At 35.1% G+C, this 72089-nt stretch overlaps 2 protein-coding genes across 3 annotated transcripts; both read left to right on the top strand.

Annotated features, from left to right (window-relative positions):
- The first annotated feature begins 44508 nt into the window (after positions 1–44508).
- On the top strand, positions 44509–46399 carry LOC145106752 (BTB/POZ domain-containing protein SR1IP1-like). The gene is made up of 4 exons (XM_079043684.1): positions 44509–44588; positions 44672–44741; positions 44806–45405; positions 45851–46399. The coding sequence occupies exons 1-4, from the start codon at positions 44557–44559 to the stop codon at positions 46397–46399; spliced, it is 1251 nt and encodes a 416-aa protein (XP_078899810.1). The 5' UTR covers positions 44509–44556.
- Positions 46400–49642: 3243 nt separating this feature from the next.
- On the top strand, positions 49643–52439 carry LOC145169266 (BTB/POZ domain-containing protein SR1IP1-like). 2 transcript variants are annotated; one of them, XM_079087832.1, is made up of 3 exons: positions 49643–50057; positions 50126–50397; positions 51840–52439. In XM_079087832.1, exons 2-3 carry the CDS (start codon positions 50311–50313, stop codon positions 52356–52358), a joined length of 606 nt encoding a protein of 201 aa, XP_078943958.1. In that variant the 5' UTR covers positions 49643–50057; positions 50126–50310; the 3' UTR covers positions 52359–52439. The 2 variants fall into 2 exon arrangements, with proteins under 2 accessions (XP_078943958.1, XP_078943961.1); XM_079087835.1 differs by lacking the exons at positions 49643–50057; positions 50126–50397 and adding an exon at positions 50836–51152.
- The last annotated feature ends 19650 nt before the right edge of the window (positions 52440–72089 follow it).

The following is a 72089-nucleotide window of genomic DNA, read 5'->3' as shown; positions in this document are numbered from 1 at the left end:
TGCTTAGTAGCGGCTCTGGGGGAACCAACATGGCGGGTGTATAGATGGCCTTGAGGATTGGAGTCCTTGTGACTAAGGGTCTTGAGAGGACAACTTGAGACAAATATGGGTTGGTGTGGAAGGTAGTAATGGGCCCGTACTACTGAAAGCACCAGATCCATACGCGGCTCAAGAAGGAATCTTAAGGAACTAAGGAATTTGTAGGAGTGTGTGGGTGTTTGTATATAAACTTTAACTTGATTCTGATGGTTTTCTTGCATGGTTAAGTATGGTGGTTCCCAAGGATCAGTCTCCAGTGACCCCGACAGGCCGAGTACCAGTAATGATGAGATCCATAGGATCATTGCCGCTGAGGTTGTTGTGGTGATCAGAGGGGCTATACCTGAGATGAATGGGTCAATTAAGACCATGTTTATTGATACTTTCAACGATCGCTATGCCGTCGTCACTAAGGCTGCTCCTGCCGCAACCACCGCAACCGTTGCTGCTGCGAGACCACAAGGGGGCGATTCGTTGTGGTACCAAGAGTTCAACAACATGAAGCCACTAGATTTTGAGGGAACCCAGGAGCTGATTGATGCGATGAGATGGATTTATGATGTTGAGGGTTGTTTTTACACTTGCTCCTGTACAGAGAATCTGAGGGTGCGATTCACACTGAACCTGCTTCGCTTGGGCGCGAAAGATTGGTGGAAATTTGTAACAGCTGATTATACTCTTACAGAGCATTCTGTAGTGACCTACGAGCGATTTACTGAGGTTTTTAGGAAGGAGTTTGTGCCAATGTTTGAGAGAGAGAGAGAGAGAGAGAGGTTGGCCCATGAGTTCCTTTCTCTTAAGCAGAAGATAGAAACGGTGATTGGGATCACCAGGATGATTAATGAGAGGGCTCTCGACGTGAGAATTATGATACTCAACTACTTTTTCCTGTAGTGGCTCACGACGTGAGCCGTAGATGGTCACGTCGTGAGGGGCTGTTGATTGTTGACTTTTGTTGACTTTCATTGACCATTGACTTTTTGACTAAGTTTGACTTTGGGTCAAACTTGAGGATTTTGGGCTATTGATTAAGGCTTTATTTGGTTTTGGTGATTAGCAGATTCGTGAGCGCAAGCAGTGCTAAAAAGGGATCATATCGCATTGTTTCAGAATTCTTCGATTCAGGTGAGCTTTCATTACTGTACTTATGGGTCAAAGGCACCAATGCCATCCTACTTGGTTATGTGTCCTGGTATATAGGATTTTGATATTCTATAGTGTTCTATTAGATATGTATCCTGGTATATAGGATGTTATGTTGTAGTGATATGCTAGATCTGTATCCTGGTATATTGGAAGTTGCTATACGGTAGTGATCTGTAGATCAGCCTGATTGTCTGCTGACTAGTTATATGTTTATCTGACGCATATGTGGACAAAGTAAGGTTGGGTTGAGACTGTACTGCTTTGTGTTGCCAATCAACAAACCCGGGGCAATCCAACCGGGAGGTTGTGGGCCATAGCAATCCAATCGGGAGGTTGTGGGCCATGGCAATCCAACTGGGAGGTTGTGGGCTAGGGGTAATCCAATCGGGAGGTTGTGGACCCAGTATGTAGTATGTATAGAAATCCAACCGGGACGTTATGGGCCAGGGCAATCCAACCGTAAGGTTGTGGGCCAGGGGTAATCCAACTAGGAGGTTGTGGACCCGAGCGTATTCCAGTCTGATGACTGATTGGACCCAACATGCATGATTGTATATGTTATCTGTTTGTGTGGTGGTACTTTGGGGGAACTTACTAAGCTTTGTGGTTAGAGTTTAAATTTTATGTTTCAGGTACTTCAGATGATCGGGACAAGGCGAAGGCTTGATCGTGCACATCATCCTAGATTTTATGAGATTATGATTTTGGGAAACTATGATTCATGTTTATGACTATTGGAAACTACTATTTTCAAACACTTATGGTTTTGTATTGGTTTCAAAAATGATAAAATTTACCGTGAATGTTGGGATGTTATATCCCTTGGGAAGCGACACCCAATCTATCCAACTTGTCAATGCACGATTCCTTTTAGAATGTGCGTACACACAGTTTCCATCTTGATGTTTACATGCCAATAGGGATTGAGTAGTCTCATATCTATAATGAAAACGTGACGTTGGGAGAGTTACAGGAGGAGGAGGTGGAAGAGATGAAGAAGCATGGTGTCCAGTTCCATCATTTCCTAAGAAAGTGAAAACAATTTCACCTTGACTTGAAATTGGAAGACCATTTCTATCTTCATAAGACGTCAAAAATGGGATAAAAGAGAATTAAAGTTAGTTGAGTTTAATCCTTAATTATTAACCCACAAATTTAAATTAAAGCTAGGATCCATATTTTTGATCCGAACTTTGAAAAGGGATGCCGTAATCAAATTTGAATCCATTTTAGGTAGATAATGCTTTTACCATTTCCAATCTTATGCAATTCGTAGATCTTTTGAGATTCATTGAATCATATCAATGGCGTGTTTAATCTCGGATTATGCTCTCACTTTTGTGACTGGGATGCCGAAGATCACAAACGAGATGTGAATAACCATGCAAACCCGCATGACAACCTCGATGTCATTAATCATCTCACATTGATGTGCCGGTTAACCGTACACACCCCATCAGCAATGATAATTTTTGAGATGCCCATCATATCTTTATAGTCCTTATTAGTGTGTCGGTTAACCACACACGCTCCACTAATGACATATAAAGCATGATGTGCGGTTTCATGGATTAGCATACTTTTCACATTTTTATAAAATAACTAAGAGTGGGATTAAAAAAATGGATTAGTTACTTTATATAATTATTCTCATTAATGAGATTATGTCTTATCACATCCTTTCGGCTAACGACCCTCCACCATACAAGAGAGTGGTGGGTAAGAAGTGATACCCAATGACGGTCATTTTATAGGTCGCTTACTTAAACTCCCTTATAGTATGACTCCGTGAATTAGACGTACTTGCGATTTGACTGACTTATTTTATACATATAATAAATTAATCTTTTAATTATATATAGTATAAGGTGTATTTTAAAACTTTTCTATATTACTAGGTTTAAATTTAAATTTTTCGAAATTAATTTAATTTAAGAATAAAACAATTTTGATTTAAACTTTATCTTTTAATTAAACATTTAATTAAATTAGCTAAATCATTATGGATTAAATAATTCTTTACAATTAACCAATTAATAAAATAATTCAAATTTAATCCTAATCCTAAGCCTTCTAATTTTCGAAAAATAAGCTAGGGTTTATCAGGTTTTAATTGTTCAAATTTGTAGGATTTTAAAATAACAAATAAGCAAACAAGGCCAACCCTAAAAGGGATCCTCAATTTTTGAAAATTAGGCAAAGGGGGCTAGGGTTTCTAAAACCCTTGCAAATTTCGAAAATATAGGGTGGAGGCTAAGGTTTCAAGAACCCTAGGGATTTTTGAAAATTGCCTCCTTAGGGTTTAGTTTCTGTAAACCCTAATTTTGATATATTCAACTTTGTTCAAGATGAATGAGAATAATGGCTCTGATAGCACTTATAGGTTTTATATGTTACAAAGTTTCATTTTGGTAGAAGAAGATAAACCCTAAGTTCACATGCACCCTAAAGGATCTACGTTCTCACTATGATTTGCAAACAACTACTGAATATCAAGAACCCTAATATTCCTTCTTTGTTGGTCTTCAGAAAGCAAGAACCAGAAGTCTCGTGCCTGTAATGGCTTACACCCAAGCCCCTAGCAAGTTGGAGGGTTAAGAGGAGAGAGGAGGATGAAGGAAAATTTTGAATTCTCTCTTTGGAATGAAGTGATTTCAAAAATCATAATCCAAGGAGGTTTATGTAGGTGATAGGGGGGCTAAGGATAAGCAGGTTCCTTTTAGATAACCCTAATCCTTTTGCTTCCCCCCTAAAGCATCCAAGTTTCCTTAGAGCCCAATTAAAGCTCTAGAAACCCTCTAGAACTCCTCTAGAACCATCCTCTTATGGAAGGTTCTAAAGTTGGTCAATGTTCAACTAGTGAACATTGTCACCTTTAGTCCTTCCAACTTTAATTAATCTAATTAATCCCAAAATTAATTACAATTAACTTCTGATTAATTTTTAATTAAACAATACTATTTCTAATTAATATATTATTATGATAATATATTAATAAATCATTTATTTTTATTTCTAATTAATTTATTAACCATATAATAAATTAATAAATAGTCTCTCTCGACAAAAAGCATTCCAGTCGTTTACTAAGTTTGAGGGCAACCCAAAAGGACTTTGCTAATAATTCAAGATTATACTAATTTAGTTATTGGATTAGAAACCTAATTCAACATATACATCAACATATCTCATCATTCATCAGGCTGAAGGCTAGTCTCTTAGCGCTGTCATAGGTGGTTGGCTTTGAGGTGGTGACTAAACCTTGAATGGGCTGGGGCAAACCCCAAATGTGTCTCTCTATCTTCTTATATTGCGCGGTGACCATCCCGGGACACAAGGTGGCGAGGTCATTGAAATGTTTTTATAAGCAGCAATGTCGGCTTTCTTCATCGTCAGATTCCACAACTCATGTTCCAGCTTCTGCATTTCTTCGTGTCGGCAATATTCTTCAATGATGAGTTGCTTCACCTCGTTCCAAGCCATGGCATTCGCTACATTAATGTCCATGGTTTTTGTATAACTGGTCCACCAGCTCATGGCTGCATCTACCAGGGTACAGGCGACGAACTTAACCATGCAATCCTCCGTATAAAATCTTATCTCAAAAATAGACTCCATCTTTTCTAACCACCTAGTCAAACAAACTACACCTTCGTTTCCATAAAAGGATTTTGGCTTACGGTTCATAAAGTCTTTATATAAACAAACCCTGTTTGTGTGACATCCCCAAATTTACGGTCATTTAACAAAAATTTATTTATGCTTATTTGAAAATCAGAGTATCTCTTTTAAAGAATAATATTGTGGAATTTGTTCCCAGAAAGACATGATAAATATACTATTAAAGAATTTCCGAATAAGTGTATTCTTTTTATTAAAACTTTGGATGTCATTGTCAATACAAAAACATAAGCATAAACAGACCTTACATTCATTTACACTAGTGATCTACATCTCCTTTAATCTCTCAGTGTAATGTAGCTTCGGATCGACACCTGTGATACAAATAAACTGAGTGGGTCAGGTTAGGAAACCTGGTGAGTATACAATTTCACCATATATAAATAACTCTTACCCCACCCCGTTGATCCTCTCAATGACACGGTCCTAAATTTACCTCTTTACTTAATCCATACTCCTATATCTAAAACTAACCTCTTTACCTGATCCATACTCCCAGATCTGAAAGTAACCTCTTTACCTGATGCATACTCTCGGATCAGATATGTCTGATCCATACTCCCGGATCAATAATTATGCCCATTCCATACTCTCTGACTAGGGACAATTTACTATGTCTAATCCATACTCTCGGATCAATATCAAGTTCTAAAGTTATTCCCTCTGTGTATATCTCACTCGTACTCATAAGGAGATACTACACAATATTCCCCTTAATTAATTTAGGTTTACTCTGTATCCTAAATCATCATATATTATCAGGTATGCTCTTTAACACGTATTTTAGGCAATATCAAATATTTCACACATAAACATATAATTTAATACTTTAACCAATAGTTGTATTAAAATCATGTCCAAGAAAGGTATTATGCACTCACTTGTTAAAGTGATGATTCCAAACTCGGACAGCGCTTCGCTTCTTAACAATTGAATTTCCTTCGACGAAACCTATTATTATTACCACTAGATTTTAGTCAAATATTTACCGTGACTAATTATTAGTCTTAGCATTATTATTATTATATAAGTGTTTAAACAATATTTTCCAACCACTATGTAGAGACAGGGGCTAGACATAAAACACCGGAGGGCAGAACCATTTTGGTATATAACACTTCTGAAATCCAACAACCCTATGCGGCCCTTTAAACCAGATTCCCCGTATCGCGAGTAGTTAAAAAGATATTATAACGAAACTTATATAAGTCATAATAATAGTCCTGTTCATAATGACAATACTAATTTTAAATATAAGCTATATTTAAAATAGGGTAAGCATAACTTACTTACAAGAGGGTTTTAGTTAGGAGCCGGGCTCTGCAGGGGGAAGACATCGTCGCTAAATCTTTCTAAGAAAGATTCTTGCAGCGCTTCAGCGCTCACCTTACTATACTAAAACTATAGAAAGAGAAGTCAAATCACGAGGGAGCGAAATTCTCGGGGGATAAGAAGAGAAAGACTCTTGAATCAAGAGAATGGTGCAAGAAATATGAGAGCCTAGAGGCTCTTATTTATAGTAATTGAATTTTTAAAAACCACCCTTTATATTTACTTAAATGACTAAACACCCATTTATAATACTATTTTAAATATATTTAATGATATTTGTACTAAACTAATGTCGAAAGTACTCAACACTAGTCTTATAACGACCGCATCGTCGATACCTTTCTAATGATATATACATATGTATATATATATATATGTATATGTATATATGATTTACACTTTATTTTAATACGTAAATGTGCTATTAAAAATTATAACTCATTTATACGAACTCCCTTTTGATGTTTTTTATATCCACGCGTAGCTATCGACGAGATCTACAGCTTTCGTTTAGACTCTGTCGGCTAATTTTGAATTTATATTTTTGTGCGTATTTTTATAAAATTAAATGATTTTGCCAAAAATTATAACTCTCTCATACAGAATCCGTTTTTGGCATTCTTTTTCTCAAAATTCCTATTTTAAGGAGTACTACGATTTTTATTTTTGGTCACATTAGCTAAAAGTGAACCATTCTCTTCGTAGCTTTTTGCGTCACACATTACTTGTGTGCGGTTGACTTTTATATCTTATAAATGTCATATCTAATTCATAAGGATTCAGATTTCGACGAAATTTATATTTTCGGGATCGGGTAGACATATAAGTTCTATATATATATATATATATATATATATATATATATATATATATATATATATATATATATATATATATATATATATATATATATATATGTTTTGGCGCACTTATTTTTACGATTTACGGACGATTCGACTGATTTTTCCTATTTTATTATATTATAATAATCATGAAACATATAGTATTCAAATAATTCTTCTTTATTACATCAAATAGGTTACAATTTTTAGCCATAACTATTACTTTGGTTAAGATTATTTATACTAGATAATTAAAAAAATCATTTTTAACGCTTATTATTGACTAGCCCGAATATACGGGTGTTACAGGTTGGACGCCGCTTACCTCCTTGAGAACTCTCACATCTGTTGCCTCCTGAACCTATGTTCCTATAGTTTTCTAGGTTTTCTATTGCATCGGTAATGCATCGGGCCACTAATTCCTCAATCGCAGTCGAACTCAGAGGTTCGAGATTAGATTCGGATTGTCCTGGGTTTCTCCTTGTGCGAGGCATGACTCTATGTTTTTGGTATATGTTAGTTGTTATGACAATTGTTGAGGTTTTCTTTGAAAATTTAGTTAAGAGAGTTAACTATATCAAGAAAAAACCAAACAAGTAACACAATATGCAATAGGATCATATATATTTGTTCATTAACTTCCATAAATTTTTACATAAGATTTCCCAAAAGTGTACAATGATGTGGTTTGAACAGGAAACGTGTATATTTTACACACAAAAGGCGTAGCAGTATTCTGTTATCTGCTATACTACTTGTCCCTCATTCAAACCCAAAAAATATAGTTCTCAGCTTTCCTTAGCTAGAACTATCTACCACATGCCAAACAAACCACTACCCAACCTACTAAGTATGCTAACTGGTTTTGTAGGTAACTAATCATAACCTTTAAAGTAATCGTACCAATTTATAACACCATCAATATCAACTCTGACTCCCTCACATCGATCTCCATCTGTTGACACTGTACCAAAGAATAGGTCTCCTCGAGATGGTTTTATGCGTGGAGGATCATCATCTCCTCTATATCCCTCCCCTGCTACAAATCTCTAACTCTACTAGCCAGCAACATGATCTCCATCCTCAGTGAATCATGGTCCTCTTCTACTTGATGTATATGATCCTAGTGTCGTGCTACTCGTGGAACTAACACTGAGATTGCCTTATTTGTGGGATCCTCTAGAATGGGATCATGCAAAGGTGCCTGGGAGGACTCTCCAACCTTGTAAAACATAATACTCTCATCCCCAATCAACTCATCCACTTGTATAGTCCATTTATGGGTGGAGTAAAGCTTCTTTGATAACCTAGGTGATGATAGTGGCGAGGCTGCTCTCTTACGGGATGGAATGAGAATAGACTTTCTGGGGGTGGTTATGGTCCTGGGTCCCGAAAAATGACTACCGAATGATCGGCTAGAGGATGGAGGCAGTGAAACAACAATCTCTAGGGATGACTCCGACTCAGCGGTATGTTCCTCCTAAATCTCAACATGGTCATCATGGGAAGATGAATCTGGGTAAGGAGACCTATCTGCGGATACTCCACCGAAGTCCTTGTCACGCTGCTCCTCTTACTCGATGGGCTTTTCCTCGTCTTCAAACGACTCATTTTCAATTGAAATTAAGGTAGGGGTAAGGAAATTGTTGGATCGTAGTCGCGTTCTGCCTCTGGCGTGTGTGGTACCACCTAGTCCTCTTTCGGGTAAGGATATGACACCCAAGCCCATATATCCTCCATATTGCTCTGATATCCTGCATAAGACATCAAACATGAAGATGTTTATGAGAGACGGTATGAGAATCATATAATACATATAATTTTATATTATAAGTATATAGTAAATAGTACCATATCTCTTGTGATTTTCTGTAGGGGTATGTCGGATACTTGACTCTAATCCTAATATCCTCAAGGTGTACCATTGCAAACTAAGTGTTGAATCCTCTTGTAATAGGTCTTGATCTAAGAATTAAACCTTTAGGAAGTCGGTCTATGCTACTGATCCAAGGATCCTTAAGTTGTATTCCTCGACCTAATTTCATAACTAATTGTGCTAAGCTATCGATCCATAAATCCTCAAGTGTTTTGGTTTTCAACTATGGCATCCAGGTTTAGGTGTACGTCAGTTGAACCATAATAAAACTTAGTTCCACATTCAAGGTCTACTTGTAGTACATCCATAATATTATACTAACCCTAGGATTTATTTTTAACCTAAAATCTTAATTTGTAATTCGAATGGATAATTTTTATGATATGTAGGTATATTTATAATAGTTTGTATAACTCTTTATTTGATTAGTGTTTGATCAGGGGAATTTTAATAATTCTATGTTTTGTACTTCAAGACTATAAATTAAGGATCGACCAGATGAGAAGTGTCGGAGGGCAGAACAATTTTAGCATATAGCCTTTCTGAAATCCAGCAATCCATGCGATAGTTCAAACTATTCACCTCTTCCATAAGTAGTATATTCGTATGGTGATTAATAATAATACTTTTATTAGATTTAACTGACTTAGAGTGTACGCCATAGGTTATAGTTATAGCTCCTAAGTAATTACTAATTCGCTATAACTTGTAGCCCCGATACCAATCTGTCACACTCCCAACCGGCGGAAGAAACATCGGGTCGTGCGACGTAGGGATATTGGATCGAGGAAAACATATATATTGAACATTACACAAAATTATAACCCAAACGATACATTTATTTATTATAACGTATTCAGGGTTATATTTTTTGAATGACCAAGCACACATCCTGAACATAATTAGAAATAACAAAAAGACATAAATAAATTCCAACAAGCATCCTTGACGACATCCTCCTCTGCACGACTATCCTCAACATAATGTTGGTGAGTTCACATGTTTTTATAGTTTTCCATTTTATTCGAATTTCTTATTAAGAATCCTTTTCTTTTAGAAAAACCATTTTTTCCATGTTAAGATAGTATACCAATCCTAACTTAAAAATACTTTTAAGGATACTCTACCAATCCTGATTTATTATGCCTTTTAGGATATTATATTAATCCTAACTTATTATATTAATGAATGTTTGTATCGATCAGATACACTTCAATTATTAAGAACAAACGTAAACTAATCTAAGAAAAATAAAGAACATAAAGTGAATAACACATAGAGTTCTCCAAATTGTTCTTTCACCAAGAAAGGGTTTTGTCTTTACCAAGAAGAAAGGTTGTCACACACACAATTACGAAACCAAGCTGTGTTCACAACATTAGGATTTACCCTAATGTTGTATATATACTAATCTATACAAGTATATCCCTTCAATCAAGGGATTGCGTCTAATACATACTAAGAACCGATCTTTTCACAAAGATATCAGATCTGTGAGGTATTCTATAATTATCTATATCATTACCTAATATAAAAAAGATTACATTAGAATAACTACACCATGCACCGACATTGATAAGCATGATACGCTGGCGCTGTCGATGTTGTAGACACTGACACTGACAAACAGTGTGTGGAGTATTTGACTCACCAGATCATAAGGTGTGACCTTACAATCTCCTATATCTGATGATGTCAAAACTAATATTCAATGAATTCTTTAGCTCGTGCTCCCCCTGAGAATAAGAACGAATCTTTAACTCTTTAGCTTTTACGAATGATTCCTCTGAGAATAAGAGTGACTTCCTGTTTTTGATTTTCAAGTAGTTGAGACAGTATTTATGAATCACAATGGACGCGAGAAGAGATGATGAGCTAAGAATGCTGATATCAGCTTAACTCACCTTTAGATTGTGCTTGGTTGAAGATCCAGTAGTTTCATCATCTTTGGCAAGATTATTCTCCCCCTTTTTAACATCAGCTGGAAGTGGATGAGAGTATCAGTGATGCATCTTTGTAGTCTAGTATAGGATTGTGATGTCTCCTCATAGTATGGGTTAGAACTACCAATCAATAACATAGTATTGGGAGATCTCATCAGCATGTGGCTTTATATGCTGATTTATAGATTAATTTTATTAGAAGAAAAGTGGCATGAGTGGATAGGTGCGTGTAATATATCATAAACGATGATACACCCATCGGCATAGATTTGTCAAGCTCTCATCAGCGTATGGTACATTACGTTGAATCATAATGATTTAAAGAAGAATATAAGGGCAAGAATGGATTGGTGCGTGTGATAGCCTACGATACACAGACTAACCATCCACACAAAGTTTCAAACTTTCATCAGTGTCTGGTATATCACAGTGAATCGTTAAGTTTTATTAAGGATATAAAGGAGATATTGGGTTGTTTCAGTTACAATGAGGTAAAATCAGCGTGAATCATTAATCTTTTAACTCATCCACAAGAAGTGGTTAAGACTTTACTATCATAGAGTAAGTTGCATTCTAGAATCAAAGATTCACAGTTAACTCATTATGGTACCATGCCATACCTCAGACTAGGAGGTCAGGGACATGAACAACCCTTTTTCATTAAAGACCAAACAAGTAACTCTTACACTGATGACTATGCAATCAGGGTAAGCCATTGCGTTTTGCTTAATGTTTTAGCAAAACTCTAGACTTGAGGCATACAACAAGCATGCTTCCAGGGACAGGGTCAAGTAAACATGTTTAATTAAAAATAAACACCCCAACCTTTCTATCGATTTTTTATTTGGACCAGGGAATCTCACTTAGAAAGTTTAGACAATGCTAGACAATCAGCATGAGGGGGTGAGTCAATATTCTCAGCAGATGGTCTTGCTGATGAGAACCTTAGAGAAATTTTGTCACATACAACAAAATGCTTCTAGGGACGATGATATGTTAAAAGTTGCAAACTAGGCTGGGAGTTTCCACCATCATATTCCTTTTAGAAATGGTACAAAAACAAAAAAAGAGTTAGTTAAACAAGAAAATATTTTTAACAACGAAATATGTGTAGCTTTTTTAGAAAGGAGATAAATACTTTTTCCATCAAATCTTTAGAATTGAATGGTCATTAATGCACTTCCATTTTCCAATATATCTACCCCTTTAATTTTTTTCTGTATAAGAGAGCAAATAAACAAGGGTAAGCACATGAATATACATCTCACAAGATACCACAAGTGATGGAGCCTTTTAATATTGAAGTGCTACATTCCAAGCTTCATATTCATCTGGAGAAAGAGAGAAGTAAAGATCAGTCTTTGTAACCAACGAGATAATTGGCTCGAATCCATAAAACCATTGTGTATTAATTGTCAACACGAGGGCATTCGAGGGGTTTATCGGATTATGAGTAAGCAGATGAAAACAATACTTAGTGCATTGATGGTTGCTCCTTGCATCCATAACAGAGAGTAGAGGAGAAAGAGGGCATTCACAAGAATAAGAGGACATGATGCCACTCTTTTTCTTAACACCAAGAGCATTGCGATCTTTCAGCTCTTACAAAATTTGAAGAAAGGAGATGTAGATAAATATTAGATAGACCATATAGATGTATAAGAGAGAAAATAATAATTGTAAATATTAGAAACAAAGCTTAAAAATACTATGTAAAAGTCAATAAACATAATAAAAGTAGCATTTGTTTTTGTGTTTTTGAGCAAGCAAATAAAAGTAATATTAAATTAAAAGTTAGAGAGAAATTAAGTCATTGAAAGCATGCCAAGATCTACAATCAATTTGTTTAAGGTCTTCTCATCCAATGCCTTAGTGGATATGCCAGCCAGCTGATCAATGGATGGAATGTAAAATAACACCACTTTTCCCTTTTGATCTATGTCCCTAATGAAATGATGACAGATGTCAATGTGCTTGGTCTTGGAATGTTGTACTGGATTTTGTATCATCTGAATGGAACTGGTGTTGTCACATCAAATGGGAGTCTTCGAGAAATTTAGACCATAGTCTAAGAGTTGATTCTGAATCCATAGAATCTAAGCACAACACCATCTAGCGACAACATATTCAGCTTGAGCAGTAGAACAAGTCACTGATGTCTGCTTTTTGCTGGACCAGCTTACCAATCTATTTCCATACATTTGAGTTCCTCCTGAAGTGTATCCCACCAGCTTGAACTCAGAATCACAAGGATACCATAACCCAAGATTGGGTGTATGCTTTAAGTGATGAAAGATTCTTTTCAAAGAGAGTAGATGAGTTTCCTTAGGACTGGCTTGATAATGAGCATACAATATAGTAGCAAACATAATGTCAGGACGACTGCTAGTAAGGTAGAGTAGAGAGCCTATCATTCCTTGATATAGGGTTGCATTTATATCAGTGTCATTTAGATCAGTGCCAATAGACTCTCATGAGGACATCAGAGTCTTTGCTGGCTTGCAATCAAAGAACCCATACTTCTTCAACATATTTACAATATATTTAGCTCGGAAAACAAAAATACCATCAGTTAGTGGTTTGACGTGAAAACCCAAAAGGAAGGTTAGTTCACCCATAATGCTCATCTCGAACTTCTTGGCCATGATCTCCGTGAATTCTGAACTAAGCTTTTCATGAGTAGATCCGAAGATGATATCGTCCACATACACTAGGGAAAGAATGATATGGGATCCTGAATGCTTTATGAACAAAGTTTTGTCGATCTTCCCTCGTTTGTGTCCACTTGAAAGAAGATATCTTGCCAATGTGTCATACCATGCCCTAGGCGCCTGCTTTAAGCCATAGACAACTTTATCAAGACAATACACATGATTTGGAAACTTTTCACTTTCAAATCCAATAGGTTTTTTTAGAAAAACTTCTTCTTTAAGATCTCCATGCAAGAAGGCAGTCTTGACGTCCATTTGATAGAAATTCATGTTTTTAAAAGAGGTAAAGGCAAGAAACAGGTGTATTGCTTCAAGTCTAGCCACAAGAGCAAATGTTTCGTCATAGTCTAACCCTTCAAGATGATATAAACCATGAGCCACAAGATTAACTTTGTTTCTTATGATAATCTTCATCCATTTTTTTCCTAAAAACTCAGCGAGCGCCAATGATAATCTTTCCTTGAGGTTTGGGAACAAGAGTCCATACGCTATGACGTTTAAATTTATTCAGCTCATCCTGCATGGCCTTAATCCAGTCAGTTTCTTTCAAGGAATCAATGATATTCTTTGGCTCAATCATTAGGACGAAGTTTACAAACATGCAGAAGTTGCTGCTGACTCTGCTATGAGTGAGAAACCAAAATTTTACATCTTCAATGATTTGAGATTCAGGATGATCTCGAAGGATTCTAGGATTAGAAATTTCATTTGTATTGCTTTGGGCAAAGTCTTCCTGATTTGATGGATCCACTTCTTCACGAATGAAACACTGATCTTTAGAGATAGGTTGTGGATTGATTAATTTATCAACATTAGGAACAATAGCATCAACATGATTTGACAAGAATTCGGGAACAAGGTCTGAGGGACTGTGAGTAAGTTCATTCAGAATTGATGAAGGGTGATCAACTTGATCATGAATTAATGTGTCTTCATCAAAGCTGACATGAACGGTTTCTTCAACAATTTTACTTGAACGATTAAATATCCTGACATCCTTGGATACGCTGGAGTAACCTAGAAACATTTCTTCATCATCATTATCTTCAAACTTCGAACGCTGATCTCTTTGATTCAAGATGTAACAACCACGTCCAAACACATGAAAATAAGAGAAGTCTGGTTTCCTTCCTCTCAGTAGATCATAAGCAGTTTTCCCATGACGCTTAACAATGATAGACCGGTTTTGGGTAAAACATGTCGTATTGACAACTTCAAGCCAAAAAGACAAAGGAAGACCAACTTCAACGACCATAGTTCTTCCAACTTCAATGAGAGTTATGTTTCTTCTCTCTATAATACAATTTTGTTGGGGGAGTTCTAACAGCAGAGAAATTCTGAGAAATCCTTGAGTTTGAGAAAAAGTCTTCCAAAGAGGAGTTTCTAAATTCAGTCCAATGATCACTATGTAATTTCCTTACTTTGTGATCATAGATGTCACACCCCGCTAAAGTGGAAACACAGGGCGTGGCAGTACAAAGGGTTTCATCGCAAAAGTTAAAAGACAACACCAACCATAGTATTAAAAATCATTACAAATTCACAATGGGTTTGAACAACTTTTAAAAGAAATTACAATGTAAATTGAAATACAACACATGCGAACGCTCCTAAAAGTGAAGTGTCCCTAAGTGCCACTTACTCGATGATTCCTGAAAAAGCATGTAAAACGAGCGTCAACTATAAAAATAGTTGGTGAGTACTCACAGATAAACAAAATAATATTGGTTCCATGAATTGAAATCAAAGTTTTGATAAAAGTTTCCAATAATAAAAGTATATTGTTAAAATGAGTAAATAAGTTTGTAAAAACAAAGTTCTTTGTCATCATGAGAGATAAAGTATGTTGCCCAAATAAGATGCAACATTCATATTCTCATGGAAGATAAAGTTCGTTACTCAAACGAGTAAACAAGTTTCATTGCTAAAATGAGCAATCAATTTCGTTGCTACAAGGAGCAAACAATTTCATTGCTAAAACATGTATATAAGTTTTCAGTAATAAAAGTTCGTTGTTGTAATGAGAAACAAAGTTCATTGCTATAATTAATAACAAGTTTATTGCTATAACGAGAAACGAGTTTGTATGTGTATGAGCAAACAATGAGTCTCAACCAAACCTATGACTGAAGCCCTATCAAGATCTATGCTTATCGTTCCATAGATGAATATGGTATCATGCACTCCAGCAATAGGGCGAGTGAGGAGTTGTCAATTCCTAATAGCGCTATCCATAATGACCATTGGCTCAAAGAGTTAATGGTTAGAGATAAGGGAAGGGCCTTAATACGATAAGTTCTCATGTTCCGTGTTGCATAGACATACATAGAGAGATATAGCAATAAAATAGCAATCATGTTTGATACAAATCAATTTAAATACAACATTCAAATAATAGTTTTTCGGGACATGCTTTTCCACCCCAAACATAAAAACTGAAAATAGGGGAGTGCGTGAATACTCACAATATGCAAAACATAGCAACCAAGTTTATACGAGTTAAATAAATACAACGAATATAAATAGTTTAGGACATGCTTTTCCACCCCAAAAAATAAAAACTGAAAATAGGGGAGTGCGTGAATACTCACAATATGCATTGAGATGATGCAAATGGTGCCTTGACTACGCTCCACTCGTACCACTATTGATTCCTATAATAATGGTATTCGCTAGTGAGTCTCTAATCGAAATCTAACACTAGTATACTTACTACTACAATAGAATTATGCTAATAGTGTGTCAAAATTTAATATTGACAAGTTACAAACATTTTTCTGTGAAAATTTAATTTCAATGAATCAATTGTTATATAACAATTTAAGTGGAAAATTTCCATTATTGAAATGTTAATATTTAACATTTTAGAGGTGTTCCAATGATTAAATATTCAAAACTAAAGCAATTTAGTTCTAAACTTTCCCAAACTTTGCATTTAAGTTTTAATTGAAGTCAAAGACCTTAAGATAAATTTTCTTGAATTTTTGATTTGTCTGACTATTTTTCACGATTTTAGTTTCTTGAATAACCATAAAATTATGAAAAATACTAAACAGTTAATAAAAATTACCAAACTTCAGATTTTGGTTCTAAATGTACTAAAAGACTTCTAGATAAATTTTCATGGATTATGAATATGTATAACCATTTTTCACATATTTAATTCTCTAAATAGATACAAATTCATGAAAAATAGAAATCAGTTATGAAAATACCCCAAACTTTTTATAACAATGTCATTACACATACTTAAGCTGGGAAAAATATAAAAAGGGGTTTCTAAACTGTTTAACCCAATTTTATGATTTTTATGCATTTATTCTAATAAAAATTGAAATAAATAGAAAACAGTTTCCAAAATTGCCCAAAGTTTTTGTAACACTTTTATTATACATGTAGAAGCTGTGAAAAATATAAAATATATTTTTCAATTAGTCTTTCTATTTTTCTTTGTTTTATCCTCTTAAATAATCATTAATTGGAGAATAATTATTAACCAGTTAAAGTAAATTACCAAAATTTTTGTACACTTCATTTACAGAGTAAATAATCTGGGAAAAATACTAAATGTGGTTTTTATATACTGAAATCCGATTTTGTGTATATAAGTGTATTTAATCTTAGAAAATAGGAGAAAAATAGTATATAGAAGATAAAAATCATCAACATTTTTATGTAGCCTCCTAATGTACTACAAAGTGTTCTGGTAAATTTTCATGAATTTTTGGTGAGCAGAACTATTTTTTCTATTTTTACGCCATTATAAATACAAAAATCGGGGAAAAATAGGAATGCATTATGAAAAATTCTGAAAGTATATTTTTGAGTCGTATATCTCTGTTAGTAACTGCGAAAATTGTTATATATCATTTTACGATTTTCTAAAGTGCTTTTATGATTTATTGGAGCCAAATAAAAAGAAAATTCAAAACCATATTAAACAGTAGCAAAAATCGATGAAACTTAATGAGGGATCATTATTTATCATAGGGGTCATCCACGAATTTAACTAGAATTTATAGACCCCAGAAAGTATTTTATATGATTTATTTCCCTATTTTCTTGCATTAATTATAGTAATTCGAGTTAAATGAATTATCTTCTGGAAATTTACAGAGCATCTTATTTTGTTGGTGGGAATCTGGGAAAAATCGGATTTGGTCAGAAAAGGAGTTTTATATATTTATTTGGAAATAAATCCTTCATGAACATCTTTGAAAGCTTTTAACAACATACTTTGATGATCTAGCATCTAAGCTTGAAGATGATCACATGCATGTTTGTTTGAAGATCATTCATGAGTTTGAAATGTTCAAAAATCGTTTTTGAAAGAAAACTTAGAGTGCATGTGGTGATTTTACACCAAAACTTGTAGAAAAGTGCATTTTCATGATCTTGACTTAGGTTTAGGTCCTTGGATTTCACCATTTACAACATGCATGTTGTTTTTGGATGAAATCCTACCACCATCATCATCAAAACCGTGAGTTTGTGTGTGTGTATGTTTATGTGTTCATGATCTTTCATTAGAATGGAGTAGAAGATGGAGAAAGTCCATGAAAAACAAGTAAAACTTGAAGGAAAAGAGAAGGAAAATGAATGATTTTCGGGTTTACCTTTAAGAACACCTCAAGATGATTAAGATTTAGAGTTCATGGTGTGTTCTATGACCCATTTTTTGGAGAATTTCATGGTTGAGGGAGAGAGGAAGAGAGAATAGAGAGAAAATGAAGTGAGGGAGTGTGAGAGAGAAAGAGATGGAGTGGGTGAGTGAAATTGATTAATGACTTGGGAAAATGGTGTATTGGGGGGGGGGGGGATGAGTCCGATTTTTGGGAGGAGGAGAGAGGATTTCTGTCTCATAAATCCCATTCAAATCATTTCTTCCAATTTTTATAAATTTCTAAAGTTTTTATAAAATATGCTTAAGCTTTACATTGTTTTATAAAATCCTTGATTTTCCACTTATAAAATAAGGATAAATGTTGGTACATTAAACTATAATTTCCTTGATTATATTTCCCAACTTGATTATTTTAAGATAATTTTATAAGTTTCATAAAAAATTTATATAATTCTTGATGTTAAACTTTATAAAAGTTAGGTTTTAGGGTTTTTTTGGGTTTTTGGAGTTTAATAAATCTTTGGACATCAAAGTGAATTGTATCTTTGAGACTTCAAATTATTTTATGGTATTATAACTCTTTTATAGTTATAAATAATGTTTGTAACTTATTTTATCGGTTTATTGGCATTCTATGTAGTGGTTTCGAGATTCAAGCGAAATTGAGGAATCAAGTATACTAGTCCTACTCTTCAACTTTGACTTAAGTTTCTATGAGACTTTGACCTAACTCTACTTCTAGGTCAAGTGCATGATGTGTGTATATGATTCATGAAATGTTGTTCGAGTCAAAGAGTGACCCAAATATGGATAGTCACTACAGCTCAGTAGATGTAGAATTCACATATCAATGTGAAATCTAAGTACACTATCCATTGATTCTAATTGTTTCCAAGTTTCTAGTAGGTTATAACTTAGCTTCTAGTTACTAAGTTTATTATGTGTAGTGCCTATATGTGCAACTAAGTCTAGTCAAATCTAGAACCGAATCGAATTTTGACGGTTGTCACAGTCTCCCCCGGGTGAAAGAATTTCGTCCCGAAATTCAATTCGGGACACATTCTATTAGAACTCAGCCGAATACAATTGTATAATTGGAGAAGTGGTGACTTGAAGAGCTCTTTGATTATTTTGGGTTAATTCCTCAAGGGAAGAGCCCAACTCTTTAGCTATAATAAAATTAATGTTTCCCTAATTCGAGTTCTACAATCTAGATTGCGAGAAATTAGGATCATGGAAATCATGATCCAACCATGGCGACCTAGTTGAAAAAGGTTATATAGTTAGATATTATCTAACTTAAAAGAACGTTATAAGTTTTGCTGACGCACCAACTGCACTGAGCGTTAAATCCGCATTGATTCTTAAGTCGCATTCTAAATTAGCACTAAGTGTAAATTTGCCGCCTAACAAAGAAGAGATTAGGAACAATTTGTTCACTTCCGGGTTAGCTATTACCTCTGGAAAAGATATATTTCGAAATAAGAAGGGGTAGCATGAATGAAAGGGAAGCGATCGAGGGTAAGTTCCTAAAAATACGTACTAAGGGTAGGCAACGAAGTTTTGGTACATCTCAAATGTAAAGGCTATTTAAGTGTCGTCTACAAAATAAATTACGAAATGATTGAGGATCTCCGAGGCTATAATTACTACTACGGTTACTCTTACAATAATAGAACTATATTCGAAGAGTATATATAATTAGAGAGTCATTGTTTCTAATGAAGGCGGTGAAAGTTTATGATAAATTAAATCACATTGTGTAGATAGCATTTTAAGTGTTTTAGAAGTGATAAAAATCTCACTGTTATCAAAATATGTAATAATTCCAAGATAATGAAAATACATGTTTGGCAATCCAACGAAGTAGTAAAATAGTATAAAGATTAATTAAGGTTAAAGGTTTAAGTCGTCATTAAAGGAATTTGTATAGAAATATTTGTATTAAACTTTTGAGAAATTGTCCAATTGTCAAAGTCATGACAAATTCAAGTTTACAAGGAGTCGGAATACTTATGAAAACAAGTTTGAGAGTTTAGGAACTCACTGAAAATTGCAAAGTAAAATACTATTTTAAGAAAGGTGTAAAAATGTCAATCTTTGAAAATAGTGCATTCATAGTTTAGTGTTTCTACAAAAACAATCATTTAGAGAATAGATAATCGTAAAATTCAAAACTTTTGATGTATTTAAAGAAAAGAAGAAACATAAGGAAATATATCCTTCACATATATTTTCCAGATATAGAAAAATTATAAGCATAAGAGTATTCATCTTGTGTATTAATTATAAGGAAAAATACAATGAAAATTGCATTTTATATCAAGTTTCTGAATTTAGAACGAAAGGGCAAATGTAAATAAGGATCACTAGTTTCTTGAGATTTCAAAATAAAAACAAGATGTATATGATAAAAGGCGTAATTGAATATATCAAAGTTGACTAAATAAAAATTATTTCTCACGGCTATACATGTATTAATCGCTCAAAACGAAAGGATAGACTTCTAGTATATATGTGTACGAACATGATACCATGAGAAGCAAAATAGACAGAAACAAAGTTAGTCAATGTATTATGTTATTATCGTGGGTGTGCAATATCTAAAATTAGAAGGAGAGCAAGAAATCAAGTGCGGGGGATAGAAAAGGAAGGTACCGACGACAATGATTGCTATCGTTAAAATTTTAAGAATAATATGTATAGGTAGATTTAAAGCCAAGTCGAGATATTTTTCAAATTTCAATATTTGATGTATGTTGATGATTAAATAGACATGTGGAACTTTTAAAGTGTTTGCTAAAAATCATGAGTGATCTATTAAGTTAAACTCCATTTGTGAAAAAGAAGAAGCACTACAATGGTAGTTGAAAATCTGACAATTTGACTTTTTAGAATGGAGTTCAATAATAGTTAAAACATATAAGGTAAATACTCAATAGATTTAGAAGAGTAATTATACATTGTTGAAGGTGCGTCACTGGAAATTTAAAAGTGAACAATAAGTTTTGCAATGCTTTATATTTTAGAAGTTTTACAGATTATTTAACTAATTTGTAATAAAATATACAAATAAGGTGTGTTTTGAAATGTACGCATTAGTGATGCCTTGTAATCACGCTTGGAGTAGAAAGTTGTAAAAAAAATATCATGTTAGGTTTCAAGAAAACACATTTAAGTAAAGTACAAAGCCTAAATAAGAATGTGGTCAAAAGAGTCAAAACAAAAGTGGTTCGAAAGATCCGATGAAGCTTTTACACGTAATATGAACTTCAATGTCATATGTCTAAGTTTTATAGAATAGAATTTAAACACTTTTATAAAAGAAAATGTTTCTAAGCTTTTCGAAAACGTGTCAAATTGGTAAGCAAGGTTTAAAATGGTTTATATGCCCTTAAAAGCATATATATCCATTGAAATGGATTTGAATTGAAATTGAAATAGCAATGTTAAAAACCAATATTCGTTAAATTGAGTTTTGAAGAAAGGCGTTAAGTTAAAGAAAGTTGTCAAAAGACTTTTAGCGAGAATATGGCTTAAATTGTTAGGAAATGTCTACTAAGTTGAATGAAGTGGTTATAAAATATTTTATCGATGATAAATAAAACCGATGAAGCGAAATAATTTTTCGATGGAAGATTAAGAAGTAAGGAATAAGTATGTTAGTGCAGCTGATCGTACCTAAATACTAAGGCGAGTTTAAGGCGAGTGCCGATGTCTTTTCCCCCAAGACAAAGGACAAGAAAAATTGTTTGAAAAATGTTTTATGGTGTCAATACAGTTTACGACCTTTTATAGAGGTCAAAGGGACATCCTATGTTAAGTTTTAAGCTCAAGGTGGAAACAACGTAGAGCTAAATCGTAGCGTAGTAATAAGGTCTCACGTATGCGTTAAACCTCCGTGTCTCCTCGTGAGTCGAATTGGGAATGCTCTCCAATGATATCCAAGTGGCTACTTAGAAACGACTCATCTACCTCCTTACGCGATGCTCCAATTTTCATCCGTGTCGGTATCGGAACTCTTTCCTAGTTGTAACTACAGTACGAAGACGATGAAGAGGTATTGAGGAATATTTGGTATAGGTTTCGACTTAAGATTATTACTTGTGTATATCTAGCTACTAATCTTACATCTAAAGTCAATAGCTACCGAGGAATACCCGTTCTTAGTACTATGTGCATTGCTCCTAGAGTGGCTAGTGATATAACCTGAGTGGTTAACCTAGCACTTGATAAGGGACAAGAATATTTTTAAATAAAGGCATTGTTATAAAAGTGCACTTAGTTTCTAAGTGTATCTAGATGAATGCCTATAATATGCAATGCTCGTACGCACACCGAAAAATTTTGTTTATCAAAAGTTTATGTTGAAAATTGTTTTGAACATAATTCTACTATAACCGTTTCCAGCCTCACATTAACTTTCCTTAATTAAGCATAGTTGGCCAGGCTATACTTAATTAAAGTCCAATAATGCGTACTCGAATTAGTTATACCAGTAGTATGTTCAGTATTTTAAAAATGTTTTGAAATTTTTTTTCGCTATAGTTATGGTTCTCCAAAGGAAAACCGGTATTCTCTATAACCTTCGGCTCTGATACCATTTCCTGTCACACCCCGCTAAAGCGGAAACACAGGGCGTGGCAGTACAAAGGGTTTCATCACAAAAGTTAAAAGACAACACCAACCATAGTATTAAAAATCATTACAAATTCACAATGGGTTTGAACAACTTTTAAAAGAAATTACAATGTAAATTGAAATACAACACATGCGAATGCTCCTAAAAGTGAAGTGTCCCTAAGTGCCACTTACTCGATGATTCCTGAAAAAGCATGTAAAACGAGCGTCAACTATAAAAATAGTTGGTGAGTACTCACAGATAAAAAAAAAATATTGGTTCCATGAATTGAAATCAAAGTTTTGATAAAAGTTTCCAATAATAAAAGTATATTGTTAAAATGAGTAAATAAGTTTGTAAAAACAAAGTTCTTTGTCATCATGAGAGATAAAGTATGTTGCCCAAATAAGATGCAACATTCATATTCTCATGGAAGATGAAGTTCGTTACTCAAACGAGTAAACAAGTTTCATTGCTAAAATGAGCAATCAATTTCGTTGCTACAAGGAGCAAACAATTTCATTGCTAAAACATGTATATAAGTTTTCAGTAATAAAAGTTCGTTGTTGTAATGAGAAACAAAGTTCATTGCTATAATTAATAACAAGTTTATTGCTATAACGAGAAACGAGTTTGTATGTGTATGAGCAAACAATGAGTCTCAACCAAACCTATGACTGAAGCCCTATCAAGATCTATGCTTATCGTTCCATAGATGAATATGGTATCATGCACTCCAACAATAGGGCGAGTGAGGAGTTGTCAATTCCTAATAGCATTATCCATAATGACCATTGGCTCAAAGAGTTAATGGTTAGAGATAAGGGAAGGGCCTTAATACGATAAGTTCTCATGTTCCGTGTTGCATAGACATACATAGAGAGATATAGCAATAAAATAGCAATCATGTTTGATACAAATCAATTTAAATACAACATTCAAATAATAGTTTTTCGGGACATGCTTTTCCACCCCAAAACATAAAAACTGAAAATAGGGGAGTGCGTGAATACTCACAATATGCAAAACATAGCAACCAAGTTTATACGAGTTAAATAAATACAACGAATATAAATAGTTTAGGACATGCTTTTCCACCCCAAAACATAAAAACTGAAAATAGGGGAGTGCGTGAATACTCACAATACGCATTGAGATGATGCAAATGGTGCCTTGACTACGCTCCACTCGTACCACTATTGATTCCTACAATAATGGTATTCGCTAGTGAGTCTCTAATCGAAATCTAACACTAGTATACTTACTACTACAATAGAATTATCCCAATAGTGTGTCAAAATTTAATATTGACAAGTTACAAACATTTTTCTGTGAAAATTTAATTTCAATGAATCAATTGTTATATAACAATTTAAGTGGAAAATTTCCATTATTGAAATGTTAATATTTAACATTTTACAGGTGTTCCAATGATTAAATATTCAAAACTAAATCAATTAGTTCTAAACTTTCCCAAACTTTGCATTTAAGTTTTAATTGAAGTCAAAGACCTTAAGATAAATTTTCTTGAATTTTTGAATTGTCTGACTATTTTTCACGATTTTAGTTTCTTGAATAACCATAAAATCAGGAAAAATACTAAACAGTTAATAAAAATTACCAAACTTCAGATTTTGGTTCTAAATGTACTAAAAGACTTCTAGATAAATTTTCATGGATTATGAATATGTATAACCATTTTTCACATATTTAATTCTCTAAATAGATACAAATTCATGAAAAATAGAAATCAGTTATGAAAATACCCCAAACTTTTTATAACAATGTCATTACACATACTTAAGCTGGGAAAAATATAAAAAGGGGTTTCTAAACTGTTTAACCCAATTTTATGATTTTTATGCATTTATTCTAATAAAAATTGAAATAAATAGAAAACAGTTTCCAAAATTGCCCAAAATTATTGTAACACTTTTATTATACATGTAGAAGCTGTGAAAAATATAAAATATATTTTTCAATTAGTCTTTCTATTTTTCTTTGTTTTATTCTCTTAAATAATCATTAATTGGAGAATAATTATTAAACAGTTAAAGTAAATTACCAAAATTTTTGTACACTTCATTTACAGAGTAAATAATCTGGGAAAAATACCAAATGTAGTTTTTATATACTGAAATCCGATTTTGTGTATTTAAGTGTATTTAATCTTAGAAAATAGGAGAAAAATAGTATCCAGAAGATAAAAATCATCAACATTTTTATGTAGCCTCCTAATGTACTACAAAGTGTTCTGGTAAAGTTTCATGAATTTTGGGTGAGCAGAACTATTTTTTCTATTTTTAGGCCATTATAAATACAAAAATCTGGGAAAAATAGGAATGCATTATGAAAAATTCTGAAAATATTTTTCTGCGTCTTATATCTCTGGTAGTAACTGCGAAAATTGTTATATATCATTTTAAGATTTTCTAAAGTACTTTTATTATTTGTTAGAGCCAAACAAAAAGAAAATTCAAAACCATATTAAACAGTAGCAAAAATCGATGAAACTTAATGAGGGATCGTTATTTATCATACGGGTCATCCACGAATTTAACTAGGATTTATAGACCCCAGAAAATATTTTATATGATTTATTGCCCTATTTTCTTGCATTAATTATAGTAATTCGAGATAAATGAATTATCTTCTGGAAATTTACAGAGCATCTTATTTTGTTGATGGGAATCTGGGAAAAATCGGATTTGGTTAGAAAAGGAGTTTTAGATATTTATTTGGAAATAAATCCTTCATGAACATCTTTGAAAGCTTTTAACAACATACTTTGATGATCTAGCATCTAAGCTTGAAGATGATCACATGCATGTTTGTTTGAAGACCATTCATGAGTTTGAAATGTTCAAAAATCGTTTTTGAAAGAAAACTTAGAGTGCATGTGGTCATTTTACACCAAAACTTGTAGAAAAGTGCATTTTCATGATCTTGACTTAGGTTTAGGTCCTTGGATTTCACCATTTACAACATGCATGTTGTTTTTGGATGAAATCCTACCACCATCATCATCAAAACCGTGAGTTTGTGTGTGTGTATGTTTATGTGTTCATGATCTTTCATTAGAATGGAGTAGAAGATGGAGAAAGTCCATGAAAAACAAGTAAAACTTGAAGGAAAAGAGAAGGAAAATGAATGATTTTCGGGTTTACCTTTAAGAACACCTCAAGATGATTAAGATTTAGAGTTCATGGTGTGTTCTATGACCCATTTTCTGGAGAATTTCGTGGTTGAAGGAGAGAGGAAGAGAGAATAGAGAGAAAATGAAGTGAGGGAGTGTGAGAGAGAAAGAGATGGAGTGGGTGAGTGAAATTGATTAATGACTTGGGAAAATGGTGTATTGGGGGGATGAGTCCGATTTTTGGGAGGAGGAGAGAGGATTTCTCTCTCATAAATCCCATTCAAATCATTTCTCCCAATTTTTATAAATTTCTAAAGTTTTTATAAAATATGCTTAAGCTTTACATTGTTTTATAAAATCCTTGATTTTCCACTTATAAAATAAGGATAAATGTTGGTACATTAAACTATAATTTCCTTGATTATATTTCCCAACTTGATTATTTTAAGATAATTTTATAAGTTTCATAAAAAATTTTATATAATTCTTGATGTTAAACTTTATAAAATTTAGGTTTTAGGGTTTTTTTGGGTTTTTGGAGTTTAATAAATCTTTGGACACCAAAGTGAATTGTATCTTTGAGACTTCAATTTATTTTATGGTATTATAACTCTTTTATAGTTATAAATAATGTTTGTAACTTATTTTATCGGTTTATTGGCATTCTATGTAGTGGTTTCGAGATTCAAGCAAAATTGAGGAATCAAGTATACTAGTCCTACTCTTCAACTTTGACTTATGTTTCTATGAGACTTTGACCTAACTTCTACTTCTAGGTCAAGTGCATGATGTGTGTATATGATTCATGAAATATTGTTCGAGTCAAAGAGTGACCCAAATATGGATAGTCACTACAGCTCAGTAGATGTAGAATTCACATATCAATGTGAAATCTAAGTAACTATCCATTGATTCTAATTGTTTCCAAGTTTATAGTAGGTTATAACTTAGCTTCTAGTTACTAAGTTTATTATGTGTAGTGCCTATATGTGCAACTAAGTCTAGTCAAATCTAGAACCGAATCGAATTTTGACGGTTATCACAATAGAGAACTTCCCACTGCTTAATCCGGACAATGATTTCATCAACGACATGACTCTTCTTTCTTAAAAAGTCTACCCATGTAAACCTTGAAAATTCATCCACAATGATGAGAGTGCACTTCTTTCCACCTCTTGACTTAACCGAAACTGGTCCAAAAATATCCATGTGAAGAAGATGAAGAGGTTTGACAATAGAAGAGCAGGACTATGGCTTGAAGGAGGACTTGGTTTCCTTCCCTTTTTCACATGCTGAGCACAACTTGTCCTTGACAAACTGAATTTTAGGAATTCTTCTTATAAGCTGATTCCCTGCAATTTTCAAAATGCTCTTGAAGTTCAGATATGATAGCCTCTTGTGCCATAGACAATTTAGATGAGACTGAGCACCAGAGAAGAAGCAATGAAGAAGAGATTTGTCACCAGAAAACATATCTAGACCATACATGTCGTTTTGTCGATTTTCAGTAAGAATAGTGAACTCTTTTGATCAACATCCTTTCCTACTCTCTTGTTAAAGAGAACTTCATATCCATCGTCAGATAGTTGGCTGATAGAAATGAGATTATGCTGGAGACCTTTCACATAAGAGACATTCGTGAAAACAATGCAGTTGCACTTGATGGATCCAAATCCCTTTATAGCTCCCTTACCATTATCTCTACATGTAACAGTCAGACCATCCTTCTTTATGAAACCTTCCAGGAGATACTTGACTCCTGTCATATGTCTTGAGCATGCGTTGTCTAAATACCAAACATGCTCTTTACCCTGAAACTAAAATATACAATAAGCCCTGATACAAAAGAAAGAAAAATATACATACAATATACACTAACCCACTTGCAATGGGTCACTCAAGAAAATATATTATAACAATCATCATGGAGACATTTCAATGAGTTTTTCTTTTTGATCCACTTATCGTTGTGAGTCATGATGTTGTCAGCAGAAACGAAATTTTTTTTAAAGGTACACTCGTTGACTTTGTGAGAAGCATCACCACATTGATAACAAACTTTGATTCCTGAATTCCTTCCTTTAGTTTTAGATTTTGATTTCTTTTCAACAGAAGAATCCAAAGAACTTTGATTATTTGATTTAAGATTTCTTGTTTTATTTCTGGAACAAGGAGTGTCATCGATGATATGCTTATATACTACCTTGTCATGAGGCTCATGATACATTGAAGAGTCATATGCGGTAGAAGACTTTTATTGATCTTCAGGTTCAGAATTGCTAACTGAGCACCGAGGAAACATGCTAAGCATTTCGTTTACATAATGAACTTCACCATTACATATACAAAACTTTAGAATAATTTTAATGGAGGGAATAACATACTCACGATAAGAAGGTTGGTGATAAGGATCAAGAGCAGATAATTTAGAAACACATTTAGTAATGCCATTAGAATTAGTAGAGCAGTGAGTATCAATTAAAGTTTGATTTATAAAATAAGAACTCACAATTATACTCTTAAAATCTCCTTTTAAATATCAAATTTAAAGAAGGGTTGTTTAGTTTCAACAAATTTCGTTAAGGAAACTGCATCTTCTATATCACCTCCAAGAATTTTCTCACATTGATCTGGGATCTGAACATTTATAATTCTTTTGACATTGAAGTGAGAAGAGGCCCAGTTTTTCAAAATAAGTTGAATGCTTTTAGCATAATCAACAACATTTTCTTTTATAGTGTGAAGAAAATTATTGTTTAGAGATATACATGTGTTTTCCCTTTTTAACACAGAAAGAGATTTTTCGAGAAAAGAGAGTTTTTCTTTAAGTTTCTTTAACTCATTACTAAGAGCAATTTTTTCTTTATTTGAGACCAATAAATCAAAACGTAGTTGATCTATTGTGTCATTTTTTTAATATTTTCAACAGAGGAGGAATTAACAAGATTCTTTACTTGGTATGCTGAGGTATTGTCCCATTCTGACTTGAAGTCCTTATCAGTGTGAGGAAGATCAGTGTCAAGGGTTCCAACGCTGTCATGTGAAACGTCAGCTGAGATTCAACAATCTTAGCCATAAGACACTTACCTTCATCGTCTAAGGAGTTTTCCTTTTCAAAAGCAGATGATAAAGTGATCATCATATCTTAAGCAGTTGAGCAGTTTTGGACCAAACGATAGACAAAAAAAGGGAGTGAGTTTCCAATAGCAGTTCTCGCCTTTACATCGAGATTCAACATCCTTTTCTCTTCCTTGTTATATGATGGAACATATTTCCTTTTCATCTTACTACCAGATTATAACAAACAGTTCTTTCGATTCAATAAAAGTGAATGAAATTCATACTGGTTCAAATCAAAGTTTACCCTAGTTTACAATAAGGATTGAAACCCTTCACTCTAGAACCTAATACTTAGTGTAAATCACGAAATCCCAAGCCTTTGAAAACATATATAAACTTAACATTTAAGGGTAATTATAAAATATATTAATATATATATTTGGAAATGGGTTTTTGGAATCAAATATCAAAGCAAAAAAAAAATTAATGAATTCCCTTAAAGAATGAAAGTAAGAATCGAATTCCCTTAAAGAATGAAAGCTAAAACCGAATTCTCCTTTACATTTGACCAAGAAACCGAATTCTACTTTTTCCTTGAACAAGAAACTGAATTCTCTTCATTTTGTCCCACTTTAGGACCGAACACAAGAGGAATTCGGTCATGAAGGACCGAATTCACCAAGATAAGGCCTTAAATGGCCGAAAACCTCAATCATAATCTCTTAGACACACTTTCCTAAGCTTACACCGCCTTATGAGTTCCTTCATATTTATGGAACAAATGGAATTCATTTAAACACTTAGAGTAAACATAATTCACTTCATATGCTCTCAATTATCAAACACATACCCAGTTAAGCTTCAAAGTCTCAAGAGCACTTCGTATATACATCCATAAGTTCTTCACTAATAGTAAGTATTCTTTTACAAACTAGAGTTTACACATGTTCTAACCCGGAAATTGACACTACCACATCGTTATCACCCAAGAACACACATATAAGGTGAGTTCATACCCCCTGCGTTTTTACTATTTTTCACTGTTTTAGGGGGGAATACAAGTCTAACACAAGAATATTGTGTTTACAAATAAATGATTTCTAAATATTTCTAAAACGATTTTCAATGTTTTATAAACACTTTTAATCTAATATTTTGTCAAAATCATATGTATATGTATATATATATATATATATATATATATATATATATATATATGAATATAAAAATTAGTCAATCAGATTCATATTCCCTTTGTAACATGTCGAGCAAAGGGGATACTTTCATGAATATTACATATCAAACAGAAAACAAATATAAATTATAATAGGTATAATTTATGGAACTCTCAAACTATTTTCACGAACCAGTTATACAAAGTTTAACAGATTACTCTTGTAAAAATACTTTACATTCAAGAATACTAGAGAAAGATCATATTATCAATTCATCATTTGTTTCAAATGACTTTTCATCATTTGTTATATATGTAATCGTCAATATGCTATTTGTGAGACAATGTTCAGTTGCTTATTCATTTAGGCAATACAGTTAAAGTCCTGATATTAAAACCAGAATCTCCTCGATAGAGAGGGAGACAAATGTGTATATATCTATATAGGATTGACAATCCTGCACTCAGATTGTTGGCTACAGTTGGTTTGATATGCCTATGAGTGACAAATGTCGTTAACAATTCTGACGCCTACAAAGCGTCATACCAGGCCATTTAGTCATAGTATGGTTATAATAACTCACCAAAAAGATATGAACAAATACGATTAGTGTATAATTAATTAAACCAAAGCGTACGGATACAAAGTATTGGTTATACAATAATACGATTTACAGTATTACATTACAATTTACAGTTACAACTGGTAGAGCCAGACATACTCACTTTTACTGGATTTTCAAAAAGTACAATTACTGAACTTGGAAAACATAAACAATACAGAAAACCTTATTTTATAGTTTTATTGTGAATTAAAACTATGTTACATTACTTTATAGTACAACAACACTTATACAGAACGATTTTATGGTATTAAAACTACTTTTCAGTTATATTAGAAAATATTGGATTTTCTGGAAGAATAAACATGATTACTATTTCAAGAAACAAACATCAAAATTCTAAACATAAATACTTATGCACTCACCAACTTAAATGTTGATACTCTCTTTTCAAAACACTTGTATTGTCAGGGAACTATTAGACAGGTACATCCCCTAGATTTTTGAGAAGACGGAGCAGTATAGAGTCATGTCTTCTATATTTTGCTATACATAACTTTTGATGTCATATACACAATGACTTGAACACTTATGTAAAACTTATACATTATTAATTCAATGGTTTTTGTACTTTGATTACTATGATGCATGTGTTGTGATACTTAACATGAAGTTATCCACCCCCGGACGTTTCCATCGCTCCGGTTTGGGGGTGTGACAGATTGGTATGCCGTTCTTTCCTAATCAAGGAGACGGTAGTTGGATTGAAGAAGATTTTCTAGAAGATTCTGACTCATAACTAGAAGTCTATAATCCACCTCAAATTGCCCAAAATCTCAATCCCCATCAGAACTTCCACGGTTCTACACCATAGTGGGCAGTGAACTTAGATATGTGGAGTTATGAGCAGGTTTAGGACCATCCTTACAACAGAGACCGAAGCTTCTTCAATCTTAACGAAGGAGGCTCATCGGACAGAGCCCTCCATGTGTTAGTTCGTCAAGTTGCGCATAACGATGAACAAGGAAGAACTGCCATCGACCGAGTTATGCAGGTTGATGCTACTACTAGAGTCAACACAATTCGTCTTCACCACCTAATTGAAAACCATGGACCAACCAGGAATCATACCGAAGCCTTGCGAAGGGAACTGGCTGCAAATCGAACTGAAATTGGAGAACTTCGAGAACGTCAAGCGACACTAGAAAGGCGTATGTTTACAACAGAACGCCAGTTGGCTAAATCCAAGGCTAAAACTAGTAGCAAACCAAACAACACTCCTCGCGAGTAGAGCATACTCTACTCACTCTTTTGAATATAGTTTAAGTCTATGTATATACACTAGTGATGTTTTCATGTACATAGTAAGACCTCGAAATTTCACTTTCGATAGATCGGTATGCTATCAAAATTTTCCGTTAAATTGGTATGTTGTAGACCTATTTCAAGGTCAAATTTTCCGAACTCTATGTATCTAATATACCAATGAAAATTGACAGGCATCTTATTTCCATTGAAAAATCACTATCCAATTTCATGTTATCACTTTGCAAGTTATTCCTTGTGGTAGACTTCTATGTAAACTCCTTTCAGAATTCATGCTAAACTAGTGTAATCAGTTCATAGACATCTGATTTATAATCACTATTGATGTCTTACTATCTTTTTATCTTTTGAATCTTAAAGCAAAAGATGCCTCCAAGAAAAAATCCAAGACGTTTCAATGTTAATGCAGCACCAATACCACCTCCACCTCCTCCGCCGCCACCTCCATAGTTTGACGATACTATGTTTCAAGCAGCGGTAACTGCAGTTGTGACATAGATGCACCATCATTGTATGATTTATGTATAGCATCGATATGACCTTTATTGATGACATCGACCATATCAAAGTCCATGAACTTGAGAGCTTCCATGGCCTTTGATTTCCAAGTAGAGAATTTATGTTTATAAAACGGAGGGATCTTGTTGCAGACAGTTGATTTTGGATACACTTCAAGTATTAAGAAAAAACATAAACTAATTTAAAAAAAAAATAAAGAACAGAAAGTAAATAACACAAAGAGTTCTCCAAATTGTTCTTTCACCAAGAAAGGGTTTTATCTTCAGCAAGAAGACGGGTTGTCATAAAGAGGATTAAGAAACACAGCCTTATTCACAACATTAGGGTTTATCCTAATGTGTCTAATCTATACAAGTATATCCCTTCAATCAAGGGATTGTGTCTAATCTATACTAAGAACCGATCTTATCACAAAGATACGAGATATGTGATCTATTCTATACTTATCTATATCATTACCTAATATAAAAAAGATTCCATTAGAATAACTATGTTATGCGTTGACGCTGATAAGCTTGATACACTGATGTTGTAGACGCTGACGCTGACGCTGACAGACAGTGTGTGGAGTGTTTGACTTATCAGATCATAAGGTGTGACCTTAAAATCTCCCCATAGCTGATGATGTGAAAACTAATCTTCAATGAATTCTTTAGCTCGTTCTCCCCTTGAGAATAAGAATGAATGTTTAATTCTTCAGCTTTAACGAATGCTCCACATGAGAATAAGAGTGACTTCCCGTTTTTGATTTTCAAGCAGTTGAGACAGTATTTATTAATCGCAGCTGACGGACGAAGAGATGATGAGCTGAGAATGTTAATATCAGCTTAACTCCCCCTTAGATTTTTCTTGGCTAAACATCCAATAATTTCTTCAGATTTGGCAATATTATTTTCCCCCTTTTTGACATTAGCATGAGAATGAAAACTGGAGGATAGTATCAGTGGTGCAACTTTGTAGTCTAGTATAGGCTAGTGATGTCTCCTGATAGTATGGGTTTGAACTACCAATCAATAACATAGTATTGCGAGATCTCATCAGTGTGTGGTTTTATGTGTTGATTCATAGATCACTTTTATTATAAGAAAAGTGGCAAGAGTGGATAGGTGCGTGTAATATATCACGAACAATGATATACCCATCGAAACAGATTTTTCAAGGTCTTATCAGCATATGGTACATTATGCTGAATAATAAAGATTTAACGAAGAATATAAGGGCAAGAATGGATGGGTGCGTGTGATAGCCTATGGTACATAGACTAACCATCGACATGAAGTTTCAAACTTTCATCAATGTGTGGTATATCATAGTGAATCGTTAAGTTTTTGTAAGTCCAAAATCTGCTTGTGTATCAATCAGATCCGTTTGATGGTGCGGAATCCCAATCAAACGGATGATGCCAGATCAAAATAGAAGAGAAGAAGAAGATGATGATGATGAATGTTGTATGATTTGATTAGAATGTAGATCCAAATACTAGATTCACACACAACTTACACACACTTAAGCTCCTCTCTCTCTCAAACATAAACTCATTAACCAATCCTCACCCCTAACGCCTATATATATACTTGGGGAACATGGGCCGTAAATGGGTTCACGGCCGTGAACCAGTTCACGGCCGTAAACACAACCTGGCCGAGAACATACCCAAGAACACATCTAACCGCAAACACCAAGGATGTTTATGGTCCTAGACTAAAAAATACAATTTCCTAGAAAAGCAAAGTATAAAACATAATTTTAGACCCAACAACTCCCCCTAAAAGTGTAGTTGGCTTTTCTTGTTAATCTTCATGTGGAGCTTGGCTTCAGCTTTACTCTTCGATATCTTCACGATTTCAAGATGAACATATGAATCTTCAATAAATGACTTCATCTTGAACCGTTGGGCTTCTCTTTAAAATTTGACATTGAATGCACATTGAGTGAGGATGCTTTTTGTACTGATTCTTGAAAGATAGCGCTTTCAGCTTGAGAATCTTCAGAGAGAATATCAGAGAGAATGAATCTTTTGGATCACTTCAGCAGGTACATAGATAACAGCAAATTGATTAAGGAGGCTTCAATGCAATCTGTCACATGATCTTCAAGTGAAACTTCACCTTGCTTCTGGGGTTGAAGGATTGAATGTTTAAAGAATAATCTTCATTTCTTGCTCCTTCGAATGAGAATTCTTCGATGATCACGGACGAAGCCTTGGCTCAGAAATTCTCGATACAGTCTCCATGAGTCTCATCTATATCTGAATTCACTTTTCAAGACAAAACAAAACTAAAAGAAAACTTAGCAACAAAGAAATCAGAAAAATAAACACAGAAACAAAAATGCTTTTGGATATTTTTTATTTTTTCTGAACAAGAAATAAAACGGAAATAACACTATTTTTTGGATTTTTAATTTTCTGATTTTTGTTTGATTTTTGAATTTTTTTTTAATTTTTGTTTGATTTTTAAAATTTTAATTCTCCCCCTAAATTTGTGCATAGATGAAGACTATGAACAAATTTAACAAAAACAAAAAAATATTTGGGATCAAAGTTGTGAGACAGCCTTAACTTTGTTTATCAGTAACTTCACCTTTATGAATAGATCTGGTCAATTGTCGGTATTGTGGTCCATTTAAACACGAAGGATATCGACAAATTTTTTTAAATATATCATTTAACTGACGACGACTACGAGTATTGTTGTCCACTTAAATTAAGCAGAGAGATCTACAGACAACCTCTAAATGGTTCGATTTTAGGTGCACTAGAACGTGTTCCCCACTTCCCGATATACCCTGTTATCAAGAAGTTCCTAAGGACTCCTTACTTTAGGTGAGTAAACAATTATTAAGGAGGAAGTCAGATTTAGAGATAGATGTATATGTTGTGTCCCAGGTCAGATCTCTTTCAATCACGCAGAGGGGACAACATATGACTAACAGAGATAGAAAGATTGAGAAGTAGAATGTTGCATATGCTGTGTCCCAGGTCGGATCTTCCGATCACGCAGAGGGGACAGCATATGGCTAACAGATAGATAGAATTCCATAGATAAGGAGGTGCGTAGAATTAGAGTTGCATATGTTGCAATCCAGGTCAGATCTCTTCTAATCACGCAGAGGAAGCAACATATGACTGATAGATAGAGAGCAAGAAAATAATTTCTACAGACCTACTTTATCAGAACCCCCTAGTCGCCCTATCAGAGCAAGAATTAAGGACATAAGTCTGTACATCAAGGAAAAGTTAAGCCACAGTTCTAGATGTGTATTAATTTAGTGTATCCCGTGGGTTCCCATGTTTATCTCACTGCTCAATCTACCCAAGCGTCGTATGGTCAGTCCAAACAATCCTATCTAAATTTACACTGTCTAATCCTTCTTGCCTACCAGCACATTGAACACAGAGTCTAGACAATTCAGATTCAGTCCCTTACACATGTTTTTAGACTGCCCATTATCACTTTCTTGATATCACTTCCCAAACAATACCCAGAAAAGAAAAACTATAAGAAAGAAAATAATTGTCTTCAAAACGAAACAGTGTAAGATAAACTCAGGAGTATAGAGAAGAAAACTCAAACCGTAAGTCACCGATTGAATTTGCATCCATAAGGACTGAGAACAGCACGCATAATCTCAGAAAAGATCTAAAAATTCTTCATGTCATTAAGAACTAACACCATGTGTGATCCCTTCCTTTCTTCCTTTCCCGCAAAGGACACATACTCTCGAACAAAGTTCTGAGTGTTGTATAGTTGAGAGATGTCCCCTATCATGTGCCTGGAACAGCCACTACAAACAAACCGAAGTATAATGATATGCGTCCATAGCTGCTCCGACACAGAGCGGGATCAGTTGGTCTTTGGAACCCAGTCCATTTTGAAACTGGGTTGACCTTTTTCATCCTTGAACGGTACTCTCTCCCATGACATATCCTGTTTATCACAAACAGAAAAATGAAGAAATATTAGAGTCATCAGGTGATTTGGGAGATTGAACCTTTTGTACGCATCTATAGTCAAGTTTAACCCATTTCTTGTTCGATTCGATGGGTGCCTCGGCACTTGATTTTGAACTTGTAGTCGACTGCCGAGATGACTTTGACCTAACCGGTCTTGGCTTCACAGGAGCATCTCTTGAACTTGACTTCTGGGCCGACATTCCCTTCTTGCCCTTGGGAGTTGATTTCTTGGCCTTGGGAGTAGAACTCTTGCTCTTCTTGGCATTCCGGTCGCCATTTCGCGATTGTGATCTCGAATGATTTCCTTTGGAGAATCTCCCTCTAGGTGCGTTTTGCCAGCCTTGTGCGTAGTAGGGAATGTATGCGTGATTTTGACAGTTTCTAGCAGTGTGTCCAGGTGTTCCACAGTGAAAACATGTCTTTTTCTTCACTGGGAAGTTGTTTCTTCCTGCCCTTAGTGGCGTACCCTTGCCTTGTTTCTGGTTGTTCCCACATGCACACTTGCAACATGCACTCTGTTTAGCTTGAATTGGTGGCATGTATTTACCAACAACAGGTTGATTAGTAGCAACTGAGTTCGAAGCAACAGATTCAGAGTTCAAGGAGACATTGGTTTGTTCAATAGTGTTCTCCTTGTTCTCATCTTCTGCTACTTTACTTGCACAGAAAGTAGAAACATCAGTATACTTCACCTCAACACCCTCAGTTGGCCCTGATTGTTCATTCTTAACTGAAGCTGGAGCTGGTTCAGGGAGTGGGCCAAACTGAGCAGGTGTCTCTTCCTCGTTGGTCTCAAGGGGTGGGTTATAGTTGTCATTAAAGGGAGGTGGTACATTGTGATACCCTAACCCCTTAGTTTGATTATCTTTGAATGTTAATTGTTTTTCAATCATCGATGCAACTACCTCACTTGACACATCAAATTTCTTAAAGTTGAATTCAACATCTTTATATTTTTCTTTTAATGCATCAAGTTCGACAGTCACATCATCAAAATCTTTCTTAAGATATCTATAATGAACGCATTTGTCACTGTACTCTGACTGTAATTTCTTAAAGTCATTAGTCTTGGCCTCTAATTCTTCTTTTAATGGTTTCAGGCCTTTCCTAAGTTGGTACCCCTCATATTTAAGTTCCTCATTTTCTCTTTTTAATAAATCGATGTGTTCATGTAAATTTTTAACAGTTTTAATGCAACTTTGAGAGCATGAAACTTCATTGACCGGAATGTTTTAGGAATTCATTGTTTTAAAAAAAATTATGCCCTTTGACTAAAAACCTTAAAAGTCAACCTTAAAAGTCAAACTTGCAAAGTCAAACTTAAAAGTCAAACCGAAAAACTAAATTTGAAAATTTGAAAGTTAAACGAGAAAGTCAAAGTTTAAAGTCAAAGGTCAAACTTGAAAGGTCAAAGTCAAATTTTGAGGTCAAAGGTCAATTTAGAAAGTCCAAAATTAAAAACTAAATTTTTTTTTTTTGAAGAAAATGGAATTAAAAAAAAAAAGGAAATTGATTTTTGGGTTAAAAGTGTTAAAAATGCGAAATTAGGAAGCGAGATAACAACTCCTTTTGAATAAAATCGTGAAGGCTTGGAACAAGAAGCTTGCTAGATGAGATGGTAAGGCGCCAGAGTGGTGATGCAGGGACCAGGGTTCGAAACTCGGCAGCCCCAAAAATCCCCCCCCCCCTTTTTAATTAACGTTGAATCGAGATTGTTGAATAAGAAGGAAGAAGTGAAGCCTTAAGATTTAAAAACGGAAACTGATTTACGTGTGGCTTGTTTGTTCAACTCGTAAGGCGCTGAGTTGAAGAGCAGTAGAACCGGGTTCGATCCCCGCACCTCCAAAATCGATTTTTTTAAATAAAAGTTGCTGCGAATCAGATGCTGAGCTGGGCCGTAAATGGGTTTACGACCGTAAACCCTTCAATGGCCGTGAACCCTTCTTCCGGACCGTAAACCAGCTTCAGATACGAAAAAATAGCGATTTTTGCCCCTTTTTGCTCCAAAACTCGTTTTTAGGAAAAATGCAAAGAACAAACCCCCCTTTTTTTACCAAGATCTATCCAAATACGCAAAAATATTTCAAAAATAAGATCAAATATGCTCCATATCTAGAAAATTTGATTGATACAAACGAAGCTCTGATACCAATTGTAAGTCCCAAATCTGCTTGTGTATCAATCAGATCCGTTTGATGGTGCGAAATCCCAATCAAACGTATGATGCCAGATCAAAATAGAAGAGAAGAAGAAGAAGATGATGATGAATCTTGTATGATTTTACTAGAATGTAGATCCAAATACTAGATTCACACACAACTTACACACACTTAAGCTCCTCTCTCTCTCAGACGTAAACTCATTAACCACTCCTCACCCCTAACACCTATATATATACTTGGGGAACATGGGCCGTAAACACAACCTGGCCGAGAACATACCCGAGAACACATCTAACCGCAAACACCAAGGATGTTTACGGTCCTAGACTAAAAAATACAATTGCTAGAAAAACAAAGTATAAACCATAATTTTAGACCCAACAGTTTTATTAAGGATATAAAGGAGATATTGGGTTGTTTTAGTCACAATGAGGTGAAATCAGCGTGAATCATTAATCGTTTAACTCATCGACAAGAAGTGGTTAAAACTTTCGTATCATAGAGTAAGTTGCATTCTAGAATCAAAGATTCACCGTTAACTCATAATGGTACCATGTCATACCTCAGACAAGGACGTCAGGAACATGAAAAAGCCTTTGTCATTAAAGAACCAGACAAGTAACTCTTATGCTGATGACTATGCAATCAGAATACGCCATTGGGTTTTGCTCAATGTTTCAGCAGAATATGAGACTTGATGCATACAACAAGCATGCTTACACGGACAGGGTTAGGTAAAGATGAGTAATGAAAAATAACCACCCCAGCCTTTCTATCGATTTTTTATTTGGACCAGGTAATCTCACATATAAATTTCAGAGAATGCTAGACAATTGGCGTGAGGGGGTGACTCAATATAATTAGGCTAACGATGAATAATAACAACCATATTTAAATAGGCTAAGGATGAATAATAACAATTCACTAACACATTAACCTTAGGTATTTTATCTTTTCTTTAAGTCTCTAACTTAATAATTCCTATAATTATCACAATATAATTTACAATGCATATCCTAATAACTGACCCACACTACTTCTAGGTACTATGTTATCGTAGGGAAGTCACCATTATAACCTCTAGGTAAAATTTTTCCTAGAATGTCGGGAATTGTAACTTTTAGGTATAATATCATAACTTATAACTTGATGGAGTATCTATGAGTATATTATCCTAAAGCTTCATGCTTTTATATAACTAGTGATATATATATATATATATATATATATATATATATATATATATATATATATATATATATATATATATATCAGATTGATAAGCATGTATCGCCCCCACCCCTCCCCCCCCCCCCGACGGCTTCCCCCGTAAAATCGTTGAAATAGTTAACTGGGGCCGTGAACTCGCCCTTGACGCATGAGACCGCTGATGTAGGGTTGAATACATGCTCGGGGCTCCGAGGATCGCCTAAGGTAGCAACCACTTCGAGATCTTTGTGTGTGTGTGTGGGTGTTTGTGTGGGTGTGAGAGATAGATAGATAGATAGATAGATAGATAGATAGATAGATAGATAGATAGATAGATAGATATAGAGAGAGAGAGAGAGAGAGAGAGATGCAGAGAAAGTTGTGAAGAAATGGTTATGCACTGCCTATTATTTATAGGCATGGATTTGGGGAGCGCATGACACAAAGATCCGGCAGCGTCGTGCGTGATCATCATGGCTCCATCTAGAGGTTGCCATGTATCACCTCCCACTTAGCGACGTCATTCGTAATCTTCTTGAATCCGGTGCCAGGTGCGCACCACGCGTGCACAAAATGTTTTGGTAAAAATCATAATTCTTTCGTGCAAGCTCCGATCTAAGCCCTCTTTATATTTATGTGATGCTCTCAATGGGTACTACAACTCTCTTTTATATTGTTTTAGGTAGTTTTGACTTTCATTTTTATGCCTAATGGGAGTAATAACAAATGATTTTACAAAAATCATCTCTCTCTCATACGGATCTCGTTTTCGGCATTCTTTGTCCTAAAGTTTATATCTCAATGAGTATTATGAATCTCTTTTTTGCACTTTTAGTCAAAACTCAACCAATCTCTAAATCCCGTTTTGACGTAATTAATTTTAAATACACGATTGATTTTTACTTTTACTAAATCCATAACTCTTTCATTTGGAGTCATATTTTTACGAATCTTATATCCTTGAGATCACGTGAACGAGTACTTTCTAAATACGTTAACCATTTTAAAAGACGGTATAATTTTTTCGGACGCTTATTACAGTCGATTTAATCATAAATGTTACAACATATTTGATTTTTATTATCTCATAAATTAAATATTACAATATTAAGATATTTCGTTTATTTTCCTACTCTCCCTAACGATGGTTAGTGATGACATAATTTTGTCGATTGTCACATTAGTCCTTACTTTGACTTGTGTGTGAGTCCGAATCCCTTAAACTAAGGCTTTAATACCAACTTGTAACGTCCCATATTTCAAACCAAGTTTTTTGTTTTAAATCACATTAAATAATCTAAATCCGTTTCTGAAAACATATCACATCATTCGTTTGTTTCAAAACGTAACGGTTAAACAAAGTTCAATTACTTAAACTTGTGAAAATTGAATAACAATATATATTTGATGCGAATATACAATCAAATCACACCCTTTCTTCGAACAAGCTAAAAAATATTAGTACATAACTATAAACACAAATCTTAATGAGTATCCCAACATATCATAAACATCACAATAATAACTATTCATAACCATAACCGGCGAGTTTGGCTAATAATGCTGCAACACCAGTCTCACCATCAACCCAACGACCTATTTGACTCATGGTGCAACAACATTGGTCTTGTTATCAAATCAACAACCTATTTTGCTTAAGGTGCCTTAACAACGATGTCGCTATCACCCTAACCACCTATTTGGCTCATAGTACTGCAACACCGGTCTCACCATCCGCCCAACGAAGCATGAAAACATACATGCAAACAAGCAAACCCCTACTAGTTTTGATAATTATACAAACATTTCATAGTATTACACATGAATCCCATATAAAGAGGATCCAATCATGACATAAGTAATATAGTGAGAAGTCTCACTGGATCAGAAACTAAAAAATCACTATTGCACGCATGGATACTCACACAAAGCATGCTCATGAACCTTTTAAACACCAAACAAACGTAAACCTCAATCTAAAACCCAAAACCCCAAAGTCAAACTTGTTCAAAAGTCAAAAAGTCAATGAAAATGGTCAAGGGAACTTCGCTCCCCATCAGAGGTGCCTATTGCTCACTATAGGGAACTTCGAAATCTTGAAAAACTCAGAGGCGCCCCGCGTCTAAGTCCAAAACAACTTATTAAACAAATTAATCGATTAAGTTAGAAACCCCAATTCTTAAATCTGAAAGTTCCTGATGTCTTAATGGATAAATTCAGCTTTATCCATTCGCATGGCCCAAACAAACAAGATCTAAAACCGTAATTCACAAAAGTGGCCAAAATGTACTTATCTTAATGCAAGGAGCAAATAGAGCTCTTGCATGCACTCTTTACTCCATCCAAAGACAAAATCTAATTCCAAATCTCATCCACAAGCTCTGGAGTTCCTCAAACTCCAAGAAACAAACTTCAAAGGAACCAAAACTAAAAAGGACGAAAAACCCAACGAACTTCTAGATCTATGAAGGAAACAAAATAAAGCTTGAACATTTAGAGCTTAACAAGGTCCAAAGGTATAGAGAAGGATGACTTCTATAAGATCAATGTTTCCTTGCCCAAGCTTGCATGCTCCCATCACTTATGATTACCATAAGAGCACAAATGAGCACCGAAATGAGTTTATAAGAGAGGATGAGCTCAACGTTCTAGGGGTGTTTGAAGTTGAAAATGACGAAACCCTAAATATTAGTGCTCTTTAATAGGCCGAAATCCCAAGGCCGAAGCCCAATTTACGGCGACTCTCCGCACCTCAGACAAATTTTTACGATTAATTCCCTTTTGTGTATCTCGCTTCGCTCATTACTTCTACATTTCCTTGGACTTTAAAACCACCAATCATGGAATAAAAACACAATTGGAACTCGGCTATTACATATATACAACATTGGCCATGATGATTGGGTTGATGATGTTTGAGTATATTTCAAGAAATATGGTACATAGATTGTATTCTTTGATATCTGTGTTTGCCTTCTGTAATGTACAAAGTTTTTCAATGGTTGTTTATATAATGTTTATTTTTATATGTTTAGTAATTTCTTGATTTTAATCTCATTTGTATGTGTATTTATGTGTTAGATCTATTTCGTAGCTCAATATAATCTGACCGTGTTCACACAAACCTATCACCTAATTGACTTAACATGTCAGATTAACCTCTCTTTCCTTCTCTACTATAGCCCTCCCAACACTAACTTTTCCGATAAAACCTCTAGCACCTTTCGCCTCCCCATGAGAGCAATTCCGGTTTATAATCGTTTTGACGACTCCATGCAACTGATAGATGAAGATCTTGTCGTACACTAATAAGACACATGCCATATCATCAAAATAATGCCAATTTAAGCTGCACACAACCAAACAAATTTTCATTACACAACAAAAGGTACAATCACCTCTTCCATATTCCCAATGTAATTATGCTATCATTTTTGAGGAATATTTAACTATTATTTTATTAATAGTTCATGTATATTATACATTATGTTTATATACTCATATTTGTAGCTTACATTAAATAACATGAAACTTAAAATTATATAATAGCTTAAATATGAAGTTAATTCTGTAAATTTTCTTATTATAAAACCCACCACAGATTGTATAATTGATCACAACTGAATCTGATAACTAATGTTTTTCGACGACACCATGATTCACCACTGGATCCGATATTTGTATAGATTTTAAACAAATTACATTGTCTAACTTAATCATGCCTTGCGTTTGATGTTTTTGTATTAGATACATTAGATTAGTAAGAGGGTCGCCACTTGAAACAGCCAGAAGTTACCCATTCTTATAAGGCTATGATATTAATCTGAATGATCATAATGCTAAATGTCCACATATGTTACTTAACCTTATTATGCACTATCATTTGATGTTGAAAATTTTGCAAATATTGTTAATATAGTGAATAGCTCAGATGTTAATTTTCTTAATACAAAATAATCGCACATTTTTTTTTTTAACAATCCAAAAATCAATCATATCAAACCAAACGATTTCGGGCCAAGTTTATAAAAAATCTAGTTGTATGTCATTATTTGTTACAGTGAAAAAGAAGATATGGAATGAGGTTGTAGGGTTCCCACCCAGATTTGGCGTCGGTCCTTTTGCTGATGGGGTAGATTTGAACTCCCCTTTTTTGTTTGGATGTATTAATGGCTTTTGGTCAAGAATCACTGCTGCGCGAGATCAGTTACACAGTTAAAGATCCAAATACTCCAAAATCCTATTCTCAGTCACCACTACACAGTCGTAAATCCCACCTATTTCTTGTAATTACCCTCGTTTAATACCAACATTAAAAATCTTACTGTTTTCTCCCTGGTGTTCCTCCTTCTTGGCCAAATGCTAATACCCATCGTGGGCATTTCTTTAAATATGTTGATAGTTTGATATGGTACATATAACGCTAGATAGATAACAATGGTGGAGAATAAAAGAAACAACTCATTCCTCACTTCCTAAAACCAAGTGAAATGTGTGTACTTTCGTAAAGTTTTTTTTATCTTAAGGAGTATGTGGTGAAATACAGCACAGGATTCTTGTAATGATTACTCAATTATTGATACAGTAGATGTTCAGAGCCCTTAAAATGCCTGCCAAGGCACTAGAGTCAGCAACATATGGCCACTTCCATGAAGAAAACTAGTGATTGGTTTGCTTTAGTCTCAATTTTTATTCCATACGTACTTGTAACTTTGAATATTTAAAGAGACATTTTTTTTTCAATGTTAACAGGATTTTCTTCCATGAAATCCCAAGTGATGTTACAGTTCACATTGGAGGTGCTTCTTTTTCATTACATAAGGTATGATTTATGGTTGTATGTATCCTCTTGTTATTATCCATCTTATTTCTGTAATTTTATGCAGTTTCCTTTGGTGTCAAAGTGTGGTTACATAAGAAAAATAGTATCAAATCCCACAGATTCTGATCCTTTAGTGATTGAAATCCATGATGTCCCCGGAGGCCCTGAAGGATTTGAACTCGCAGCAAAGTTTTGTTATGGAATAAACTTTGAATTATCAACAGAAAACATTTCCATTGTGAGATGTGTTTCAGAGTTTCTTGAAATGACAGAAGATTATGCAATTGGAAACCTTGTAACAAGATCTGAAGCCTATTTAGATGAAGTAGCACTTAAAACATTAGCTGGTGCTGTCATCATTTTGCAATCATCAGTAAATTTGTTACCGATGGCTGAAAAAGTAAAGTTGATTACTCGGTGTATTGATACTATTGCATATATCGTGACCAAAGAAAACGAGTTTTGTTCTTCTAGAAGCGCGGATGATTTGGTTTCTTCTTCATCACATCTGAAAGGTATAGTTGATTGGTGGGTTGAAGATTTAATTGTTCTTAGAATCGATATATTTCAAAGGGTTCTTCTTGCAATGATTTCAAGGGGATTTAAACAAAATGAACTTGGTCCGATTCTAATGCTTTATGTGGAGAAGTGTCTTCAAGGTTTGGTAAGATTTCTTTTTGTTTTAGGTGTATTGAAAGAAGGGTAAAGTGCAAGAAACATTAACATATTTTCATCATAGCATCCAACTTTCATGTTTTTTCTATTACATATATAATAATACTTTGAAAAATCTACCCAATCATACAACTGTCATCCAAATAGAAAGCAATTTTCAGTGCTATAATTGATAGATTTTTCAAAGTATAATAACTTAATAAGAAAACTATAATACCATAGAAGAAATGAAGTAGGATGTTATATTGAACAATTAAATAAAAGTACTTTGTTTTTTCTTGCATTTAACACATTGGCTCATTACTTGTTACTAAATGACATCATTTTTAGGTGAGATGAATCACTTCATTCTTGAATGGGAATTTTTCAGTAGAACTTCTATAGGAATCAAATAATTTTCCATTTACTCATATGTTCAATTTAACATCAAACAGGAGATACATGGAAAGAACAAGAAAAAAATTGACTCGAAACAAGAACACGAAAAGAGGATAGTTCTAGAAACAATAGTAAGCCTCCTACCAAGAGAAAGAAACACAATGTCGGTCAGCTTTCTTTCAATGTTACTTCGGGCAGCCATATATCTTGAAACAACAATGGCATGTAAGCTAGACTTAGAAAAACGAATGGGCTTACAACTCGGGCAGGCAGTCTTGGATGACATACTAATTCCATCTTTTCATTTTGATGGTGACACAATGTTTGATGTTGATACGATCCAAAGAGTCATGATAAATTACCTTGAATACGAATTAGAAACCAAAAATAATCAAGAAAATGACATGGAAAAAGTTGGAAAGTTAATGGAAAGTTATCTTGCTGAAATAGCTTCGGATAGGAATTTATTACTATCAAAATTTATGAATTTTGCTGAACATATTCCAGAACAAGCTAAGGTATCAAATGATGCAATTTATAGAGCCATTGATATTTACTTGAAGGTATGTATGTGTATCTTCTTCTTCTTACCATTTGATTTATAGGGTTTATGTCATAGTTTGACATGTTTTCATTTAGTTATTTTAATAGTTTTGGAGCGTAACCAACTAATGATGTCGTTCTATGTGATAACATTGTCATATGATTATATCAAAGAGAAATTACAAGGGTTCTCAGAGAAAAGCATAAAGACTACAAGGAATAAAGCGGATATAAATACTAACTAGACAGAAACCCTAATGGGCTAAAGACAAAAAGGGCCCATAAACAAGCAGGCTAATAATATAGACTAACATCCCCCCTCAAACTCACAATGCCGCAACAATAAGCATTGAGAGTTTGTCACATAAGAACCGAAACCGAGAAGCCGATAAAGCCTTCGTAAAAATATCCGCAAGCTGCAAGGTTGATGAAACAAATGAAAGCGAAATGGTCCCAAGCTGCAGGTGATGACGAGTAAAATGACAATCAATCTCAATGTGCTTCGTCCGCTCATGAAAAACAGAATTCTTCGCAATTTGTATCGCACTTTTATTATCACAATGCAAGGGAGTAGGTGAAGAAATGTAAACTCCCATATCCGCAAGCAGACACCGTAACCAGATAATCTCGCATGTAGTTACAGCCATAGCACGATATTCAGCCTCCGTGGAAGATCTAGAGACAACATCCTGTTTCTTGCTCTTCCATGAAATAAGAGACTCTCCAAGAAATACACAAAATCCAGTGGTAGACTTACGATCATGACGATCACCATCCCAATCAGCATCACTATAGGCACGTAACTCAAGAGAAGACGTCGAGGGAAACAAGAGAGTCTGAAACTGAGTGCCACGAAGATATTTCAGAATACGAAGAACAGCTCCCCAATGAACAGAGGTAGGTGCAGTAACAAACTGACTGACAATATGAACAGCATGAGCAATATCTAGAAGAGTGACTGTGAGATAAACCAAACTTCCCACCACAGTACGATAAAGATTCGGATCAGACAAAGGAACACCATCAGTAGGAGAGTATCGTGCATTGGTTTCAAGAAGGGTATCAACAGTCCGATTGTCAGAAAGTCCCGCCCGTGTAAACAAGTCAGATATATATTTAGTCTGAGAAAGAAGGTACCCTTTCTTAGACTGAGCGACCTCAATACCCAAGAAATAACGCAGCAAGCCCAAATCCTTCATAGCAAATCGAAGAGCTAGATCATGCTTCAAAGACTCAATACCACCATGGTCATCACCTGTAATAATCATGTCATCCACATATAAGGACAGAAGAATCCGTCCGACACTCGAGCATCTAACAAACAGAGCAGAATCGTGATTACTCTGGACAAATCCAAGAGAGGTAATCACTGTGGATAATTTCTCAAACCAAGCACGAGGGGCTTGCTTGAGCCCATACAAACATTTGCGAAGCCGACAAACCTCGCCCGGTCGGTGCTGAATTCCTGGAGGAGGATTCATATAAACCTCTTCATGAAGGTCACCATTCAAAAAGGCATTCTTGACATCCATTTGAAAGATCTTCCACTGTCGAACGGATGCAACTGCAATCATAGTACGAACTGTCGTCATCTTTGCAACTGGGGCAAATGTCTCCTCGTAGTCAAAACCATACAGTTGGGAATACCCTTTTGCTACAAGTCTAGCCTTATATCGTTCAACAGAGCCATCAGCTTTTGTTTTTATCTTGTACACCCAACGACAACCTATCATATGTTTCCCAGGAGGAAGAGAAACCAAATCCCATGTATGAGTCTGATGAAGAGCAGTGAGTTCTTCAGCCATAACATTCTGCCAAAGAGGATCTGAAACAGCTTCTCTATATGATTCAGGTTCATACAGATGATGGATGCTTGCTATAAATGAAGCAAACGGTCCTGAATATGTAGAGTAAGAAAAATCTGGTAGCTTGGTGGACTTGACAGGACGAGAAGATCTCCTGAGGGGTGGTGGTGGAGGTGGATCCTCAACTTCAATAATCGGAGGATCAGGCTCACGAACAGGTGGAGTCGAGACACCCTCTGAATAAGTGGGTGTGTCATGTGCTGAGGGATCATGTGGCATAGATGAGTCTTGAGCCTCTATATCTTCATTAAAAGGATCAATACGCAGAAGATCAGACTTTGTTACATTGTGGGCTGTAGCAGGAATCGAGTAGAAAGGAATATGTTCCAAAAAAGTAACGTGCCGAGAAACATATAACTTCTGACTCACAGGATCATAGCAACGGTATCCTTTGTGACCAATACCATACCCCAAAAATATACAAATAGCAGATTTCGGCCTTAGCTTGTTCCTTTCAACATGAGCACGAAGAACAAAACAAGTACATCCAAAAACTAGTAAGGAAGAGTAGTCTGGTAGATGACCATATAACTTCTCAAAAGGAGATATTCCTGAATTCAATGAAGTAGGGATACGATTAATCACATACACAACAGTTAGTACTGCTTCTCCCCAAAAGGCACTAGGGACCTGCGCAGACAGGAGCAATGAGCAGGTAGTCTCAACAATATGACGATGTTTTCGTTCTGCCACACCGTTTTGCTGAGGTGTGTCAGTACACGAAGACTGGTGTATGGTACCATCAGAAGTAAGTAACTGAGTGAAATCATTAGAGGTATATTCACCCCCTAAGTCACACCTGAAGCACTTAATCACAGCCGAATGTTGAGTTTTAACAAGAGCTCTAAAATTGTTGTAATATCAAAGAAATCAGATCTGCGTTTCATAAGATAAACCCATGTATATCGAGTATAATCATCTATAAAAGATACATAATAGGTTGACCCACCCTTTGTGGATACTGGTGTAGGACCCCACACATGAGAATGAATAATATCAAAAGGAGCAGTAGAACAAGACATACTTTTATTGAAGGGTAAAGCAGAAAATTTTGCTAGTTTGCAACCACTACAATCAGAAATATCACAAGAGTTTAAATGACCCAAAACACCACTAGATGCTAAGAAATTCAACCGTGATACAGACACATGTCACAAACGAGAATGCCAAACATAAAACTCAGACGACAAAGGACTCAAACGAAAAGAAGATAAATCAATGCTGGAAGCAGCAACAACAGATACTTTGAGGACCTCCAAGACATATAGTTCCCCCACCCTACGGCTGATCCCAATCACCTTCTGGGTGTGTTGATCCTGTATAACACAGACAGAATCAGAAAAGAACACCCAGTTACCAGACTTGCATAACTGACTGACTGAGGCAAGGTTCAAAGTAAGTTTGGGAATGTAATAAACATCAGGAAGAGTGATATGAGAAACAGAGACAAACCCAACACCCTCAACTAGCATAGATGTATCACTAGTAGACTTAACAGAAATAGATGACACTTGCGACAAAGAAGTAAATGATGACAAATGAAGAGTCATATGATGGGTTGCACCAGAATCTAAAATCCACAAAGATGAGGGAATACCTGAAGTACCAGATGAAGAAGGACCAGAATGAGACATAGATGCAGACATGGCAGTGGGATTAGAAGCCAAATACTGTCTAAAGCTCTCAAACACCTTGGGATCCAATGCAGATGGTGGCATATGTCCAACAGATTCTGTTTCAACTGGTGGAACAGCAGAAGCAACAAACTGTGGAGGACGAGGGGTCCATGGAGGAGTATCAGAGGAACGCGACTGAATCTTCTGTTGCTCAGACCTATTTTGTTGCCCTGACTGAGGTTGACCAGATTTACCCTTGTTGACTAACAATGGACACTGAGCTTTCTAATGATTCTTCTGTTTGCAGAATGCACACTCATCATAAGCGACTCTTGAAGTTTGTCGAGATTGACTGGAGGAGACAGCAAGCACAGCAGGAGCAGGAGTAGGAGTAGAGGTTCCTTTAAACCCTTTATCTGCATGGGACTTGATACGAGTCTCTTCTTCAATTAACTCATGGACAACTGAATCAACTGAAGGAAGAGGAGAGCGATGAAGAATTGTTCCACGAAGACCTTCAAAATCAGAACGCAAGGCCATCAAGAACTGAACCAAGCATTGTTCTTCCCTCCTAGCAATGTAAGGATCAAAATCTTTTAACTCTTTAGATTCAGTAAGAGCCAATTGATCCCAGAAATTAGACATAGCAGCATAGAAATATTGAATGCTCTGGTCATTCTGTTGAAGGGCACGAATATCATATTCCAATTGGTATTGTTTAGCAAAATTGGACTGAGTATACAGTCTCTCCAAGTGATTCCAAACTTCCTTTGTTGTGTCATACTTAGCCAACTGCATACCAATGGACTGAGTAACAGAGTTAATTATCCAAGTAATAACCTTGGAGTTATCAGTCTCCCAAGCATCAACCAACATATCATAATTCTCAGTTTGAGGCACTGAGGGTTTGGCTTTAGTCCCAGTGACATAGCCCCACATATTCTTCCCATGAAGGAAGTTCTTCATAATGTAACTCCAATACGTATAATTCTTTACATCCAAACGAGTACCGATTGACTGAAGGGAATCATCCTTTCCAGTCATGTTGATAGTGAATGAATAACCACAATGACAATATAACAATCTGAGAATGAAAGGAGTAACAAACCAGCGGAAGCAATCACTTGAATAACGAATCAACAGCAATTATGAACCAACAGCAGCAACGAACCGACAGTAGCAACGAACCGACAGTAGCAACGAATCAACAGTAGCAACGAATCAACACATAAAAAAACGAATACCAGTGATAATGAACGAAAACGGCATGCTACAGTAACCCTAGAAAATTTCGATTCGCGCCACAGATGACTGCTACAAAGACTTCTAACAACGTATCAAACCTCTGCTCTGATACCATGATAACATTGTCATATGATTATATCAAAGAGAAATTACAAGGGTTCTCAGAGAAAAGCATAAAGACTACAAGGAATAAAGCAGATATAAATACTAGCTAGACAGAAACCCTAATGGGCTAAAGACAAAAACGGCCCATAAATACTAGTTAGACAGAAACCCTTATGACCTGTTATTACAGGTTTTACCGGTTTTCAATGCTGATTTGGTACACTTTTACTTTGTCCACGTGGCAGTTGACTCATTTTAGTCATTTTAAATGCATGGAAGGAGAACCAACCGTATTTTGTATGTTCTTACTGGTTCATCTTCACTGAAAGCTTCTAGTTTATTTTATTTTATTAGAATGATATATAATAAATGTTAGTATTAATACTGACTAAAGAAGAACATATGTGAAATAGTTAGTCACCCTCCCCGTCATTAAAAATGACTAAACTGCCACTTAGAACCACTTACTCCAAATCCGCACCCAAAACTGGTAAATCCTGCTATAGCATGTCATAAAGGTTAATGTCATAAATGGTAACATACATTTGGCTATTTTTTTTACGGAAGGTCATTGTTTAAATAAGTACCATTGAAGTGATTAAACAAGAACATAAGATTCTAGTTTGTTGCTAAAATATGACATAAACCACTGTTTATATAACATTTTACAGGTTCATCCAACATTAAGTGATATGGAAAGAAAGAAAGTATGCAGCTTGATGGACTGTGAAAAGCTTTCACGTGAAGCGTGTGCACATGCTGCCCAAAATGACAGGCTTCCTGTGCAAACTGTGGGTCAAGTTCTTTTCTATGAACAACAACGGTTAAGAGACACAATGAGTTGTGATGGTCTAATAGAGCTTGAACCCACCACCAACAAGCCATCATCCCATGAGCTTTCATGGCTGAAAAAAGAAAACCAGGACCTGAAACTTGAGCTTTTAAAAATGAAAATGAAGTTGAAAGAAGTGGAAAGATTTTCTAGTGAGAAATCTGTAGTCCGCAGCCCGAGTGTTCCTACTCGTTATTCTGCTGATCATAAGCCACTGTTTCCTCGTAAATCGTTTTTGAATTCTGTATCGAAAAAGTTGGGGAAGATTATGCCGCTTCTACGTGTTGATGGGGTTGGACCTTTGAGTACAAGAGGCAGGAATAGACCAAGTAAACACCGAAGACATTCAATGTCTTGATTCGTTTGGGAATAGGATTCTGGATTCCATGCGTTTGATATATTTGTGTGTGATATTTTTTTGTAAAGTTTGTGTGTATATATATAAACTATTAATTTTGAATATGCTCCAAAAACAAACATTGAATGCATGGGTTTTTCTGTTGGCAACAGTTTCAGGTATCGGTCACTAAAAGGTATCCGTCACTAAAGACGTTGTTATTTGCTATCAAATTCCTTGTTCCCCAAGCTGCGTTTTTTGTTTGGGATTCTTATTCTTAGGTTTTAGACTTGTACTAGAGTCTTATCTAGTCTCTTTTCTTCAAGTGGGTTTTCAGGTTTTTGGGTTTCCCACTATAAATGCTTTTAAGGGAAAATGACACATTGGTCCTATAAAGTTTCTAGGGTTTATCCTTTTAGTCCCTAAATTATTTCTGTGACTTTATAACGGAATGAATTGTTGGGCAACCTGTTTTTTTTGGTCCCCTTTACTTGTTTTAGCGGGTTTATAGACAAAACTTGCCACATCACCCATGACAAAGCAATGGAGATCGACGACAAGAAAAACCCACAAGAAAAACTCTAAACCTAATGCCAGAAATTCACCTCCACAACTAAATCGCACCAGCAGAATCTTCGATTCCACAATTATACTTCCAATAGCTCTAATCCCTCAAATTCCTGTACTCTCTCCTTTGCCTCCCTCAATCCCACGTCCACTTTCCCTTCTTCCCTCTATTCGTCCACCAAATGGCGACACTGCAATGAATAGATGAACAGGTTTGATGATGTGACAGATGGTGATGACGATTTGATTTCTCTTTCTTTTTTTGTGTACAATAGATGAACACGTTGATTTATGGTTTTTTCTATCTGTAATGATCATGGTCTAAACTCCTTGAGGTTTGATTTTGCGATGAATAGGGTTTGATGGACTGAGGGCTAGTCAAAAGCACCACCATCAAAGAAGCCTTCTTGAGCCGATATTGAGTTCTCATTTCCAGAAATTTCCTTCAACCGTTAACTCCTACGGTGCATATATCATCCTTCTGTTTCCTGTTCATCATGTTCATCAAAGACATAGCACACCGCCACTATTGCCTCTCGTCGGAAGCACCAACATCATTGTTTCTTATCAAAACACTAGCTTTTTGGGTTTTTGATCATCAGAAACATAGGATTACTTGTTCTAGAGCACCATGGCAGAATCTTGGTTTTCAAAGCTAATCCAAGGTCATTCCCATCAGGCCAAAACATCTTGAATCTCCTTTGACTTTGTTTGTTATACAAATATGGTGGTGTTTATCTTGACACCGACGTGATAGTCTTGAAAACTCTCCAAATTAAAGAACTTAAACAGAGCACAATTGGTGATGTGGCAAGTTTGGTCAACAAATTGGAAAAATTCAAAGTCAATTTAGGGAAATTGGTCAACAAATATCAATGTGGCAAAGGGGTAACCGGGTAACCCCTTCACTTTGGCCAAGAGGACTTAATCGACCCAACAAAAAAGAATTGGTTCCCTCGTAACGTCATCAAATTAGTTTAGGGACTAAAAAGATAAACCCTAGAAAACTTCATAGGACGTATGTGTCACTCTGTTATTTTTATGTTTTGATTATAACAAGTGATGTCAAGCCTTTAAGATCAATACCTACCTCTTGTTTCTGCAAGACCGTGTTCTTCATCCCTGGGCGATTGTAAGCTTTTGGGTTCCTTTGTTGGCCGATCTTCACTGCGTTCACATGATATTCACACGTTTTTTCTTAGCCGATCTTTTTTGGCTATTCGATATTTACAAAACTCTTCAAAAGAAGTTTTTGTTTTTTCCTTAGTCAATTCAATCACCAACATCCGGTTTGATTTTATTTTTCTTCTGAAACGTTTCTGAAATTTTGTTGGATCATCGCTTCCTGCTATATGATATTTTCTTCTAAACCTACATACCAAGCCCATACTATACACACTTAAAGCCTAATTAATCGTTTGATTTTTTAAGCCCTTATACCTAAGGACAAAATCAAATTTTCTTCACTATATAGAGAGTCGGGTGTTATTTGCTTCTTCTCTATATCCAGTCCATTAACCTTTTCTCCAAATTCTCTGTAACGTTTTTTTGCCCATATTAAAAACACTATATCATCCTACTGCAGCCACTTTTATTGACTTGTCTACACCAAATATATTAATCAAATTTAACATCGTTCTTTAAGCCATATTACCAGCCACATCTACAATTTATTTTTTTGATTTATAAATCATTTTTCTTACCCCCCCCCCCACACACACACACACCTACATAAATTTGATTATTATTTCATGGCTACGGTAAATACGATCTTCCACTTTTGGACCGTGACACTAGATTTCCACTTTGGCAAATAAAGATGCGAGACCTTTTAGCTCAATCGGATTACGAGGATGTATTAGATTCGTTTGGAGGAAAAAAGCAAGCTACTTGGATTCCCGAAGAGATAAAGAATGATCGAAAAGCCTTGTCACAAATTCGGTTACATCTCCATAATAATATTCTCTAAGAAGTGCTTAATGAAAGAACTGCAACTGCTTTTTGGTTAAAATTTGAGTCAATATGCATGTCAAAAGATCTCACGAGTAAGGTACATTTAAAGCAAAAGCTTTTCTTATACAAATTTCAAGAAGGTAGAGACTTGCTTACCCATATATTCGACTTCAAAGAGATTGTTTGTGACTTGGCTACACATTGGAAATCAAGTATGATGAAGAAGACATTGGATTTTTTTTTTCGAAACAGCTATCACATAAAACAGAAACTAGCAATGAGCTAGAACATCGCAAAGTGTTTAAAGGGTTTTTGGATCCAAACGGTCCAATTACAACTAACGCTTTTATATCTAGAACAAAACCATAGAAAAGAAAATTCTCGAATAAAATCAAAAAGATTTTCATTTCTAAATCTTCGATTCTCATGAATCACATCATTCCGATATCTCCAAGTACACCAAAGAGTCGTATATACCACCACTTCAAGCACCTTCCTTTTATGCACATTAACATTCACCAAATCGCACTACAGGAATACATAGCTATGGCGACGACACCTATACCGACGACAAACGTCGTCGCTACAACTCCGCCTATGCCGACGACAAGTCGTCGCCACACGTTTTGCCAACTTTGACCAAAATCGTTTGACCCGGATACTTGTGCCGACGACATGTCGTCTCTAAACCTCTGGCGGGAATGACCAAAAAATACGCGGTATGCTGCATACCCTATGCCGACGACATGTCGTCGGGAGAGAACCCGAATTCGTCGTCGCTATAGCTTGTTAATGTTGTAGTGTCGAGCCACATGAATAAGTCAACAGGAGTTGAAATCTGATCGAAATGAATATCAAGCCATCTCTGAATAGCACTCCAAATATCCTTCGCCATCTCGCATCGCATAAACAGGTGATCCACAGTCTCCGTCTCCAAACCACAAAAAGCACACCTAGAACATCGAATACCAATCCCTTTATGTTGCAACGTCACCTTAGTAGGAATTCTATCCAACATTAAACGCCACATGAAAATATTTACTTTTCTTGGAACCCATTTACACCATCTAGTACTCACTGAAGCATCAGGAAGCACCTACACCTCTATCCATCGTATGGTATTAGCCACCGTGAACAGTCCATCCGGATCAATAGACCACACCCATAAATTCGGGAGGTCCACTTTACTCCAGCACTCCACTATATCCACCATCTTCTCAAATTTAGCATATAATCTACCCCCGTAAAGCCTCTCATCCACTGCTAATGCCAACCTCCTTCATACCATCTATCTGAAATAAAGCAGTTGTTGTTAATTGCAAATCAACCAATCTAGGGAATTTAACCATAAAAGTTTGATCTCCCACCCAATAGTATTTCCAAAACCTTGTAGTTCAACCATTTCCAACTTGTTTTTGTAAAACCGAATTTAAAATAACCCCCTTCTCATGCAACATAGCTGAAGCAGCCACAATACAAGACCAAGGGCTATTGCTAGACACCGCCTTATGACCACCAAAAAGATTTGAGTTAGCCAAGTTCAATTTCATCCCTGAAGCCAAATAAAAAAATTCAGAATATGAACAAGATTCTCAACATTTCGTTTGGACCATTCCCCCAAAAACAATGCGTCAGAACATAAAATAAATGAGATAAATGTATATTGTCATCTCCAATCCAAATAGGTTTAAACACACCAGCCGCAACCGCATCCTCAAGCGCCACATGAAGACCTTCCATAGCCAAAATGAAGAGAAAAGGTGACAGAAAAGCCGAAATTCATTAGAAGGACTACCATTTAACAAAACAGAAGATCTAGCCAAGTGAAGACAAGCTCGTATCCATCCCCACCACCTGTTAGAAAAATGCATAATACCCAAGATTTGATCAAGAAAATCCCAACTCAAAGAGTCATAGGCCTTTTCAAAATCAATCTTCAGCAGCATCATACTCAATTTCTTCTTTTAAACCAATGAACCAACTCGTTAACTAAAAGCAGACCATCCAAAATTTGTGCGCCCTTTATAAAGGCAGTTTGCTCCATACTCACCACCGAGTCCACTACCGTAGCTAGACGTTAAGCCAAAATTTTTGCAACAATCTTGTATTGAAACCTATTAAACTAAACTGATATGACTGTAATCCGTAACACCCATAGGACTTACCACTTTAGGGATCAAAGTAATAAAAATGAATTACATGGGTTTAATACCAGATATATCTGTAACACCTCTTCACAACATCGAACCAAAGTAATTCAAAATTATCAACATTTGTCACTCTTGTTTCTTGTTTCAAGTCATCATTTTGTTTAAAACGGATATATGCTTTCCTGTTATCAAATTCAATCTAGACCCAAGAGCCTCCAATATAGGTTATATCTGTTGGGTTATGAGCATTCTAACACTCCTAAGTGTACATGCAACCCTAAATACCTTGGATCTATGTTTTCTCTATTATACATACAATTATGAACATCCAAGGTATTATCCTAATCTAGCATACAAAATAATAAATATAACAAGATAGAACACATACCTCTTTGATGTAGAATGTCTTCATGAAGCTTGAGTGCCTAGTGCCCCAAGTGTGACACCTCAAATGGTTCACACAACACCAAATACACTTGGAATAACTTGAGAGAAACTTGAACACTCCTTGAAATCGTCTAGCCCTCATATTCACACATTGGTGCACGATTTCTTGAGCCATGGGATTCTTTTATATGGTGGCTATTAGGGTTACACCATGTAACTCATAACTTTACCCATTCCTTATGCTCCATGGATTTTAACCTCCATGGAGTATCCATGGGTCACCCCATGGACTTAGTCCAACATAAGAAATCTTGGATCACAAGCCCACATATATAAGAATGAATGATTTACACAATCAACCCATATATTTAATTAGTCTCCTTTTGATCACTTAATTAATTCCAAATTAATTCTTGATCAATACTAATTAAATAACCTTATTAATATATTAGAACTTATAATATATTAACCAACCTTAAGTGTTATTTCTCTCATTATAGTCTATCCAAATGCATGATGCCATGCAACCCAAATGGACCATGCCGGGTCGGGTCAAGTCTTACCAATTATAGTTATGGACTTAGACATTAATCCAACAGTCTCCCACTTGGATAAGTCTAAAACTATTATTGCGTATGACTTCAGGAACCGATCAGCAATCGTAGCTCTCAAAAGCTTCTGTCGAACTCTGACCTTGTCGATGAACTCTAACCTTTGTCAATGACTTGTCCATTAGATAAGGGATCATATATTCCTCCATTCTAGATATCATATGGACTGAGACATGGATTATCAATCATTCTCTCTGTCCATTTGTTGTTTCCCGATTTCCGATTCATGATGACTGACTGATTGAACAAATTAAATCAGTCCTGGCTTGGCCAAGCACTCACATGTATCATCTTTAAATCATCGAGGGGCCCACAGATATCGCTTTTATCCCGAAGGTAAAAGGAATGGATAAACTTCGACTCATATGGCTTGTTCTACTACTTGTTGAATCATACACAAAGGCACGTTTTATAACATCGAGTTACCGAATGCGTTTTCGTGCAATCAATGTACAACCAACTCATAGTAACAACTCATATCTCTAGGTTTGAAGAATATAAGATATTATCGTCTCATGATCACTCGTGATAAAATCGATGAAGTGATTCAAATGAGCGCGGGTTGAATCCAATACTCAGAACTTATGAGCACTCATAAGTGTTGTAGCACCACTTTGTCCACCAACTTGGACCTCTACAAACCAACCCATGACAGTCTTGATTCATATCTACTTCCAACATATGACCGACTGTGGATGGTTTGAATAACTTAATCATTCAGGAAGAGCGACTTAGTTATTCTGGAAGTCAAAACATGCAAAGTGAAACACAAGAATAAATGAATCAAATATGGTATCAAACCCTAGAATATAAATAAACACTTTTATTTATCACCATACTGATTACTCATTATTCATTGTTTCGGTTTTATCAACTTTATACTTGAATTAAAAACACTAGTTGTCCCATGCTCCAAGCATGTACACTATGTTTTTCTTAAACAATAGCTTTGCCATACACCAAGTATGCACTCTATGTTTGTCTATGATCCTTACTTTGTGAAATAAACCAATTGAACATAATTTCAATGATTCTAACTTCACACTCCTATCATTTATCGAAATCCTTATCGAAAAATGTGAGAATTTCAAATTCCTATCATTTATCGAAATCTGTTTAGATTTTAAACTTATATGCACTGACCCTCCTGTAATGAATATGTACAAAGTCACAAAGACTTGTCAACAGTCATTATAAGGTATTCCAATGGAGATCAACTCCATGGAAACTAAGTCTCATATTCAAAGTACATTGCTTTGGACATGCTTCTTGCATTAAGTTTTCTAATCTTACACAGATAACTTCCACCTATGGAGACAACTCCATATTCTCATTTTGACTATCACTTCTGAATAAGAGATGCCTCTTTTCAGAATATGTCAATATGGTCCTTCCAAAATTAGCACTATACTTCCAACTGTCCATGAGCAACCAATCTTTGGTAAACCTCAGATTGTCCTCGACAATTGCTTAGTCATTTTAGTCATATCCAATTCTAGACCTTTTCCCTTCTTAATGCCTCTGGGCATTTGGAAAAATTTAGAAATGAAAAATATTATAGCACATGCAATCGATCCTGTACCCAAAGCAAATGGTACACGATTCATGATGTCTCACATAAAGACATGATTCTAGACCAGTCTTTTGCTACAATATTTTTATTTGCCATGTTTTCAAAATTTGACTATGAAGAGGGATGTCGTAATCATAATCGAATTTTGAGAACGCAATATATAGAATTTCCTTAAGTTGAACCAATCCAACATGAAATTCATATATATATTCTTGACTAAAGATGATTAAGGTCTCAATCTAAGCCTTTAGAACTGAAATGAAGTATATCCTCTCCCTTAATTATAGCAAAACAACTTTTTCAATCCCTGCAGCCTCACGAATTGAAACTTTTGTTTTCTATAATTAACATTGCTAACTTGCAACACTTGTCATAATTATCATGCTCCCACTAACATGATGATTATTAGCATAACACTTATGCTCCCACTAGCTTTGACATGTACTCAGAAATCAGCTGACTTTCTTACCAAAGTTCAAATTTCTGATACTAGATTGTTTTGATAAAACTTTATCAAAATCATACACCTCTCTTAGATAGCTCACATGTGTGTCTAAACAATTTTAGAACTATGAAAATGGATGTCGTAATCATAGTCTCAATTGTTTAGACCTTTGCCACTTCTCACAAGTCCATGTTAGTGTGCGGGTAAACCACACACGCTCCACTAACGACTTTGAGAATGCGAATATCACAATTGCTATCTAGCTAAAATCTACTTAGTGAAAGTGTTTCCTCACCATCATTTTCATGAATCGGAGAGAAACCTTATGACACTTAGATTTAATAGTGTATGTGTTCTTATCCATGTGAATTTGTCAAAACCATAATCATAAGACAAGATTAGTGACAAATTCAAACTCATATTGATTAAACTTGTGCAATCTTAAATTCTTGCCATTTGACAGCTCAGGTGCCTGCCATTGCTTCCAAGTAGTTGTGCAACCAATTGAGAACTCTCAGAACTCCTATGCAAAGCCAACTTGAATAGGCACAAAAATTTCAACACGATAGGTTATAAACCTCAAGTCGTGTGCTAGTGAAGGACTTTAGGTTTTATTCTTGATTAAGTCTTGAAACTTTCAAGAGCTTTAAGACTCCCACTGTCCTCTTGACATATAAGACTCCCTTGTCAAATATTCAAGAGATAGTGCGGATTCTTTATCAAGACTAACACTTTACACAATTGGCCTAAGTTGGTCTCTGTTTTATCCAAAACATCACAACTTACCAATTTCAAATGTACAAGAGTAGATAACCTTTTACTCTTACATTTGACTAGTGTTAACAAACCCTCTTTAAGATATGTCACTCAAGTTACAATATTGGAGTATGACTCTAAGAATTGTTTTGGAACGAAGTATGACTCATCTTTTTGATTTAACCATTTCAACAGTTCTAACTCCTCTTCTTAGTCATAAGAATGCACTAAGATGACTTTAGAGGACCAATTGTGATATGGTATCTTAATCATTAAGATGATCATAAACATGATACTAAAGTACTCTCCCATCTTTTCAGATTTGAGAAACTTTTATCTTTCTCCCATACTTTGATTCTCCTTATTCGTTCTGTCTCACATTGAAACTTCTCCAATGCTACAGACTTATACTTAAACTTATAAGTATAACCATATTTACTGAACTTAAGTAAATCATGACGAATAGTCTTCTTGATCTTTTGTGGTGGACTTGACCAGTGCACAAGAATGTGTACTCGATCCCTTAGTCCTTTCCTTATTCACATAAGGAATTAGTCTTAATTTTCCAAGCTGAAAGTTCTCATTCATCATACTATACAACTTGCATGATTCCAAGTTTCGGTCCAATTGAACCTTAGGTGATGAAAATCTTTCCTTATTTGGTAATATTAGACACTACCACAACCGAAAGAATCAAATCCATTTTTCCAATATTGCTATCAATGGAATCTTATAAGCAACAACTTTTCACAAATGCCATTGTAAGGATACTTAAAATAAATAAAATCAAAACCTTTTTCTTTTATTTTAAAACTTTGCGGAAAAACTTATCCTTATAATCCATATGAAAACCTTGTTGTTATCTATTCCTAAGCAATATAAATATCATAACTCTTAAGTAATAGCCCAAACTTCTGATCACCGAACCATGCGATTGAAATCCATCTTCGCGATCAGAATCAGCATGTACTTAATAGAGTTAGACAATGGACTTTACCTGAAGTAGAGCCAAACTTATTGACTTTAACATCCTTAGGTAAATTTGGCAGCTTCGTAACCAATGCCCCTTCCTTTGGAAATAGTTACCTATGGACCCTTGATAATGGGACTATCTCAGACTTCGCCTCTCTCTTTACCATTGGGTCAACCGAGTTGACTATGGCCGATCCCTTTCCATTGGGAAGAGAGAGCTTTACTGGATATCCAATGTCATCATTGTCAATGTCCATAGCGTTATATGAAGTTGATCTTAGCAAATAGATAAGATCATTAAGGGTCTTCTCTTAGTCTGTTTCATAGGATTCCCAAAAGAACTCACTATGTGACTTAGAAAGTAGTTGAGCCACCAACTTTCTCAACACTTTGACACACAACTCTCCCGGCTTGTCAATATGTGACTACATCTCCAAGATGTGATTACACCTAGACCTTGCCTTGCCAATAGGGCTTGAGTGACCTTAAACTTTTTAGGAACTTGTGGGTTAGGGAGAATAATTGGAGGAGGTGAAAGAAGTATGATATCCATGGGACATCATCTTCATTTAGGAAAGCTTGTTTCAAGAGATTTGGGAAGATCATAAATGTCTAGACCATACATCTTTTTGGGAGATATTCAAGATAGTTGATTTAAAGTCCTTAATATGACACCCAATATGAAATATTAAGGCTAGGACCCAACAAACTATTTTATAACTTAGAAGAGGGATGCCGTAATCCAAACTATAAAATCTTTTGAGATTCATTGAACTTTTCAATGGCATGTTTCAATCTCGAGTGTGCCCTACAGGTTTTGTGACTGGGATGCCGAGGATCACAAAACAAGGTGTGAATAACCATGCAAATATACTTGGTACCCTTAATATTTACCCCTTAACCAGTGTGCCGGTTAACCACACACGCTCCACCGATACTATGATAAATATTAAGTTACCCTTTGCCTACCTTGTTAAGTCCAGGTTAGTGTGCCGGTTAACCACACACACTCCACTAACGACTTAAGCAAAGTGCAAAGTGTAATTTCATGGGTTAGCACCAAATTCACATTTTCCTAAGTAACTAAGATTGGGTATTAATAAGAGTTTAGTTACTTAGTATTTATCATTAATACTTTTAATGAAAGGAGAATTATAGTCCTTGTCCTACCCGTTCGGCTAACGACCCTCCACCAGTCAAGGAAGCGATGGGTGAGAGTGGACACCCATTAAACTGCCATTTTATACGCAGTAACCTTATACCCCCCTTATAGACTGGCTTCGTGAATGAGGCCTACTAACGGTAAGACTGACTTTACTCTTATACATATATATAAATATTATTAACTTATAATATTATAAAGTATAAGGGTTGAATTTTAACTTTTAAAATTCTAAGGGCTAACTTGGAATTAAAGTATTCATAAGTGAAAACTTTTCAAATTCCAAAACTTGAGGGCAAGTTTTGAAACTATTCAAAACTAATTAATTCCATAACTTATGAGTTTAAAGTAGTTTTAATTAAAAAAAAAAAAACTCTTCAAGTTCCATAACTTGAGGACAAGTTATGGAAGACTTTAAACTAATTAATAAAAAAAAAAGAACTTTTTTTTATTGTAACTTATGGAACTAATTAAGGTTACACTTTTTTTTTTTAATTTAATGAAGAGACTCTTGAACCTCCATAACTTGAGGACAAGTTATGGAGTCATAAAACCATTTAATTAGAACTAGACTCTTCATTTTGTAACCTTTGCCAACTTTTATGAGTTTTATGATTCTTAAATGTGACTTTTCATATAACTTGAGGACAAGTTACAAAAACACACTTTGGAATCAACTCTTAGATTAAAATGGATTGAAAACAACTATTTCACACAACTTTTCTATTAATCTAAGAACCTCATAAGAACAAGATAATTCAAATCATCAATCTTCAAGAAATTAGCATGAACATACAAACTAATACAAATCTTGAAATTATGACAATTATCTTAGAAATTGGATTAGCATGAACATTACCACATCAAAAACAAGTTTATAAGTCCAAAAACATCTTAGGGTAATGTTCCTAGTCCAATTCCAGCCAAAACAATCGAATATATGCATCCAACTCGATTTTTCAGCTACTTTTGCAAGTATAACAAGAAAACAAGCCTAGGCTCTGATACCACTGTTGGGTTATGAGCATTCTAACACTACTAAGTGTACATGCAAACCTAAATACCTTGGATCTATGTTTTCTCTATTATACATACAATTATGAACATCCAAGGTATTATCCTAATCTAGCATACAAAATAATAAATATAACAAGATAGAACACATACCTCTTTGATGTAGAATGTCTTCATGAAGCTTGAGTGCCTAGTGCCCCAAGTGTGACACCTCAAATGGTTCACACAACACCAAATACACTTGGAATAACTTGAGAGAAACTTGAACACTCCTTGAAATCGTCTAGCCCTCATATTCACACATTAGTGCACGATTTCTTGAGCCATGGGATTCTTTTATATGGTGGTTATTAGGGTTACACCATGTAACTCATAACTTTACCCATTCCTTATGCTCCACGGATTTTAACCTCCATGGAGTATCCATGGGTCACCCCATGGACTTAGTCCAACATAAGAAATCTTCGATCACAAGCCCACATATATAAGAATGAATGATTTACACAATCAACCCATATATTTAATTAGTCTCCTTTTGATCACTTAATTAATTCCAAATTAATTCTTGATCAATACTAATTAAATAACCTTATTAATATATTAGAACTTATAATATATTAACCAACCTTAAGTGTTATTTCTCTCATTATAGTCTATCCAAATGCATGATGCCATGCAACTCAAATGGACCATGCCGGGTCGGGTCAAGTCTTACCAATTATAGTTATGGACTTAGACATTAATCCAACAATATCAACATTATGCTTTCCTCCAATTTGCTCCCCAGTCGTATTACCTCATCTTTAATCTTGATATCTGGTGTTTTTTCCTTCGTTTCAAACCTCTTCCTCTCCTCCATTCTAACCTCCTTTACTTCCTTTACCACCTTTAAATTTTTATCTCCCTTCAGAACTGAAGCAAACGATTCTTTGGTTGTACAAACTTCTCACTCCCAGACTTCTTGTTCAAGAATTTTCGTTGTTGCTAATCCTGAACCAATGGTTTCAAAGTTTCCTGTACCTCATTTTTCCTTGGAAACCTAGCATTACATGCAACCAAATGGTAGGATCCATAACATCTGTTGGCCATTTTCATAAACAAGCAATTCATATCCTTCACCCTTAGAAAGATCACAAAGGCAAATTTCTTGCCTAACTTCAATAACCTTGGTGACAAATACACATCAACCACGATCCCAAACTCCTTATAATTCTCCCATATATTCTTCGTATTCCAATGTTTAGGGAAATTAGTTATATAAATATACGTCGCCAATACCTTAATTTCTTGATGCTTAGGGTTCTTATCGTTACAACGTATATCGTTTGCATGTCTTCTGTGTTCTCCTTTGAAAACCCATCGATATTCATCCTGTTGATGTGCATCTTTTTCTCCGATTGAAGCCCACTCATAATGTTGAAGAAGACCTTGGATTGATCATTTTATGTTCTATTCCGACTTCATATTCAAATATCCGTGATACTATTCTTTATAGCCGTGATTCTCTTACTTTGAATGAAGTTTATGATGCATTGAAATCCAAGGACAAGATGAAACAAATGGTTTCTAATGATGGGTCGAGCAATATGCGAGGTGAAGAGTTATGTGTGCGAGGTCGTTCTAATGAAATGGATTCCCATGGAAAAATATTCGAACCAAATCTCGAGGTAAAGACAAGTTTTGCCAGTATTACAAGAAAGACGGTCACGAGATTTCCGAGTGTTCTAAGCTGCAAAATAAAGAAAAGAGGAACGTTTCAAATAAATTGAAGGCTAAAGATGATTCTGCAAACTATGCTCGTGACGATAATTCTGAAGGAGAAATTCTTACTGTTGTTTTTGGAATTGTCAATGATAAATGGGTTCTTGATTCAACTTCCACATATCATATGCGTTAACATAAAGATTGGTTTACTACTTTTGACCCCTCTCACAATGCCCAGTCAGTTTGAGGTTTTGACGGTTCCCAATGTAAAATTGAAGGCGTCGTCACTATCCGTTTCAAGATGTTCGATGGCATGATTATGATTGGAACTTTAACCGATGTTCGGTATATTCGTATGACGAAGAGAAATCTCATCTCATTAAGCATCTTCGATGAGAGGGTTACAATTTTTCAGGTGAAGGCAGTGTTTTAAAGATCACAAAAGGTTTTCGAGTTGTGATTAAAGCCGATTTGAGGAAGACTAATGGTCTTTACTATGTTCACGACACTACGATTACAAGTTTAACCTGTGTTTTCTATGACTACTCCGACGGTTCAATTTTGAAAACCCAAAAAGGTGACATTCAACAATGCGTGTTTCATAAACCCGACCCTAACCGCCAAATTTGAACTTTGTTCAGATTTGGTTGATATTTCAAATTAAGTCCTCAGGGACTTTTGAGCACTATGTTTTTCATTTTTCTTGAAGATTGAAGGTTATGTTGTTAAATATTATTTTCCTCTCAAGGTGGAGTTTGTTGAATATGCTCCAAAAGCAAACATTGCATGGATGGGTTTTTCTGTTGGCAACACTTTCTGGTATCCATCACTAAAAAGCGTTGTTATATGTATCGTCAAATTCCTTCTTCCCCAAGGCTGTGTTTCTTGTTTGGGATTCTTATTCCTATGTTTTAGAGTTGTACTATTATATAGAGGGATGTTAGATGATGTTTTCTACAAGTCATCTCTTTTCCCGTTTTTACCAAACAATCTAGCCTTTGTAACCTTTTTAATTAAACAGATAAATATAGTGTTCTTCAAGTGGGTTTTCCATATTTGGGTTTCCCACTATAAATATGGTGTTCAATTCAGTTATCTTTTATGTTTTAATTATAACAATTAATGCGGAAAAATGAAATAGAACATCGGCACGAACACCAGGATATAAAGTGGAAAATCCAAAACGGTAAAAACCACTATGATAAGGACACTCTTATTGAGAAATTACATTGATGATAAATCTATAAGGAGAGATGGAAGAAAACAAAAGACGAAAGAATGAATAAGACATCTATATGACTTTATATAATATCCTTACAAAGATTCCTAAACAAACTCTAAAACCCTTATATATAGGAAACATTACTAAATATATATGATGTGTTATATAATCATATTATACCTCTTACATATAATATAAAACAAATAATAAAAGGTTTTCATAACATATTCAACAAACCTGCCCTTGAGACAAAACCGATCTTCAATGAAAATATCTTCAAACTTAAAAAGACATAAGTTGAAAATTTAGTAGTGTCAAAAGTCGCTTAGGACTAAACTCTCTTAGAGGCATAGAAAAAAAACTTGTGATAAATCAAATTAGCAAAATGCCAACAGACACGAACATTCAAACTCAATGCTAGTACCTCGAAAATACTTTTAAGATATTATAAAAACATCAAAGACAATTGTAACGATGCCAAACCTCTTGTGGTAAAATGGTCTTCAATGTCATAGCAATAACATGCCCCCGAATACACTTGCAAACTAAAATCGGTATCTTGCTAAAACAAGGCTATATCCAAATTAGAGATTAAATATCAAAGAAGTAAAAACTTCAAACCGAATGTCATACAGTATAAACGTATTTCGACCAAAATACCTTTGGGTATCATAGTACTTGAAAAATACCCTTCGGTATTAAGTCTTGAAACTACCTTACGGTATTGAATTCTTGAAAATACCTTACGGCATTACAATCTTGAAATATCTTTGGTATTAATTTCTTGAAAAATACCTTATGGTATTATAATGTTTGAACAAGCCGATCTTCAAATATTCTTCAATGAACGAGTAATAGGATATTGGGATCCTAACACTCCCAAAGTCGAAAATCGGAGAGGTAGCCATAAAAAATGATTTTAAATAACATCTAGAAAAGGTTAAGGGAAATCGATTTATAAATGAGGTATATTAGGTTAGGTAAAATCGATTAATAAATAGATAATGAAGTTATTGAATGGGTTTAAGAAAATTGAATAAAGTGGCTAATATGAAGGACCAATTTGTGGCTTAGTATGAAGTTTGTGAAAAAAAGAACTCGATTAAACGGTGTCGATATATGGACAAAAAAGATCTAAACAATGGTTAAAATCGGACTAAGAAAAATATCAGTTAATAGTCTTCAAAAGTAAGTAAACGGTCTTTGATATGAGCCTAAAAATAAAATCGCATATGTGGATGATATAGGCATATAAGGTTTTAAGAAAATGATCAGTAATGAGAAGGCCACTAGTTTTTATAAAAAATCAATTTGGAGCAATAGAAAGTCCAAGGTGAAAGATTGATCCAACAACTATGCTTTCTAGTGAGAGATAGTGTAAGAAGACCAAAACAACAATTTATAGGGGCTGTTTTATCAGCTTAAGGACAAGGGTTTTACAATGTTGCACAGGGAAGCACGGGCTACCACTCAAATTTTCCTATCAAATATAAATTTAGTGAAAATTCATCAAAATCCACAACAAATCCGTTGGAAATCCTTCACAAATCCATTGGCAATCCATCACTAAGTTTGATAATTGTGAATTTTGTGTAAATTCGTTGGTTTATTGATTATTTTGTGACAGAAATTGCCTTCAGAAATGAGTTTTTTCTAGTAGTGCAACCCCTAAAAAATTTATGCAACCCCTGAATTTTCTTTCTCGATCCGCCATTTCTTAAAGAAAATGATGACAATTTTTTTATCATTACACAATTAAACCAATTAAATTGGCTGGTTTAATGGGTCTAGAAAACCAACCAGGAAAGAAATGGTCCAACAAAAATTCTAAGATTGATAAAGGGTATTGCAAACGTGTAACACCTTGTTTCCGGAAATTTCTTAATTCAGGATTGGTAGACCGTAATTTGATCATGAAAAGGCTTTGGACTTATAGGAAGTAAAGTTTATACCTTCTTGAAGGTTGATAATATTGGTTATGAGATCCAATCCCTTCATTCGCGTGCTGGAACCAAAGGGTAAAATGGGAAAAGTTATATGTTGGGATTCTTGAATGGATTATGGTTTTATTTCTACATGTGTTAAGCCAAAAGTAACTAGATGTAATCATGGGGCTCTTCAATAGCTTTCAGTGTATATAAAGAACGTTGAAAACAGAGTTGAAACGAAGAAGTTATGGGTGTTTGAAGTTAAACTTGTAGTTGGGGCTTTTGCCCTATGCAGGGCATAGGATAGCTACGCATGCCATAGAGGCAGAATGAGGAACGTGGTGTTAATGATCTAGGCATGTCATAGATTTTGCTAGGCGGGGCATAGCCGTTGCTGACCAAAACCCTAACCCTAAGGTTTTCGGCTCTATTTAAGGGTTGTAACTTCTTGGAACCCTTCCCATTACCATCCTCCATCACCTCATATTGTTCTTTTGAAACCCTAGTCATCAATTGTGAGTTTTGGAAGAATTAGTGTAATTTTTGTGTGTATTCTTGAAGAATTAGTTCATTTGAAAAGCAAGTGGGAACTCCAAGCTTTATAGATCCAGACTTTGCACTTCATCATCTATCTCTAAAAGGGATAAAGCTTGCATCTTGATGCACCTTTTCTTAGATCTAATTAGCTCATGGGTTTTATTCTTTTTGTCCCTTAACCTTGTTATTTATGGGTATGAGCTACTCTAGACCTTATAAGTGTCATTTCTATATGTTTCTTAGCTTGTAGTGTCATAAAAATGGGAGACTGGTCACTCCTATCCATCCATGCATGCGATCTTGAGCATGAGAGGGTGTTTTGGACTTATGGCTTGGTGCTAAGCTCTTTTAATCCATGCAAAGGTGTAAAGTCAGAGACTTTATCCATTAAGATGCCCATCTAGTATAGATCTGGATGTTTTGAAGGGTTAACTTTATGTAATAAGCACCTAATGGAAAAGTTCATAGTTTTAGCTACGCTGAGCGTAGCCCCGAATTTTCCTGTTATGTCGCCTATAGCTCTATGCTAGGCGTAGAGCATCATGTATTCAGGGCGTAGGTCAACTGAAAGTTTACTGTTGACTTGACCGTTAACTTTGACTAGGGTTGAATTTTGGTTAAACTGAGAGTTTTGGGATGTTAGGTCATAAATTGTGGTTTATAATTTGCTTTTCATAAGCTATTAGAGTTCTCGGTCTAGGACACCATGTTTTGGTGTTGTTTAGACCAAAATCACATGTGATTTTGGTTAGGCTTAATGTTGTTTTGTTTGGGTTTTGGGCTTGGGCTCTGTTATTAGGTCTAGGAATAAATAGTGCATTTGAGCCTTGTAATGAGCGTGGGACGTTTTTGGGCCTGCCATAAGCTTAGAACGTGATTTGGAGAGAAAACAAGATAGAATCAAGTGTAATCAAGAATCTTATGTACCCTACTATTCAATAATAGTGTGCATTGAAGATTACTCATCATGTTCTTATTCTATATTTCGTCTTGTCTAATTAACTTGATTGGGATTCCGCACCATCAAGTGAATATCAAATTGTTTAGACTCTGTGTTTAATGTGGTGATAGGCACGAAGGATTCAAAAGGACTAGACATAGCTGAAAATGAAAGGACTTGACAATGTTAACTCATCTGGACTTAGATAGTTACATTTGGACTGACCATACGACGCTTGGATAGATTGAGAAGTGAGATAAACAAGGGAGTCTACCTGATACATTAAAGTTACTTATTATCTAGAACTGTGGCTCAACATTTCTTCGATGTAGGGACTTATGTCCTTAATTCTGGTACTGATAGGATGTCTGGGCGGTTCTAATAAAGTATGTCGGTGTGAAATTGTTTTTCTTTCTTATCCTCTCTGTCAGTCATATGTTGCCCCCTTTGCGTGATCGAAAGATCTGACCTGGGACGCATCATATGCACTCTATTTCTATGCATTTCTATCTATTTTTCTTTCTATCTATCTATGTCAGTCATATGTTGTCCCCTCTGCGTGATCGAAAGATCCGACCTGGGACACAGCATATGCACCTTTCTATCTCTCTATCCCTCTATCCGTGTTAGTCATATGTTGTCACCTCTGCGTGATTGAAATAGATCCGACCTGGGGCACAACATATGCATCTCTATATCTAACTTCTCTCTCAAATAATTGACCACTCACCTAAATTAAAGAGCTCTTTGGAATTCCTTGATTGCTAGGGTATGTCGTGAACTGGGGAACACGTTCTAGTGCAATTAAAATTGAATTAACTAAAGGTTGTCTGTAGATCTAGCTGCTGAATTTAAGTGGACAACAATATCCTTGGTCGTCGTCAGCAAAATGCTCTATTTAGGAATATAATTTAGGAATATAATCACAATGTCTTGTCATTTATTATCTGTCAAATTTGTCACTATCCTTTGTGTTTAAGTGGACCACAATATTGGTGATTAACCAGAGCTAAACATGCAGGTGTGTGCTCATAAACGATATTGAATTGGTTGACAACTTTGATCCCAAAATGTTTTAAATTTAGTTATTATTTTTGTTTTTGTTAATTTTTTTCATATTTTCCCTCTATGCACAAATTTAGGGGGGGGGGGGGGGGGAATTAAAAAATTAAACAAAAATCATAAAATTTAAAAAATACAAAATTATGTTTATTTCTGTTTTTATTTCCTTTTCAAAAAAATCAAAAATCCAAAAATATTTTATTTTTTATTTTTAGTGTATTTTAATTTTAATTTTATTTCTTAGTTATTTCTATTGTGTGCTACGTTTATTTTTACTTTTATTTTTTTATCTCAAAGTTTCATTTGTCTTAAAAAGCGAATTCAAAAAGAAGAAGAGACTCAAAGAGACCGTATCGGAATTTTCTGAGCAAGGAGAAGAAACTAGGAAAGGAGTTGATGGTCATTACACTTCACTCTAGTTTCACAAGGAATTGATGGATTGAAACTGTACAAATTGTCAGTTAGGCAGTATCTTTCAAAGAACTATCGTATTTAAGGAATTAAAAGTCTGAAACTGTACAGATGTCATGGCACCAGGGCGATGCACCTCGCAAGGCACGATTACCGCTGAACGTCTCGCCAAGGGTCAAGTTAACTTGTTAACTTGAAAAAAATGTATTGAGATCTTTGATCTAGGATATACATGGGCTAACATCAAAAAGGCCATGAGTAGTTCTCCGATACGCATCAAATCACAGTGCGTTCCTTCGAGTTCACACAGATACTACGAGTAGTCTCCATCTGATCCAAGGTTGGGTCCCTGAACAAC

Source organism: Lactuca virosa, chromosome 4 (assembly GCF_052849685.1).
Source record: "Lactuca virosa cultivar CGN04683 chromosome 4, Lactuca_virosa_CGN04683_v6, whole genome shotgun sequence".
In the NCBI taxonomy this organism is placed as follows: domain Eukaryota; kingdom Viridiplantae; phylum Streptophyta; class Magnoliopsida; order Asterales; family Asteraceae; genus Lactuca; species Lactuca virosa.
The sequence above is the reverse complement of the archived record's forward strand: the minus strand, read 5'-3'. Positions and strand labels throughout refer to the sequence as shown.

Excerpts from the sequence above, each read along its gene's own strand:
- LOC145106752 (XM_079043684.1), top strand. The coding sequence starts at position 44,557 with ATGGCCACTTCCATGAAGAAAACTAGTGATTG. Across the intron at positions 44,742-44,805 it reads CTTCTTTTTCATTACATAAG|TTTCCTTTGGTGTCAAAGTG; the intron begins GTATGATTTATG and ends AATTTTATGCAG. Across the intron at positions 45,406-45,850 it reads AGAAGTGTCTTCAAGGTTTG|GAGATACATGGAAAGAACAA; the intron begins GTAAGATTTCTT and ends AACATCAAACAG.
- LOC145169266 (XM_079087832.1), top strand. The coding sequence starts at position 50,311 with ATGAAGAATTGTTCCACGAAGACCTTCAAAATCAGAACGCAAGGCCAT. Across the intron at positions 50,398-51,839 it reads TGTTCTTCCCTCCTAGCAAT|GTTCATCCAACATTAAGTGA; the intron begins GTAAGGATCAAA and ends AACATTTTACAG.